We start from the raw sequence: 71,279 nt of genomic DNA, 5'->3' as shown, positions 1-71,279 counted from the left end.
CCTACTAACTAATGAGTGGGTAATAAGTTGATGTTTTTCTTTCTTTTTAAACTTTTTCCATGTAAAGTGTGACTATTTATCTCTTGCACATCAAACATGTTTTGCTTCTTTGTATAGCACTGCTAAGAAAACGCTCCTTATTAAGATTTTGCTTCTTACTCTGAGACAGATATGTAAAAAAAAGTAACCCATGTATAGTTGATTAGATGATCAAATCAACTTGCATAGATTGTTTACATAATTGTGTGTAACAAATATCTGCTTCCACATTTTTCTATAGCGTTCTGCTTCCTCTGTTTTAGAAGCTGGATTGCAAAATTAGGTCAAGGATAAAGCAGAATAAGAAAACTGTGTTCTGATGCTTTATGTACTCAGTCTCTTGAGTGTCTTTACTTTTGTTTGATTAATAGCAATAGTGATGGAAACTTTACTCAGTTTCATTAAATAGACAATAAGTAAGAGATTTAAAAAAAGGGAATAAAACAGCTACCAAATGAAACAAACATTATTATTAAGTTTTTTCTCACAGTTTCCCTACATCAGTGTGTGTTTGGTCTGATTTTTGAGAACTATCTATCTCCTCACTGTAGCTGTTGATGCTATAGTCCACTAACTTCACTCAGAAATTACCCAGATCATAAATAATGACGCATACTTGTTATTTCACAGCATATATTACCTCACATGTTTTGGTGACGTGCCTTCAGTCAACAGTGTCTTTCTCATGCAAGTTTCTTCCCATATATTTCAATAACATTTATCTTATTAAAAAACTATTTGTGTGTTGAACTATGAACGTGACAGATAAAAATAAGAGCATCACTATTGTGGGTGATGCAAGATGGATATGTAAGATGCATGGTGGTAGACAGGGCCGACCCAAGGCAAAAGCAAACCAAGCAGCCGTTTAGGGCCACCCCTCAGTTGAGCTGATTCTATGTCATTATGATATCAAAGACACAAATTTCAATATGAAGAGATTTGTTTTTACAAAAATATATATTTGATAATGTATGTAGAAAACATTATTTTATGAATAAAAAAATAAAAAGCTCTGGGGCCCCCTGGTGGCCGCGGAAGGTACCGCACACTTCACCGGTAACATGAGCTGCTGTGCAATGAGCAGAGCGCATCCAAACATCCAAAGCTCCGGTCAGAAAAAGCAAAACGATGTCTCAAAAAAGGACTTATCCTTCAAGGAGGGAAAAAACAAAAAGATCAGAAAAAAGCCAAGATAAAGGTTTGTTTTAATGTGACTTGGTAATGTAATGTAATGTAAAAGATTAGTAAAGCTACTAGCTTGATAGCGACCTGGAACACTCCAGTTCAACAGCCAAACATTTATGCTAGGCTCTTTGTCTTTGTGTGACACTGAGTTTAAACTTTAAATGAGTTGATTCTCATGGTTGGCTCTGTATATTTCTGAGGTATTTTTGGCTTCAAAACGCCGTGTTTGATAACGTTTGGTAACAATAATTAAAATTTCTCGATGTTTGACATTGTGTAGCAAAAGGTTTTTTACTTCAGGCTACACAGCTGCTGCATCGATGAGCTGCTCTATGCTGTAGTTGAGGATATGTTGTTTGCTGCTGAGCAGAATCCTTTTGTGGCTAAAACAAAATGATTGTGATTGTGGCCAAAAGTGTTACATCAACTTCTAAGTTATGTGAAACTTCTGTTAAAATTATTTGAACGCTCTGAATCAGTCCAGTACCGGTACTGGTCCACATTCTCAGGGGAGAAAGACTCACCTGGTATAAATAAAATTTTTAGCTATTGGAGTAATGCTTAAGAGAAATTTATTTAATCAAAGAATGTCATGAATATGTGTGTAGGGCTGCACTGATTGCAATTTTCTGGCCGATCCCTGGTTACTGATCTTTAAAAAGCCTGACCTGACGATTTAGATTTTAGCTGATATAATTTGTTTTGGTCTGAAATGTCGCTGAATATAGCAAGAAAGCCAGTGAGTTGAAACAGTGGGGTGAATATCGTTAACTGTAAATGTGGAGACCTGACCTGTTGGGTCGGTTTGTCAGTCAAACCTCTCACTGTAGAGCAGAAGAGGACGAAGGCTGATTTTTAAACCTTTGCTGATAAATATTAAGATTAGGGGATAAAATGGGCTTCGTAGTCATTTGGGTTTTTTGTGTGTTTATTTAGGATTCTGTGTTCTGTTGAGTCTCCTTGTTGTCCCATCTACTATTTGATCGTCCCCAGCTGTCCGTTGCTTCTCCTGATTATCTTCCTGTGTATTTAAACCCACCTGTGTTCCTTGTTGGGTCCTTGTCTTGTCGCATCTAGTCTGCCGTCAAGTCTGTCATAGTTTTTTAACAGCCTTATCATTCAGGCGGATTATACTTCCAAAAATTACTAAATGCAATATTGTCACAGTTTTTATCAAGCTCATGTTTAGTAACAGGAGAATCAATGAAACCATATTTGATTGTCATCTGTTTTAATTATTAAAATTATTTGTCTAATTCTGGTTTATGTTGAACATCAGTGGTTGTGTTGAGTTTTCTTTTATGTCATAGACAGATTTGACAATAAAGACATTTGATGTTTTAGTGTCTTGAAAGTGCAGTGCCTGTTGGGCCGTTTGCTTTTTCTTGGATTTCTAATTGGCTCTGATCCCTTATATTTGGCTACATGTTGAATTTTAGTTCTGCAACAGGATTTAATCTGTTTCTGCTGTGCAAAACTGACATATCTTTGCTAATCAGACTACAAATAATAGTGAAACTTTCTAGAGTCTAAGTCTAAGTCATAAAAAACACCATAATCTACAATTAAGAAAATCAGTAACAAACATTACATTTTGATGGGAGCCATCATCAATACACATCAGATATGTTGGTTAATGTTCATTTTATTTTGGCCACTGAAGACAAATATCCTCCTCTGATGCACGACCAAATGGTCAACAACCCATGACGCAGCATGGCTCATCACACTTTTACTTTGAAAACCGAAACGCAAAATGAAGCAGTCCCGTGATCCAGGTAATGCGAGGCATTGTTTGTTGCCAGTCACGTGGTTCTCAATAAGATGACACAAGCCTTGGAGCAGGGCTTCATCGGACACGCCCCCTTTTTACTTGGTACAAACCTCGAATCCTGGATTCATTTAGCCCATCACTATTAAATTAATCATTTCATTCCCTAAAACCTGGGTCCGCTGAGTCTGCCTCACCACCTTCACTGCATATCATGACAGAAGAACCCGACCAAAAATAACTACGGTGAGGAACGCAAAATAGGAAAAAGAAATATAATCTACAACATGGACCTTGCACATTGGAATGAGTTGATATCTACAATTAAGGACTACGTGGAGATTGTGGCAGAACCATACTTGGCCTTCAGACGCCTTGGGGTCGCCATCAGACTCCTGTTTTTGCAGAAGGACTGGTCCGACCATCTCCCGTCCGTGGGGTTGATAGCTGAATCATTAAGATCCTTCTGAAGCAGGTTTTCTGAGCTTAATATGACAATGGAGTCATTGGCCTTAGCAATACAATGAAGTCATTGAATTGTTCCTTTATCTCTCCTGGCTCCTAGTGAAGAAGACATGTGTCTGTTGTCCAGTCTGCTGTCTGTCCTGTAACCAAGTAGATTACCAAACTATGCGATCTGAATGAACCTCTACCTATAAAACTGTAAGCTGTGTTCTGCTCGGGACTCTTTCTCCTGACTGCGTTCAGTGAACGTTTGAACACTGTTGAGCCTTCGAATAAATACTGATTAAGAATATATTCTTTGTCTGGTTCTTGAAACAGTTTTGCCTCACTCTTTGTTAAAGGAAAATTTCCACAACAATTTGCCATCACGAACAGGATCCGGCGAGGTGGAGAGGTCAAGGGCGACAAGAGATCGAATGCATTGGCCAATCTGAGGAGTTTGTCTTCAGCTCACCTCCAAATTGAACGAGGGGAGCTGGAGGTCTCGTCCCTGCGACTGCCGACCGACCGGATCCATAAGAACCTCAATAAATTTATTGGGTGAGGACTGTTTCAATTGTTTGTTTTTTTTGTTTGTTTTTTTCATATCTGCTGGGACAGGCTCCGACTGCTGGTGAGCAAAACTTAAGTATCTAAAGAGTAGATAGTGGGTATTTTTAATCTTTTTCCACATTTAATGAAAGAAAGTAACTATCTAAAAGTCATATAGTGGGTATTTTTAATCTTTTTCCACCTTTAACGAAAGGAAGTAACTATCTAAAAGGCAGATAGCGGGTATTTTTAACCTTTTCCACCTTTACGGAAAGAAAGTAACTATCTAAAAGGCAGATAGTGGATATTTTTAATATTTTTCCACCTTTAAGGAGAGAAAGTAAAGGAAGTAGATAGTTACTTTCTATCTTCTGATAGAAAGTAACTATCTTCTGATAGTGGTTTTGTGTTTGAATACGGCTGCCCTTTCCCCTTTAAACACACTCGGCTTGGTAGGTCGTCATCAATTTAATTTTGCCATGGGATATTTGGCCAAAAAGAAACGGTGAATTCAGTCGTGAACAAGTCAAAGCTACATCCATGATGCTGAGCACCTAAAACTTTAATAGGTAAAGTCCAACTTCCTTTCAAAATGTGGCCTCTGAGGCAGACATCAAAAGACTGATTAGGGCCCCATGGAGGCTTGAGCCGCCCCTGTCTGTTCTTCGCTGTAATTGTTGCAGGTCCCAGGTGGAGGGACAGGCGGGCAGATCCAAATAACCTGTTTTAACAGGAGAAACGAGTGAGCCAGAGGAGAAGGTGTTGCTGTGCTGGTAGCTCTCATCCGAATGGAGGGAAGATTTTTCCACACAGAACTGTTGCACCGTCAGTCCCGTCATGTCCCACGTCTGTCATCTAGTGGCGCATTTGTGCTACTGCGTGACCTTGCCCCAAATATTTCAAAACAGGGTAAAATCCAATCCAGTCGTTATTTCTAGAAATGCCTTGTAGTTTGTACAATTTATTGAATAAAATACAAATATGTGTTCATCAAATTCCTTTGGTGCATTTCTCTGATCAGATTAAAAATTTCATCAGAGTATTTAAAGCTTCACTCTAAAGAAGCCTGATATAGAAAGTTATAAATCTATCAGTTTGCAGTAAAAATATCTATCTATCTATCTATCTATCTATCTATCTATCTATCTATCTATCTATCTATCTATCTATCTATCTATCTATCTATCTATCTATCTATCTAATTTTTATTTTTTATAATTTCTGGAAACCCATGTTAAATAGTCTTTTGGTAAATGGTTTTTGTACAACGACCTTCCATTCCTGTATTGGAAAGCTAATTGGACTATAAGGGATTTTAAGAGATTTTTTTTATTGAGTTTTTCACCATAATCCTCATTATGTCATTTAATATAGTTGATCGGTGGAACTCTGTTATATTTGTAGTAACGAATGAATAGTAATCATGTTTCTTATGCACTTTTCAGCTGATTGAAAAAAACAAAACAGATTTTACATTTTTCAGTCTATATCAAGAAAATACACAGGCTGATGTAATTAAGCTGCAATTTCATTAAGACTCAGAAGTCATTGTGGTGTTTAAACACTAGGGGGAGACGTGCGCACATTTGATGATGATGAATAATACAGGCTTTTGTGTTATTTACCCTACGTTACCTGGCATCTTTCAGTATCTGTTTAATAAAGCAGTAAAAGGAGGAAAAAGTAGAAGAGAAAGAATTTGATTTGCCATATACACCTTTTTTTCAGGTATCATTTCAGCCCTGTCACTCGCAACTTAGAAGTTTCACATGAATGTGTCATCAATCAGAGACCATTTTCTGGAGAAAAGTTTAAAGATTCATGTAGAGGTGCATCTCTACATCAGAATAACATTGCTAAGTAAATTTATTTACTGGTTTATTGAATGAAGGCAGACGTGTATCAGTTTCTCAAAAAAGTTCAATATAAGACGGGTGAAAACTTATTTTGAGTACAGACTGCTTTGTTTGGGTATTGCTTGTTTGAATGGGGACAATTGTTGAGTATAAATAACACCAAAAACTGTAACATTTATAGCCTGAGCTAATTTGCAATACATCTATCCAGTCGGCAGTCCTTAACATACTCAGTTATTGTTAAAGAAGCTGGCTGCACAGAGCGTGCTGTCTCAAAGCATAATAATGTGAAGTTTATTGCAAAAAAAAGGGTGGGATGGAAGAAGACTTGCACAAGGCGTGGAGTTAGTGCTTCACAAGCTACCAGACATATCCAGGAATGGGCAACAACTAGTACTTTACTTGAGTTAAGCCAGTAGAACCCAAAGTCTGGATGGAGACCCCACTTTGGGTCACCACTTTGTAATTTTGGAGTGCTAAGATGCAAAGATCAACCTAAATAATAAACATGACTAAAGTAAAGCATATTGTTACTATTAACATTCTTATAGTTTGGCATAGCTTTAGAATTGATAAAAGCATCATGTTGACCCATGTGTTAGCTGTTGTTGCTGCTTATGTTGTCATTGTTCCCCATTTGTAGCTGATTCAAAGAGCTGAAGTCCCCAGTGTAGAAAAGTTTGGAAAATAAACCACTCCTGAAACAGAGACAACTTCATAAAAATAGTACCTGAGCTAAAAAGAGGGCTTGTTTATGGAACTGCCTAGTTTATTATCGTCTTAAAAATGGTCAGTTTTTAACCTGAAAATAAAGATAGCATTGCCTTACATGCCTTAAATGCAGAAGGAGCTTCAAGCAAGAACAGAGGAAATATATTGTGCAGCATATAGAAATATTTTTCACTGAATCAATATTTTTATAATAGAAATACAAGGTGAATGGACTTATGCAATATTTGCATTTTCTTAAACTTTTTCATGTTTTCTTTTGTATCAAAATACAAGCTTGGTGTTTATTACCACGTGCTCATGAAGCCATTTTGGTTTTCTGCAATATTAACATTCCTTCTTTGCCTTTGAGGGGCATTTATAATCTGAAGTGAAACTCTCTCATGGTTTAAATGTAAAAAATAAACATTCATTAACATTGCGACACAGATTTCTGTAACAGGTAATTAGTTTCCTGCGCAGCTTGACTGAATCTGGTTTTGGGAGTCTGTGTCTATGAAGACAAAAAGAGCCATCTGTTTACTCCCTCCTGCCAGCTCAGTATCAATCATAGTTTTGATGTCGCCACAAAAAGGGAAAAGCAAGATGCTGAACACGCATTCACGCAAATGAAATCTGAAGGACAGAATCTTATAATAAGGCACAGGAAAGTGCAATATTTTAACCAGTAAGGGTCAGACAAAATTTATGTTAGTGTGTGGAAGATTTAGCTTTTCCCTTCCACAATATCCACACAAGGCAATATGGATTCATGCTATTTTAATATTCTGAGTCTATTGTCTGACTGTTGCAGCTGAAATTGAGACTCATTTGGCAAGGCAACATATTTCCAATTTGTCGCTGTCTAATTTTGGTGAGTCTGTGTGAATTGTTGTCTCACTTTCCTGTTCCTACTTGACACAAGTGCTTGGTGTGACAGTTTGCTGTAGCCAATCTACTTTAAGATTCAGTGCATTTACAAATGTAATTCCAAATTGCTTGCTTAATTATTTATCTTTCTGTCATTCTGACTAGTCTGCCATTCTCCTCTAACATCACCAATGTATATTCATATACATTCATCTGCTTCTCACTGACCATCTTCATTTTGTCTAATTTCTTTCTAAGTTTTTCTAAATAATGTCTTGCTTCATTTTTTCCATGGAATGTTCTTGTTTTATGAACTCCACCAATTTCCACAACATGATGCTTCCACCACCATACTTAAAGTATTTGCAAATGATAAAGACGCTGACAAAGGAAGAATGTTTTCACATAATTTTTATTGAATTGAAAGCTGGAATATTTGTACAAAATTATTAGTTTTATAAATAATTTTAATTAAGGAGACACTGAATGTCTTCCAGTGCAGTTTATGGCTTTGAAACCATTTTCAGAAAAACTCATAAAACCACACAAAACAAATAGACTCATGGCATAAAATAATAATTTTAGATATTTTTATGAATTCCAAAAAAAATATTTGAATACTGACAAGGGTCTGAACCAGACAGACATTAAATTTTTTTTTATCCTGAAAGCCTGTCTTGAATTTACTTGTATGGGTCTCAAATTATAGGCCACGATGGTCATCAGTTCACAGCATGTTAGACTGAGTGCAAATGATGGTTGTTTGCCTTCTGGGCCTTTGACTTGCATTCAGTCCAATGCTGTATGAGTAATAATCAGCCAAATTCAACAGAAGTTAGTCGTTCACATTGCATAAAGCACATACATCATACAAAAGGCATGATGAACAAACACTGCATCACATTCTTTCAGACACCTGCACAAAGAAACATTTGGTTGCTCCAGCCTCACTGCCCATCTGCCTGTATCTCAGTTGTTATTTCTTGATTATTTGGGGCATTTCAGAAGATCGTACTTCACATTGCCGGTGTGGTCCACCTGCCTGGCAGAATTCAGGCGCCAGTAGAAAAGATCTCTGCAGAAATAAATGTTACCTGAAAGAGAAACGTTGATGTTACAACCACCACAATGTATGCCATGTTTTGTTGACGTTTGTGCATTTATGTTCCCGAGCTTAGTTGTAGAAGGCATGTTTACCTTTGTGCTGAAACACATCATGAGCATCATTAGGAACACCTCCAAAGCTGGCTTCAGTATATTTGGGGTATCCTTTGTCAATCATTTGGGTCTTGAGATCAAACCTGTAGGGATCAGAGATAGATTGAGATCTACTGTATGTCCTTTAACAAGATGGGTTAATTTACAGATTTTGTCTAAAAAAGGGGTCAATTTCTACTCGCCTCCAAAAGTTTTCTCCACTGAAGAGAAGCACTTTGCTCTTCCCTCTATACAGCGCTCCCTCCACCTTCTGTACATTTGGGGGCAAACCAAGCTTCTCAATACTGTGGGGACCTAGCACACTGCTTCCTGTGTACACCCAGAACCTTCTTCCTAATGTAACAATAAAATATGATTAAAACTCTTTGTCTAACATTTCAGTGCTCTGACAAGCTCTTGAAGGAACACTCCTTACCTGAAAAGAAGTATATTTTTGTGGTCTGAACATCCTCAAAGGCAGAGTCAATGACAGTAGGTAGAGCTGGCCAACTCTGAGAAATGGAAAATGGTCCTGTTCGACCTCTGTCTGTCTTGCTTGATACCTTCCAGAAATGCCTGTCAACCAGAAATGCAAGATTAGCACCTCAATAGGTTATGTTTCTAGAACATAAGTAGAACTAGCTATTTGCTTACCCATCTTTGAAGAAATGCAGATGTTTCTGAATCACAGTGATGGTGTCAAACTTGAACATCTTGCAGGGGTCTTTGGTGGGATCTACAATTGGTGACACTGTCACAACAGATGAACTAATCGGATTAGGTATTACTGTGGCGTTGAGAGTAGGACCAGTGCCTGTTTTATTTCCTGCAAAATATGGAAATGTTCTTTAAAGCAAAGTTTTCATGAGTTTGATGAGATTTATTGTGAAAGAGTACTGAGTTGTCCTCTCACCGTAGAGGAACTGAATACCATTAATGTCGTCCTGATCCAGGGAGAAATCCTCCACATAGTCTATAAAGGGGTACATGAGAGCTCCTCTAATGTTGGAGTGATCCAAACCTAGGGAGTGTCCGAACTCGTGGGCAGCCACCAGGAACAGGCTATAACCTGGAAGATAGCCAGTTAGAAATTTTACCATCTCATAAAATGATAAATGCAGAACAAATTCTTGCATTAGTGTCGCTCACCCAGGTCAGGACATAAACCCCCTCTCTGGTCTCTATCATAGTTGCCAGTGGTGGCACACCACAATCTGAAGTCTGTCCTCCCGTCATTCGTACATTGGTTGTATAGCGTCCCCCGAAATACAAAAGGAAAGTGGCAGGGATCTCCATTTAAGCTTGTCACAATTACGGTAGTGTCTGGACAAAAAGAGACAAAATAACTGTGGTTAAACAAAGCAACAAGCCACTGTGGGAGGACTTTCACACCTTGTGTTTTCTGTTACCTACCTCGGTTGGGACAGAAGCCAAATTTCTGGTGTCTATCATAGCTGTCAGTGGTGGCACACCACAATTTGCCGTCTGTCGTCCCGTCACTAGTACATGAGTGGTATTCCCTGCCTTGGAACACAAAAGGAAAGTGGCAGGCATCTCCATCCGAGGTTCCTCCAATTACAGCAGTGTCTGGACAAACAGACAAAATAACTGTGGTTAAACAAAGCAACAAGCCACTGTGGCAGGACTTTCACACCTTGTGTTTTCTGTTACCCACCACGTTTGGGACAGAAGCCATATATCCCGTCTGTGTCATAGTTGCTAGTGGTGGCACACCAGCGTTTTCCGTCGATGCGACCGTCGGTGGTGCAGCTATTATACATCCTACCCTGGAAAATGAAGGGGTAGACACAGCGGGCTCCATTCGCATTCCCGTCAAATGTGAACAAGACTGTGAGGATTACAGTTGAAAGCGTCATTGGATGAGTTCCAGTTTTCCTTCACAAGCTCATAAACATAATTTATAACTTCAGGCTTGTCATTTTTGTCATGCTTACGTTCAGTTGGGCAGCCGCCGTATATCCCGTCTGTGTCGTAGTTGGCTGTGGTTGCACACCAGGGTATGCTGTTGTTTACGCCTTCAGTGATGCAGGTGGTGTACGATCTCCCACGGAAAGTGAAGGGGAAGTGACATATGGCACCTCCCGCATTGCCAGCGTACGTCTTCACCACTGAGAAGACATATTGGATTGTGTGTTAAAGGAAATCTGTGCAAAGAACAACAGATGAAGAATGTAGAAGCACGTGATTTCTGAGGTGTAGTTACCGTTTCCTTTTCCCAGAGTCCAGTATTCATCATCGTCAAAGTGGGCGTCCCCGTCAATGCCCACACCTGGACGAAAGGCGTGAGCTAGAAGGCCATGCTTACCATCAAAGGGGTATCGATCCCCGTGGTCTAAAAAGAACATGAAGCAGCTCATCAATGTTTGATTTTTAGAATTCAGCTTCTTAATTTGTTAGAGTGCAAATGTTTGACTTAGAAATGTAAAAAAGAGCACATACCACCTGTTCCAAAGGAGATCATGATGTCTGCTTCGCCTTGAAAAAGGCGGGTAAACGTCAGAGGAGTGACATCACTCCACACCCTGAATGCTCTTGCAAAGACATCATCAGTCACATTGCTGTCCATGTCGGGAGAATAGTTCAGGATCCTGAAGACACAGTGAACTCAAAATGACTATCAGATCTAGTCTGATGGAAACTAATCAACACTTTTAGTCCAGGTCGGTACCAAAACGCTGTTTGTCAATGTCCTCGGATGTCCAGTCAAGGGATCCGGGTCACGGCACCAAATTGTCATGAAAAAAATTATTACCTAACACTGTTCAGGTGAAATCACTCAATCAGGTTTATTCATATATTGTGCACAATACAGAGAGTTTGTGGGACAATCATTAATGAAGCAGTTCTGGATGGAAAGCTCTCCCAGGCAGAGTCAACACATGAGTTTTATATCAAGGATAAGGAATTCAAAACAAATGGGTGAGACAGTCTGGTTCTCATGCAGCTGTGGGATACAACTTGCAACCTTGTATGTAACCCAAATAGTTATTTTGGTGAGAGTTCACAAGCATTCCATCCATCCATCCATCCATCCATCCATCCATCCATCCATCCATCCATCCATCCATCCATCCATCCATCCATCCATTTTCTTTACACCAAAGAAGAAAGAAAGAAAGCATTTCATATAACAGATTTTAACTTATAGTAATTTTCCACCACAAGCTACAAGAGAGAGTTTTCTGAAACTATAGTTGTGTGTGTAGCACAACATGTCATGATATAATTTGCTTCTGATTTTAGGCTGTGAAATGGTTTTTATTAAAGATGTAACCTACCAAGGCAAAAACATTTATGGTGAAATCGCACAAGGCACAGGGTAGTATGTCAGTTTTTATTTTTCTCTTGATTTGCATGTTTTCCAACAATTTAAGTTATCATTATTTAAACTTCCCTTTGCATGCCATAGCATTAACCAATGCCATCTGAACATCTATGATTTGTTTTTTGTATAAAGTGCTATTTAAAAAAAAAAACTGAAACGCTGCCTTAAAAACCAATTTAGAATAATAAATTTAATTTATAATGCACTTTTCAAAATCTCAAAGTGCTACATGGTTCATCTAAAACCATAAAATCAACAATCAAAAACAATTAAAAAAAAGACTGTCAAATTAAAGTGGAGAAGACTTTTTAAAGAGGAAAGTTTTCAAGCCAGTTTTAAAATCGGACAATGATTGCGGGGCTCTCAAATAGTCCAGGAGAGAGTTCCAAAGACGAGGAGCAGCCACAGCAAATGCTCGATCACCCATAGTACTTAGTCTTGATCGAGGAAGGTGGAGAAGATTGCTGCATTGGGATCGTAGGGGTCTAGAAGTTGAGTGTGAAGTAAGGAGGTCCTTCAGGTAATCCGGTGAGGTTCCATGTAGACAGTGATGGGTGATAAGTGCAATTTTATACTGAATCCTATAAGTTACAGGAAGCCAGTGAAGCTTGTAAAGAGTTGGTGTGATGTGATCAAATTTACGAGCTCTCACTAGGATCCTGGCAGCACTGTTTTGAATGTACTGAAGCCTCTGAAGGTGTTTTTGGTGGACTCCGATGAACAGGGAGTTACAGTAGTCGATTTATTAACAAGCAAAGGTTTTTTTTTATATTACTAGAACATATTTGGTAGAATAAACAATCCCACTCTGTAATCATTAACGTAATGACACAGAGTATTTCTTCCTTCCACTCACCTGTATGTAATATCGTTATGGTTCCATTTGTATACCCCGCCATATACGTTGTAATTGGTCACATCAGGAACACCACAGCGAGGTCGCTTCATGGCATTCAGTGTCGGCTTGTCCAGTTTTCCAGTCTCCTTCAGACCCATCTGTCTCTGCATCATCTTCAGAGCCTTTGCTATGGACACCTTGGACTTGAAGCCACCGTGCTGCTCCGTCACCATGTAACCAAACTTTTTCAGATAACTCTGTCAAACAAGACAAAACACACCAGAGCTCAGCCAAACACTCCCATTCTCAATTTGTGTAATGTCACACATTTATAAATTGTTTTCATAAAAGACCTCTGTAGCTTTAATTTAGAGAGTAAATATTTCCATTAACATTGTGATATCAGTCTCTATTCAGGTAATTTGTTTCCCCCAAACAACTTTCTTAAAACTCCATTCTTAGTCTGGGAGTCTCAGACTAAGAAAAGAAGAATAAACCTTCTGCCAGTGTTGTAACTCTTGAGATCGGTCTTGGTTTCACGACCATTTTTTGATGGTCTCAGTCTTGTCTTGGTCTTGGGCCCTGAGGACTCGGGATTTTATTTCAAGACATCAAGACTGCAACTGTGAAAATATCACTAAACGTACAGCATAGTGTCCAGCTTATTTGTTAACATCTTTGTTTTCAGTTGACGCAAAACGCACCGATTAAAATCCAAGCAATGATGTGTTTCTGTTGCTCTCCCTCCACTCCCCACTCTTCACTTGCACGTGGCGCTCTGAGAGCAGTGGTTTTCTCTGAGCAGTAGAATATGTCTGTCTAATTGTCAGTAATAGAACAGCGCTGCACAACTAATAAGAAATCCGATGGCCACAGCTAACTCAGCAGCACTTTGCTTTCACAGACGGTGGGGACAACTAGAGCGAGGGTATGTTTTCTACGCTCCATCACCTCACATACTTTCCTTCCTTCCCCGCCCCACATACATCTTTCAACCAGACGGCTATTTGTAATCCATAGATGGAGCACAGAAAATGTTTGGGCGTTATATTTTTAGGGATGGCACGAGACCATTGCAGATTTGTAGCACAGAGATGGAAGCAAAGTAGAACAAAGAGTTTGTTCTCCATTTGATGTTGGTAAAATCCATGAAGTATTTAATATCTAGGTGTTTTGATGGAAATATGGATCTTTCAGATCAATTTGAGAAGCAATTTTGCTCATATTTCACATTTTATAGTGTCATGTAGCGCGGGGGGCTGGTTTTGATCTTGACCCAGTCTTGACATCCCTCGGTCTTGGTCTTGACTTGGTCTCGTGTTAGGTGATCTTGACCACAACACTGCCATCTGCTACTCACTTGTGCCAGCTCCACATCTGCCACATTTTTGACGATGTTCCCTGGGGAGGTGACAAGGACCGACTTGACAGGACGGCTCCATCCGTTCTGCATGCCTATTCCCAAAAGTAAACACACCACTAACGCACAGCACCTCATGGCGAGCTCTGCTGCGGCACAAAATGCAACAAAAATGCTAAAACTAACTTCAAAGACAGATAATCAAGTGTGAACCAAAGTCAAAAGAAGAAAAATATCTCAGAAGATCGGCAAAGTTTCCACTACAGTGATGTCTTCTGTGTTTTGGAAGTTGGTCCTGTTGCTGCCTGTCTGAACTCTGCTGCTGGTTGGGGTTGTAGATGTTGTATTTATACAGAGTAGAGTCTTAGTCATCAAACCCTCGCTCCCGCCTACTGTAACATCAGTTCTGTGCAGAAATTTACAGGCTGGGGAAATTTCTAAAACATCCACAGGTAACACTTTATTTGACGGGGTGTGAATAATACTGACATGATACTGTCGTAAACACTTGTCGTAAACATGAATAAGTCTTCATGAATATTTATGACTGTCATAAAGTGTAATTCGGTAAATTATGACACTTTTAATACAAAGTTGACATTATTCAAAATGTCTTTGTTATGACAACTTGACATTTACCCAGAAATCATGATCTGACATAAATTTGTTAGAAAAGTATTACCGATTAAACTTTAAAAATTAGCTTTACGTGGTGATGTTATTGCTCTGACACTGTTTACATTTCTTAAATTAATTGATCCTAAAGTAGTGCAATACACCATCTCCACCAGTGAGAGGCAGCAGTGTACAAACAGGCGCACAGTGCCTTGGTCTTCTTGGTAAAGAAGAAATCTATCATCTTGTGGGGCCCATAGACATGAATTACTCATGTTCATGACAGGTGTTTATGACAGTGTCATGTCAGTTATATTCAGACCCCGTCAAAGTGTTACTCATCCACATTTATTTCATACCTACTAACTAATGAGTGGATAATAAGTTGATGTTTTTCTTTCTTTTTAAACTTTTTCCATGTAAAGTGTGACTATTTATCTCCTGCACATCAAACATGTTTTACTTCTTTGTATAGCACTGCTAAGAAAACGCTCCTTATTAAGATTTTGCTTCTTACTCTGAGACAGATATGTAAAAAAAGTAACCCATGTATAGTTGATTAGATGATCAAATCAACTTGCATAGATTGTTTACATAATTGTGTGTAACAAATATCTGCTTCCACATTTTTCTATAGCGTTCTGCTTCCTCTGTTTTAGAAGCTGGATTGCAAAATTAGGTCAAGGATAAAGCAGAATAAGAAAACTGTGTTCTGATGCTTTGTGTACTCAGTCTCTTGAGTGTCTTTACTTTTGTTTGATTAATAGCAATAGTGATGGAAACTTTACTCAGTTTCATTAAATAGACAATAAGTAAGAGATTTAAAAAAGGGAATAAAACAGCTACCAAATGAAACAAACATTATTATTAAGTTTTTTCTCACAGTTTCCCTACATCAGTGTGTGTTTGGTCTGATTTTTGAGAACTATCTATCTCCTCACTGTAGCTGTTGATGCTATAGTCCACTAACTTCACTCAGAAATTACCCAGATCATAAATAATGACGCACACTTGTTATTTCACAGCATATTTTACCTCACATGTTTTGGTGATGTGCCTTCAGTCAAAAGTGTCTTTCTCATGCAAGTTTCTTCCCATATATTTCAATAACATTTATCTTATTAAAAAACAATTTGTGTGTTGAACTATGAACGTGACAGATAAAAATAAGAGCATCACTATTGTGGGTGATGCAAGATGGATATGTAAGATGCATGGTGGTAGACAGGGCCGACCCAAGGCAAAAGCAAACCAAGCAGCCGTTTAGGGCCACCCCTCAGTTGAGCTGATTCTATGTCATTATGATATCAAAGACACAAATTTCAATATGAAGAGATTTGTTTTTACAAAAATATACATTTGATAATGTATGTAGAAAACATTATTTTATGAATAAAAAAATAAAAAGCTCTGGGGCCCCCTGGTGGCCGTGGAAGGTACCGCACACTTCACCAGTAACATGAGCTGCTGTGCAATGAGCAGAGCGCATCCAAACATCCAAAGCTCCGGTCAGAAAAAGCAAAACGATATCTCAAAAAAGGAGTTATCCTTCAAGGAGGGAAAAAACAAAAAGATCAGAAAAAAGCCAAGATAAAGGTTTGTTTTAATGTGCCTTGGGAATGTAATGTAATGTAAAAGATTAGTAAAGCTTCTAGCTTGATAGCGACCTGGAACGGTCCAGTTCAGCAGCCAAACATTTATGCTAGGCTCTTTGTCTTTGTGTGACACTGAGTTTAAACTTTAAATGAGTTGATTCTTATGGTTGGCTCTGTATATTTCTGAGGTATTTTTGGCTTCAAAACGCCGTGTTTGATAACCTTTGGTAACAATAATTAAAATTTCTCGATGTTTGACATTATGTAGCAAAAGGTTTTTACTTCAGGCTACACAGCTGCTGCATCGATGAGCTGCTCTATGCTGTAGATGGGGATATGTTGTTTGCTGCTGAGCAGAATCCTTTTGTGGCTAAAACAAAATGATTGTGATTGTGGCTAAAAGTGTTACATCAACTTCTAAGTTATGTGAAACTTCTGTTAAAATTATTTGAACGCTCAGAATCAGTCCAGTACCGGTACTGGTCCACATTCTCAGGGGAGAAAGACTCACCTGGTATAAATAAAATTTTTAGCTATTGGAGTAACGCTTAAGAGAAATTTATTTAATCAAAGAATGTCATGAATATGTGTGTAGGGCTGCACTGATTGCAGTTTTCTGGCCGATCCCTGGTTACTGATCTTTAAGAAGCTCGACCTGATGATTTAGATTTTAGCTGATATAATTTGTTTTGGTCTGAAATGTCGCTGAATATAGCAAGAAAGCCAGTGAGTTGAAACAGTGCGGTGAATATCGTTAACTGTAAATGTGGAGACCTGACCTGTTGGGTCGGTCTGTCAGTCAAACCTCTCACTGTAGAGCAGAAGAGGACGAAGGCTGATTTTTAAACCTTTGCTGATAAATATTAAGATTAGGGGATAAGATGGGCATCGTAGTCATTTGGGTTTTTTGTGTGTTTATTTAGCATTTTGTGTTCTGTTGAGTCTCCTTGTTGTCCCATCTACTATTTGATCGTCCCCAGCTGTCCGTTGCTTCTCCTGATTATCTTCCTGTGTTTTTAAACCCACCTGTGTTCCTTGTTGGGTCCTTGTCTTGTCGCATCTAGTCTGCCGTCAAGTCTGTCATTAGTTTTTTAACAGCCTTATCATTCAGGCGGATTATACTTCCAAAAATTACTAAATGCAATATTGTCACAGTTTTTATCAAGCTTATGTTTAGTAACAGGAGAATCAATGAAACCATATTTGATTGTCATCTGTTTTAATTATTAAAATGATTTGTCTAATCCTGGTTTATGTTGATCGTCAGTGGTTGTGTTGAGTTTTCTTTTATGTCATAGACAGATTTGACAATAAAGACATTTGATGTTTTAGTGTCTTGAGAGTGCAGTGCCTGTTGGGGCGTTTGCTTTTTATTGGATTTCTAATTGGCTCTGATCCCTTATTTGGCTACATGTTGAATTTTAGTTCTGCAACATGATTTAATCTGTTTCTGCTGTGCAAAACTGACATATCTTTGCTAATCAGACTACAAATAATAGTGAAACTTTCTAAAGTCTAAGTCATAAAAAACACCATAATCTACAATTAAGAAAATCAGTTCCAACAAATATTATGTTGGAACCATCATCAATACACATCAGATATGTTGGTTAATGTTCATTTTATTTTGGCCACTGAAGACAAATATCCTCCTCTGATGCACGACCAAATGGTCAACAACCCATGACGCAGCATGGCTCATCATGCTTTTACTTTGAAAACCGAAACGCAAAACGAAGCAGTCCCGTGATCCAGGTAATGCGAGGCATTGTTTGTTGCCAGTCACGTGGTTCTCAATAAGATGACACAAGCCTTGGAGCGGGGCTTCATCGGACACGCCCCCTTTTTACTTGGTACAAGCCTTGAACCCTGGATTCAGATAGTCCATCACTATTAAATTAATCATTTCATTCCCTAAAACCTGGGTCCGCTGAGTCTGCCTCACCACCTTCACAGCATATCAAGAACCCGACCAAAAGTAACTGCGATGAGGAACTTAAAATAGGAAAAAGAAATATAATCTACAACATGGACCTTGCACATCGGAATGAGTTGATATCTACAATTAAGGACTACGTGGAGATTGTGGCAGAACCATACTTGGCCTTCAGACGCCTTGGGGTCGCCATCAGACTCCTGTTTTTGCAGAAGGACTGGTCCGACCATCTCCCGTCCGTGGGGTTGGTGGAGCTTGTAGTGGGAAAATTTAAGGTTACTATGATTAGCTTAATCATTAAGATCCTTCTGAAGCAGGTTTTCTGAGCTTAACATGACAATGGCGTCATTGGCCTTAGCAATACAATGAAGTCATTGAATTGTTCCTTTATATCTCCTGGCTCCTAGTGAAGAATACACATGTGTCTGTTGTCCAGTCTGCTGTCTGTCCTGCAAGCAAGTAGATTACCGAACTATGCGATCTGAATGAACCTCTACCTATAAAACTGTAAGCTGTGTTCTGCTCGGGACTCTTTCTCCTGACTGCGTTCAGTGAACGTTTGAACACTGTTGAGCCTTCGAATAAATACTGATTAAGAATATATTCTTTGTCTGGTTCTTGAAACAGTTTTGCCTCACTCTTTGTTAAAGGAAAATTTCCACAACAATTTGCAGTCACGAACAGGATCCGGCGAGGTGGAGAGGTCAAGGGCGACGAGAGATCGAATGCATTGGCCAATCTGAGGATTTTGTCTTCAGCTCACCTCCAAATTGAACGAGGGAAGCTGGAGGTCTCGTCCCTGCGACTGCCGACCTACCGGATCCATAAGAACCTCAATAAATTTATTGGGTGAGGACTGTTTCAATTGTTTTTGTTTTTTTGTTTGTTTGTTTTTTTCATATCTGCTGGGACAGGCTCCGACTGCTGGTGAGAAAAACTTAACTATCTAAGGAGTAGATAGTGGGTATTTTTAATCTTTTTCCACATTTAATGAAAGAAAGTAACTATCTAAAAGTCATATAGTGGGTATTTTTAATCTTTTTCCACCTTTAACGAAAGGAAGTAACTATCTAAAAGACAGATAGTGGGTATTTTTAACCTTTTCCACCTTTAAGGAAAGAAAGTAACAATCTAAATGGCAGATAGTGGGTATTTTTAATCTTTTCCACCTTTAAGTAAAGAAAGTAGATAGTTACTTTCTATCTTCTGATAGAAAGTAACTATCTTCTGATAGTGGTTTTGTGTTTGAATGCGGCTGCCCTTTCCTCTGTAAACACACTCGGCTTGGTAGGTCGTCGTCAGTTTAATTTTGCCGTGAGATATTTGGCCAAAAAGAAACGGTGAATTCAGTCGTGAACAAGTCAAAGCTACATCCATGATGCTGAGCACCTAAAACTTTAATAGGTAGAGTCCAACTTCCTTTCAAAATGTGGCCTCTGAGGCAGACATCAAAAGACTGATTAGGGCCCCATGGAGGCTTGAGCCGCCCCTGTCTGTTCTTCGCTGTAATTGCAGGTCCCAGGTGGAGGGACAGGCGGGCAGATCCAAATAACCTGTTTTAACAGGAGAAACGAGTGAGCCAGAGGAGAAGGTGATGCTGTGCTGGTAGCTCTCATCCGAATGGAGGGAAGATTTTTCCACACAGAACTGTTGCACCGTCCGTCCCGTCATTTCCCACATCTGTCATCTAGTGGTGCATTTTGCTACTGCGTGACATTGCCCCAAACATTTCAAAACAGGGTAAAATCCAAAACTAAAATCAGAATTTAACCAAAGAAATGCGACCACACTTTGTTTGGTCACATAAACAATGAGGGGGTCACATAATTTCAATGTTTGAATTTCAGTTGTTATTTCTAGAAATGCCTTGTAGTTTGTACAATTTATTGAATAAAATACAAATATGTGTTTATCAAATTCCTTTGTTGCATTTCTCTGATCAGATTAAAAATTTCATCAGAGTATTTAAAGCTTCACTCTAAAGAAGCCTGATATAGAAAGTTATAAATCTGTCAGTTTGCAGTAAAAATATCTATCTATCTATCTATCTATCTATCTATCTATCTATCTATCTATCTATCTATCTATCTATCTATCTATCTATCTATCTATCTATCTATCTATCTATCTATCTATCTATCTATCTATCTAATTTTTATTTTTTATAATTTCTGGAAACCCATGTTAAATAGTCTTTTGGTAAATGTTTTTTGTACAACGACCTTCCATTCCTTTCTCGGAAAGCTAATTGGACTATAAGGGATTTTAAGAGATTTTTTTGAGTTTTTCACCATAATCCTCATTATGCCATTTAATATAGTTGATCGGTGGAACTCTGTTATATTTGTAGTAAAGAATGAATAGTAATCATGTTTCTTATGCACTTTTCAGCTGATTGAAAAAAACAAAACAAAACAGATTTTACATTTTTCAGTCTATATCAAGAAAAGATGTCTTTATGTTCATGACAGGTGTTAATGACATTGCGACACAGATTTCTGTAACAGGTCTTTAGTTTCCTGCACAGCTTAACTGAATCTGGTTTTGGGAGTCTGTGTCTATGAAGACAAAAAGAGCCATCTGTTTACTCCCTCCTGCCAGCTCAGTATCAATCATAGTTTTGATGTCGCCACAAAGAGGGAAAAGCAAGATGCTGAACACGCATTCACGCAAATGAAATCTGAAGGACAGAATCTTATAATAAGGCACAGGAAAGTGCAATATTTTAACCAGTAAGGGTCAGACAAAATTTATGTTAGTGTGTGGAAGATTTAGCTTTTCCCTTCCACAATATCCACACAAGGCAGTATGGATTCAAGCTATTTTAATATTCTGAGTCTATTGTCTGAGAGTTGCAGCTGAAATTGAGATTCATTTCCAATTTGTCGCTGTCTAATTTTGGTGAGTCTGTGTGAATTGTTGTCTCACTTTCCTGTTCCTACTTGACACGAGTGCTTGGTGTGACAGTTGGCTGTAGCCAATCTACTTCAAGATTCAGTGTGTTGTGTGTTTACAAATGTACATCAAGATTACTTGCTTAATTATTTATCTTTCTGTCATTCTGACTAGTCTGCCATTCTCCTCTAACCTCACGAGTGTATACGAATGTATATTTGTATACATTCATCTGCTTCTCACTGACCATCTTCATTTTGTCTAAGTTTTTCTAAATAATATCTTGCTTCATTGTTTCAATGGAATGTTCTTGTTTTATGAACTCCACCAATTTCCACAACATGATGCTTCCACCACCATACTTAAAGTATTTGCAAATGATAAAGACGCTGACAAAGGAAGAATGTTCTCACATAATTTTTATTGAATTGAAAGCTGGAATATTTGTACAAAATTATTAGTTTTATAAATAATTTTAATTAAGGAGACACAGAATGTCTTCCAGTGCAGTTTATGGCTTTGAAACCATTTTCAGAAAAACCCATAAAACCACACAAAACAAATAGACTCATGGCATAAAATAATAATTTTAGATATTTTTATAAATTCCAAAAAAAATATTTGAATACTGACAAGGATCTGAACCAGACAGACATTAAATTTTTTTTATCCTGAAAGCATGTCTTGAATTTACTTGTATGGGTCTCAAATTATAGGCCACTATGGTCATCAGTTCACAGCATGTTAGACTGAGTGCAAATGATGGTTGTTTGCCTTCTGGGCCTTTGACTTGCATTCAGTCCAATGCTGTATGAGTAATAATCAGCCAAATTCAACAGAAGTTAGTCGTTCACATTGCATAAAGCACATACATCATACAAAAGGCATGATGAACAAACACTGCATCACATTCTTTCAGACACCTGCACAAAGAAACATTTGGTTGCTCCAGCCTCACTGCCCATCTGTGCATGTATCTCAGTTGTTATTTCTTGATTATTTGGGGCATTTCAGAAGATCATATTTCACATTGCCGGTGTGGTCCACCTGCCTGCCAGAATTCAGGCGCCAGTAGAAAAGATCTCTGCAGAAATAAATGTTGCCTGAAAGAGAAACGTTGATGTTACAACCACCACAATGTATGCCATGTTTTGTTGATGTTTGTGCATTTGTGTTCCCGAGCTTAGTTGTAGAAGGCATGTTTACCTTTGTGCTGAAACACATCATGAGCATCATTAGGAACACCTCCAAAGCTGGCTTCGGTATATTTGGGGTATCCTTTGTCAATCATTTGGGTCTTGAGATCAAACCTGTAGGGATCAGAGATAGATTGAGATCTACTGTATGTCCTTTAACAAGATGGGTTAATTTATAGATCTTTTGTCTTAAAAAGGGGGGCAATTTCTACTCGCCTCCAAAAGTTTTCTCCACTGAAGAGAAGCACTTTGCTCTTCCCTCTATACAGCGCTCCCTCCACCTTCTGTACACTTGGGGGCAAACCAAGCTTCTCAATACTGTGGGGACCTAGCACACTGCTTCCTGTGTACACCCAGAACCTTCTTCCTAATGTAACAATAAAATATGATTAAAACTCTTTGTCTAACATTTCAGTGCTCTGATAAGCTCTTGAAAGAACACTCCTTACCTGAAAAGAAGTATAATTTTGTGGTCTGAACATCCTCAAAGGCAGAGTCAATGACAGCAGGTAGAGCTGGCCAACTCTGAGAAATGGAAAATGGTCCTGTTCGACCTCTGTCTGTCTTGCTTGATACCTTCCAGAAATACCTGTCAACCAGAAATGCAAGATTAGCACCTCAATAGGTTATGTTTCTAGAACATGAGTAGAACTAGCTATTTGCTTACCCATCTTTGAAGAAATGCAGATGTTTCTGAATCACAGTGATGGTGTCAAACTTGAGCATCTTGCAGGGGTCTTTGGTGGGATCTACAATTGGTGACACTGTCACAACAGATGAACTAGTCGGATTAGGTATTACTGTGGCGTTGAGAGTAGGACCAGGGCCTGTTTTATTTCCTGCAAAATATGGGAATGTTCTTTAAGGCAAAGTTTTCATGAGTTTGACGAGATTTATTGTGAAAGAGTACTGAGTTGTCCGCTCACCGTAGAGAAACTGAATACCATTAATGTCGTCCTGATCCAGGGAGAAATCCTCCACATAGCTGTACTGAGGGTACATGAGAGCTCCTCTAATGTTGGAGTGAGCCAAACCCAGGGAATGTCCGAACTCGTGGGCAGCCACCAGGAACAGGCTATAACCTGGAAGATAGCCAGTTAGAAATTTTACCATCTCATAAAATGATAAATGCAGAACAAATTCTTGCATTCGTGTCGCTCACCCAGGTCAGGACATAAACCCCCTCTCTGGTCTCTATCATAGTTGCCAGTGGTGGCACACCACAATCTGAAGTCTGTCCTCCCGTCATTCGTACATTGGTTGTATGGCGTCCCCCGAAATACAAAAGGAAAGTGGCAGGGATCTCCATTTAAGCTTGTCACAATTACGGTAGTGTCTGGACAAAAAGAGACAAAATAACTGTGGTTAAACAAAGCAACAAGCCACTGTGGCAGGACTTTCACACCTTGTGTTTTCTGTTACCCACCTCGGTTGGGACAGAAGCCAAATTTATCGTGTCTATCATAGCTGTCAGTGGTGGCACACCACAATTTGCCGTCTGTCGTCCCGTCACTAGTACATGAGTGGTATTCCCTGCCTTGGAACACAAAAGGAAAGTGGCAGGCATCTCCCTCCGAGGTTCCTCCAATTACAGCAGTGTCTGGACAAAAAGAGACAAAATAACTGTGGTTAAACAAAGCAACAAGCCACTGTGGCAGGACTTTCACACCTTGTGTTTTCTGTTACCCACCACGTTTGGGACAGAAGCCATACAGGTGCTGGTCATAAAATTAGAATATTGTGATAAAGTTCATTATTTTCCATAATGTCATGATAAAAATTAAATTGTCATATATTTTAGATTCATTGCACACCAACTGAAATATATCAGGTCTTTTATTGTTTTAATTTTGATGATTTTGGCAAACAGCTCTTGAAAACCCAAAATCCCTGTCTCAAAAAATTAGAATATTATGAAAAGGTTCTCTGAACGAGCAATAAAAATAATCATCTGAATCAACAAAGTAACTCTAAACACCTGAAAAAGATTCCTGAGGCCTTTAAAAACTCCCAGCCTGGTTCATTACTCAAAACCGCAATCATGGGTCAGATTGCTGACCTGACTGCTGTCCAGAAGGCCATCACTGACATCCTCAAGCAAGAGGGTGAGAAACGGAAAGAAATTTCTGAACGAATCGGCTGTTTGCAGAGTGTTATATCAAGGCACCTCAGTGGGAAGTCAGTAGGAAGGAAAAAGTGTGGCAGAAAACGCTGCACAACGAGAAGAGGTGACCGGACCCTGAGGAAGATTGTGGAGAAGGGCCGATTCCAGACCTTGGGGGAAGCAGTGGACTGAGTCTGGAGTAGAAACATCCAGAGCCACTGTGCACAGGCGTGTGCAGGAAATGGGCTACAGGTGCCGCATTCCCCAGGTCAAAGGTCAAGCCACTTTTGAACCAGAAACAGCGGCAGAAGCGCCTGACCTGGGCTACAGAGAAGCAGCACTTTGGACCACTGTTGTTCAGTGGTCCAAAGTACTTTTTTCGGATGAAAGCAAACTTTGCATGTCATTTGGAAATCAAAGTGCCAGACTCTGGAGGAAGACTGGGGAGAAGGAAATGCCAAAATGCCAGAAGTCCAGTGTCAAGTACCCACAGTCAGTGATGGTCTGGGTGCCATGTCAGCTGCTGGTGTTGGTCCACTGTGTTTTATCAAGGGCAGGATCAATGCAGCAGCTATCAGAAGATTTTGGAGCACTTCATGCTTCCATCTGCTGAAAAGTTTTATGGAGATGAAAATTTAATTTGGTCTGGAATCGGCCCTTCTCCACAATCTTCCTCAGGGTCCGGTCACCTCTTCTCGTTGTGCAGCGTTTTCTGCCACACTTTTTCCTTCCTACTGACTTCCCACTGAGGTGCCTTGATATAACACTCTGCAAACAGCCGATTCGTTCAGAAATTTCTTTCTGTTTCTCACCCTCTTGCTTGAGGATGTCAGTGATGGCCTTCTGGACAGCAGTCAGGTCAGCAGTCTGACCCATGATTGCGGTTTTGAGTAATGAACCAGGCTGGGAGTTTTTAAAGGCCTCAGGAATCTTTTTCAGGTGTTTAGAGTTACTTTGTTGATTCAGATGATTATTTTTATTGCTCGTTCAGAGAACCTTTTCATAATATTCTAATTTTTTGAGACAGGGATTTTGGGTTTTCATGAGCTGTTTGCCAAAATCATCAAAATTAAAACAATAAAAGACCTGAAATATTTCAGTTGGTGTGCAATGAATCTAAAATATATGACAATTTAATTTTTATCATGACATTATGGAAAATAATGAACTTTATCACAATATTCTAATTTTATGACCAGCACCTGTATATCCCGTCTGTGTCATAGTTGCTAGTGGTGGCACACCAGCGTTTTCCGTCGATGCGACCGTCGGTGGTGCAGCTTTTATACATCCTACCCTGGAAAATGAAGGGGTAGACACAGCGGGCTCCATTCGCATTCCCGTCAAATGTGAACAAGACTGTGAGGATTACAGTTGAAAGCGTCATTGGATGAGTTCCAGTTTTCCTTCACAAGCTCATAAACATAATTTATAACTTCAGGCTTGTCATTTTTGTCATGCTTACGTTCAGTTGGGCAGCCGCCGTATATCCCGTCTGTGTCGTAGTTGGCTGTGGTTGCACACCAGGGTATGCTGTTGTTTACGCCTTCAGTGATGCAGGTGGTGTACGATCTCCCACGGAAAGTGAAGGGGAAGTGACATATGGCACCTCCCGCATTGCCAGAGTAAGTCTTCACCACTGAGAAGACATATTGGATTATGTGTTAAAGGAAATCTGTGCAAAGAACACCAGAGGATTAAGGTAGAAGCACGTGATTTCTGAGGTGTAGTTACCGTTTCCTTTTCCCAGAGTCCAGTATTCATCATCGTCAAAGTGCGCGTCCCCGTCAATGCCCACACCTGGACGAAAGGCGTGAGCTAGAAGGCCATGCTTACCATCAAAGGGGTATCGATCCCCGTGGTCTAAAAAGAACATGAAGCAGCTCATCAATGTTTGATTTTTAGAATTCAGCTTCTTAATTTGTTAGAGTGCAAATGTTTGACTTAGAAATGTAAAAAAGAGCACATACTAGCTGTTCCAAAGGAGATCATGATGTCTGCTTCGCCTTGAAAAAGGCGGGTAAACGTCAGAGGAGTGACATCACTCCACACCCTGAATGCTCTTGCAAAGACATCATCAGTCACATTGCTGTCCATGTCGGGAGAATGGTTCAGGATCCTGAAGACACAGTGAACTCAAAATGACTATCAGATCTAGTCTGATGGAAACTAATCAACACTTTTAGTCCAGGTCGGTACCAAAACGCTGTTTGTCAACGTCCTCGGATGTCCAGTCAAGGGATCCGGGTCACGGCACCAAATTGTCATGAAAAAAATTATTACCTAGCACTGTTCAGGTGAAATCACTCAATCAGGTTTATTCATATATTGTGCACAATACAGAGAGTTTGTGGGACAATCAATAATGAAGCAGTTCTGGATGGAAAGCTCTCCCAGGCAGAGTCAACACATGAGTTTCATATCAAGGATAAGGAATTCAAAACAAATGGGTGAAACAGTCTGGTTCTCATGCAGCTGTGGGATACAACTTCCAACCTTGTATGTAACCCAAATAGTTATTTTGGTGAGAGTTCGCAAGCATTCCATCCATCCATCCATCCATCCATCCATCCATCCATCCATCCATCCATCCATCCATCCATCCATCCATCCATCCATCCATCCATCCATCCATTTTCTTTACACCAAAAAAGAAAGAAAGAAAGCATTTCATATAACAGATTTTAACTGATAGTAATTTTCCACCACAAGCTACAAGAGAGAGTTTTCTGAAACTATAGTTGTGTGTGTAGCACAACATGTCATGATATAATTTGCTTCTGATTTTAGGCTGTGAAATGGTTTTTATTAAAGATGTAACCTACCAAGGCAAAAACATTTCTGGTCAAATCGCACAAGGCACAGGGTAGTATGTCAGTTTTTATTTTTCTCTTGATTTGCATGTTTTCCAACAATTTAAGTTATCATTATTTAAACTTCCCTTTGCATGCCATAGCATTAACCAATGCCATCTGAACATCTATGATTTGTTTTTTGTATAAAGTGCTATTTAAAAAAAAAAACTGAAACGCTGCCTTAAAAACCAATTTAGAATAATAAATTTAATTTATAATGCACTTTTCATTAATAAAAATCTCAAAGTGCTACATGGTTCATCTAAAAACATAAAATCAACAATCAAAAACAATTAAAAAAAAGACTGTCAAATAAAAGTGGAGAAGGCTTTTTAAAGAGGAAAGTTTTCAAGCCAGTTTTAAAATCGGACAATGATTGCGGGGCTCTCAAATAGTCCAGGAGAGAGTTCCAAAGACGAGGAGCAGCCACAGCAAATGCTCGATCACCCATAGTACTTAGTCTTGATCGAGGAAGGTGGAGAAGATTGCTGCATTGGGATCGTAGGGGTCTAGAAGTTGAGTGTGAAGTAAGGAGGTCCTTCAGGTAATCCGGTGAGGTTCCATGTAGACAGTGATGGGTGATAAGTGCAATTTTATACTGAATCCTATAAGTTACAGGAAGCCAGTGAAGCTTGTAAAGAGTTGGTGTGATGTGATCAAATTTACGAGCTCTCACTAGGATCCTGGCAGCACTGTTTTGAATGTACTGAAGCCTCTGAAGGTGTTTTTGGTGGACTCCGATGAACAGGGAGTTACAGTAGTCGATTTATTAACAAGCAAAGGTTTTTTTTATATAACTAGAACATATTTGGTAGAATAAACAATCCCACTCTGTAAACATTAATGTAATGACATATAGTATTTCTTCCTTCCACTCACCTGTATGTAATATTGTTATGGTCCCATTTGTATACCCCGCCATATACGTTGTAATTGGTCACATCAGGAACACCACAGCGAGGTTGCTTCATGGCATTCAGTGTCGGCTTGTCCAGTTTTCCAGTCTCCTTCAGACCCATCTGTCTCTGCATCATCTTCAGAGCCTTTGCTATGGACACCTTGGACTTGAAGTCACCGTGCTGCTCCGTCACCATGTAACCAAACTTTTTCAGATAACTCTGTCAAACAAGACAAAACACACCAGAGCTCAGCCAAACACTCCCATTCTCAATTTGTGTAATGTCACACATTTATAAATTGTTTTCATAAAAGACGTCTGTAGCTTTAATTTAGAGAGTAAATATTTCCATTAAGATTGTGATATCAGTCTCTATTCAGGTAATTTGTTTCCCCCAAACAACTTTATTAAATCTCAATTCTGGGAGTCTCAGACTATGAAAAGAAGAATAAACCTTCTGCCAGTGTTGTAGCACTTGAGATCGGTCTTGGTCTCACGACCATTTTTTGATGGTCTCAGTCTTGTCTCGGGCGCTGAGGACTCGGGATTTAATTTCAAGACATCAAGACTGCAACTGTGAAAATATCACTAAACGTACAGTATAGTGTCCAGTTTATTTGTTATAATCTTTGTTTTCAGTGGACGCAAAACGCACCGATTAAAATCCAAGCAATGATGTGTTTCTGATGCTCTCCCTCCACTCCCCACTCTTCACTTGCACGTGGCGCTCTGAGAGCAGTGGTTTCTCTGAGCAGTAGAATATGTCTGTCTAATCGTCAGTAATAGAACAGCGCTGCACAACTAATAAGAAATCCGATGGCCACAGCTAACTCAGCAGCACTTTGCTTTCACAGACGGTGGGGACAACTAGAGCGAGGGTATGTTTTCTACGCTCCTTCACCTCACATACTTTACTTCCTTCCCCGCCCCACATACATCTTTCAACCAGACGGCTATTTGTAATCCATAGATGGGGCACAGAAAATGTTTGGGCGTTATCTTTTTAGGGATGGCACGAGACCATTGCAGATTTGTAGCACAGAGATGGAAGCAAAGTAGAACAAAGAGTTTGTTCTCCATTTGATGTTGGTAAAATCCATGAAGTATTTAATATCTAGGTGTTTTTATGGAAATATGGATCTTTCAGATCAATTTGAGAAGCAATTTTGCTCATATTTCACATTTTATCGTGTCATGTAGCGCGGGGGGCTGGTTTTGATCTTGACCCAGTCTCGACATCCCTCGGTCTTGGTCTTGACTTGGTCTCAACATCCCTCAGTCTTGGCCTTGACTTGGTCTCGGGTTAGGTGATCTTGACCACAACACTGCCATCTGCTACTCACTTGTGCCAGCTCTTCATCTGCCACCTTTTTGACGATGTTCCCTGGGGAGGTGACAAGGACCGACTTGACAGGACGGCTCCATCCGTTCTGTACGCCTATTCCCAAAAGTAAACACACCACTAACGCACAGCACCTCATGGCGAGCTCTGCTGTGGCACAAAATGCAACAAAAATGCAAAAACTAACTTCAAAGACAGATAATCAAGTGTGAACCAAAGTCAAAAGAAGAAAAAAATCTCAGAATATCGGCAAAGTTTCCACTTCAGTGATGTCTTCTGTGTTTTGGAAGTTGGTCCCTGTTGCTGTCTGTCTGAACTGTGCTGCTGGTTGTTGTTGTAGATGTTGTATTTATACAGAGTAGAGTCTTAGTCATCAAACCCTCGCTCCCGCCTACTGTAACATCAGTTCTTTGCAGAAATTTACAGGCTGGGGAAATTTCCAAAACATCCACAGACACTTTAACACTTTATTTGACGGGGTGTGAATAAGACTGACATGATACTGTCGTAAACACTTGTCGTAAACATGAATAAGTCTTCATGAATATTTATGACTGTCATAAAGTGTAATTCGGTAAATTATGACACTTTTAATACAAAGTTGGCATTATTCAAAATGTCTTTGTTATGACAACTTGACATTTACCCAGAAATCATGATCTGACATAAATTTGTTAGAAAAGTATTACCGATTAAACTTTAAAAATTAGCTTTACATGGTGATATTATATTGCTCTGACACTGTTTAAATGTCTTAAATTAATTGATCCTAAAGTAGTGCAATACACCATCTCCACCAGTGAGAGGCAGCAGTGTACAAACAGGCGCACAGTGCCTTGGTCTTCTTGGTAAAGAAGAAATCTATCATCTTGTGGGCCCCACAGACATGAATTACTCATGTTCATGACAGGTGTTTATGACAGTGTCATGTCAGTTATATTCAGACCCCGTCAAAGTGTTACTCAACCACATTTATTTCATACCTACTAACTAATGAGTGGATATAAGTTGATGTTTTTCTTTCTTTTTAAACTTTTTCCATGTAAAGTGTGACTATTTATCTCCTGCACATCAAACATTTTTTGCTTCTTTGTATAGCACTGCTAAGAAAACGCTCCTTATTAAGATTTTGCTTCTTACTCTTCGACAGATATGTAAAAACAAAGTAACCCATGTATAGTTGATTAGATGATCAAATCAACTTGCATAGATTGTTTACATAATTGTGTGTAACAAATATTTGCTTCCACATTTTTCTATAGAGTTCTGCTTCCTCTGTTTTAGAAGCTGGATTGCAAAATTAGGTCAAGGATAAAGCAGAATAAGAAAACTGTGTTCTGATGCTTTATGTACTCAGTCTCTTGAGTGTCTTTACTTTTGTTTGATTAATAGCAATAGTGATGGAAACTTTACTCAGTTTCATTAAATAGACAATAAATAAGAGCAAAGCTCCGGTCAGAAAAAGCAAAACGATATCTCAAAAAATTACTTATCCTTCATGGAGGGAAAAAACAAAAAGATCAGAAAAAAGCCAAGATAAAGGTTTGTTTTATTGTGACTTGGTAATGTAATGTAATGTAAAAGATTAGTAAAGCTACTAGCATGATAGCGACCTGGAACAGTCCAGTTCAACAGCCAAACATTTATGCTAGGCTCTTTGTGTTTGTGTGACACTGAGTTTAAACTTTAAATGAGTTGATTCTCATGGTTGGCTCTGTATATTTCTGAGGTATTTCTGGCTTCAAAACGCTGTGTTTGATAATGTTTGGTAACAATAATAAAAATTTCTCGATGTTTGACATTGTGTAGCAAAACGTTTTTTACGTCAGGCTACATAGCTGCTGCATCGATGAGCTGCTCTATGCTGTAGTATATGTTGTTTGCTGCTGAGCAGAATCATTTTGTGGGTAAAACAAACATTGTTACATCAATTTCTAAGTTATGTGAAACTTCGGTTAAAATTATTTGAAGGCTCAGAATCAGTCTAGTACCGGTACCGGTCCACATTCTGAGGGGAGAAAGACTCACCTGGTATAAATAAAATTTTTAGCTATTGGAGTAACGCTTAAGAGAAATTTATTTAATCAAAGAATGTCATGAATATGTTTGTAGGGCTGCACCGATTGCAATTTTCTGGCCGATCCCTGGTTACTGATCTTTAAAAAGCCTGACCTGCCGATTTTGATTTTAGCTGATATAATTTTTTTTGGTCTGAAATGTCGCTGAATATAGCAAGAAAGCCAGTGAGTTGAAACAGTGGGGTGAATATTGTTAACTGTAAATGTGGAGGCCTGACCTGTTGGTTCGGTCTGTCAGTCAAACCTCTCACTGTAGAGCAGAAGAGGACAGAGGCTGATTTTTAAACCTTTGCTGATAAATATTAAGATTAGGGGATAAGATGGGCTTCGTAGTCATTTGGGTTTCTTGTGTGTTTATTTAGGATTCTGTGTTCTGTTGAGTCTCCTTGTTGTCCCTTTTACCATTTGATTGTCCCCAGCTCTCTGTTGTTTCAGGACAACTCCTGTTTCTCCTCTTTTGTGTAGCACATTTCAGCAACAACGCAGTTTTACTTTGAAGACCGAAACGCTAATCACACTACAAGTAATGGTGAAACTTTCTAGAGTCTAAGTCTAAGTCATAAAAAACACCATAATCTACAATTAAGAAAACCAGTAACAAACATTACATTTTGATGAGTGCCATCATCAATACACATCAAATATGTTGGTCAATGTTCATTTTATTTTGGCCACTGAAGACAAATATCCTCCTCTGATGCACGACCAAATGGTCAACAACCCATGACGCAGCATGGCTCATCGCGCTTTTACTTTGAAAACCGAAACGCAAAATGAAGCAGTCCCATGATCCAGGTAATGCGAGGCATTGTTTGTTGCCAGTCACGTGGTTCTCAACAAGATGACAAGCCTTGAAGCGGGGCTTCATCGGACACACCCCCTTTTTATTCGGTACAAGCTTCGCATCCTGGATTCATTTAGCCCATCACTATTAAATTAATCATTTCATTCCCTAAAACCTGGGTCCGCTGAGTCTGCCTCACCACCTTCACAGCATATCAAGAACCCGACCAAAACTAACTGCGGTGAGGAACTCAAAAAAGGAAAAAGGAATATAATCTACAACATGGACCTTGCACATCGGAATGAGTTGATATCTACAATTAAGGACTATGTGGAGATTGTGGCAGAACCATACTTGGCCTTCAGACGCCTTGGGGTCACCATCAGACTCCTGTTTTTGCAGAAGGACTGGTCCGACCATCTCCCGTCCGTGGGGTTGGGGGAGCTTGTAGTGGGAAAATTTAAGGTTACTATGATTAGCTGAATCATTAAGATCCTTCTGAAGCAGGTTTTCTGAGCTTAACATGACAATGGAGTCATTGGCCTTAGCAATACAATGAAGTCATTGAATTGTTCCTTTATCTCTCCTGGCTCCTAGTGAAGAAGACACATGTGTCTGTTGTCCAGTCTGCTGTCTGTCCTGTAACCAAGTAGATTACCAAACTATGCGATCTGAATGAACCTCTACCTATAAAACTGTAAGTTGTGTTCTGCTCGGGACTCTTTCTCCTGACTGCGTTCACTGAATGTTCGAACACTGTTGAGCCTTCGAATAAATACTGATTAAGAATATATTCTTTGTCTGGTTCTTGAAACAGTTTTGCCTCACTCTTTGTTAAAGGAAAATTTCCACAACAATTTGCAGTCACGAACAGGATCCGGCGAGGTGGAGAGGTCAAGGGCGACGAGAGATCGAATGCATTGGCCAATCTGAGGATTTTGTCTTCAGTTGGAGGTCTCGTCCCTGCGACTGCCGACCGACCGGATCCATAAGAACCTCAATAAATTTATTGGGTGAGGACTGTTTCAATCAGGTTTCTTTCTTTTTGTTTTCTGTTTTTTTCATATCTGCTTGGACAGGCTCCGTCTGCTGGTGAACTAAACTCAACTATCTAAGGAGTAGATCGTGGGTATTTTTAATCTTTTTCCAACTTTAACGAAAGGAAGTAACTATCTAAAATACAGATAGTGGGTATTTTTAATCTTTTTCCAACTTTAATGAAAGAAAGTAACTATCTAAAAGGCAGATAGCAGGGTTTTTTTTAATTTTTTTTCCACCTTTAACGAAAGAAAGTAAAGAAAGTAACTATCAGAAGATAGTTATGGTTTTCTTTTTTTCTTCCCTAAAGAAACAAAGTAACTAAGGGAAGATAGTGGGTGGTTTTTAGCATTTCTACACATTGAAGGAAAGAAAGCCAGTGGAGAGACGTCTCACTGAAAATATGGGTTCCGGAACCTCAAAGAAAATATCGGAGCGTTTTTATTTATGACCTAAGGGCAAAAAAACAAAACAAAATGGGAACGAATGTTTTGCATGCAGAAAACAGAATTATGACTTTCGTAAAACGGGAAACTTGAGTGTTAATCAATTGAAACTGGTGCAAAAACAGCTTGATGAAAAATGGATGTAAAAAAAAAAAAGTGGGCCACACTGAATGCTGCTGCCCTTTCCTCTTTAAATAAACTTGGCTTGGTAGGTCGTCGTCAGTTTCATTTTGCCATGAGATATTTGACCAAAAGGAAACAGTGAATTCAGTCGTGAACAAGTCAAAGCTACATCCATGATGCTGAGCACCTAAAACTTTAATAGGTGGAGTCCAACTTCCTTTCAAAATGTGGCCTCTGAGGTGGACATCAAAAGAAAATAAGATTTTGATAAAACTGTTCCATTAACACCGACTTCTCTTGACTGTGTTGACCCTGTGGTCTTTCATTTAGTGAATCATCAATCAATCAATCAATCAATCAATCAATCAATCAATCAATCAATCAATCAATCAATCAAATTTTATTTGTATAGCACATTTCAGCAGCGAGGCATTTCAAGGTGCTTTACATAATTAAAAACAAAATAAAAACAGCATGTGACATTGAATAAACAGTAAGAAAGAGAAAGAGATTTTGGAAAAATTACTTTTGTTACGGAATTAAGCGCCTGTCGTCGCTGGACTCCGCCGTCCGTTTAACACGAGTATTATCCAGCCCCCTCGCCTAAGAGGACTAGGTCTCCATCCTGGCAGTACCAGGCTCCGTCCACCTATCACACGAATTTTAGCGCTACGACTTCGCCGTCCTACACGGATTTTTGTGCACGTCTTACAAAATAAAAAATTACATCATTAAAACGTAGACTGTGAGAAAGAGAAATAAAAAGAACTTAATAAATAGATAAAAAAGATAAAAACATTAAAAACATCAGAGACGTCAAAACCCACACTCTAACCCTCATTTAGCCATAAGCAACTCTAAACAGGTGGGTTTTAAGTTGAGATTTAAAGGCACACAGTGTTTCAGCTGTTTTACAGTTTTCTGGAAGTTTGTTCCAAATTTGTGGTGCATAGAAACTGAATGCTACTTCTCCTCGTTTGGTTCTGGTTCTGGGGATGTAGAGCAGTGCAGAACCAGAAGATCTGAGGGGTCTAGACGGTTGGTACAGCAATAACAGATCTTTAAGGTATTGTGGTGCTAAACTAACAACAGTATTTTAAAGTCTATTCTCCGAGCTACAGGGAGCCAGTGTAGGGACTTTAAAACTGGTGTTATGTGCTCTATCTTCCTGGTTTTAGTAAGAAGACGAGAAGCAGCGTTCTGGATCAGCTGCAGCTGTTTGACTGATTTATTAGTCAGACCTGTGAAGACGCTGCTGCAGTAATCAATGCGGCTAAAGATAAACGCATGGATGAGTTTCTGTAGCTCGTGCTGAGACATTAGTCCTCTAATCCTGGAGATATTCTTGAGGTGATAAAAGGCCGACTTTGTGACTGTCTTAATGTGGCTCTGAAGGTTCAGGTCAGAGTCCATCACTACTCCCAGGTTTCGGGCCTGATCGCTGGTTTTCAGTTGTAATAACTGAAGCAGTGCACTGATTCTAGTTCGCTCCTCTTTAGGTCCAAAGATAATAACTTGAGTTTTGTTTCTGTTCAGCTGGAGAAAGTTTTGGCACATCCACACATTTATCTGTTCTAAGCATCTATTCAGTGATTGGATGGGTTCAGAGTCACCTGGTGACATCGTGATGTAGAGCTGTGTATCATCCGCGTAGTTATGGTAGCTGATCTTATTTCCTGTTATAACCTGAGCCAGTGGGAGCATATAAATATTGAAAAGAAGGGGTCCTAGGATTGAACCTTGGGGTACACATGTGACCTTTGACCTCTCTGATGAGAAGTTTCCGACTGAAAGTTTACTATTTGGATCAGATCATTAGCAACAACAGGCAGGACTTTCTTAAAGAAATGTGTGGGTAGGACATCCAGACAGCAGGAACTGGAGCTTAATTGACTTATACTTTCTTCTCTGGTTGTATGATTGAGTAGTGAAGCAAAATTGTCCTGTCCAAAGTGTCTCATTTGACCAAATCCTTTCATCTGAGTCCTTTTTTATGCTTTATTTCTTTTTCTGTGCGGAATGATATGAGCAGAGTCTTTTATTTCGGTGGCTGAACCTATACAACTTGAGATGCTATTGGTAAAACAGGTAAAAGTAAAAGTGCCAGCTTTGCATGATTTTGTAAATTATGACAATTTAATGCAAAGTTGGCACTTTTAATGGACTTTCAATGCAAATTTTAGAGCAACTTTCCATTTAAAGTGTCATTATTTACCGAATGACACTTCATGACAACAGTCATAAACATTCATAAAGATGTCTTTATGTTCATGACAGGTGTTAATGACAGTGTCATGTCAGTCTTATGCACACCCCTTCAAATAAAGTTTTACCAAAAATTCTTTAAAGTGGTTGTTAGTGTCCACACACAGCTCTGGGAAAAAATGAAGGGACCACTTAAAATGATCAGTTTCTCTGATTTTACTTTTATGTTTGAGTAAAGTCAACTTTGTTTATTGATTCTATGAAGTACTAACACCATGACTCAGAAATTTCAAGCAAAAATTATTTGCAGAAAACCAGAAATGGTCAAAATAACGACAAAGATGCAGCGTTTTCAGACCTAGAATAATGCAAAGAAAGCAAGTTCACATTCATTTAGAACCAACAACACTAATGTTTTAACTCCAGAAGAGTTCAGAAATCAATATTTGCTAGTTCTGTACAAGTTATATAATTCATCCAGGTACTTAAGTTGTTGCAAAAATATTGCAGAACAAATAGAAAAACTGACATTTATAGAGGATGAATTGTATCACATGCAATTTGATTTGTTCTATATAATCAGAGGTAACAATATTCCTTTAGATTCTCCTTTTTTTGCTCTGCTGTAACAAGAATGGACAAATCCTTTAAGCCACACGTGTCAAACTCCAGTATTTAAGGGCCAGTCTGTGAGAACAACATGAATCACATAATTAGACCATTAACAGGACTCCACAGAACATGATTCAGGCCTTTGATTCTGATGTGTTGGATTTGGGACACATCAAGCTTGTAGGAAACAGGATTTGAATGCCTAGAGATCAACACCCCTAGTCTAAAGTCAGTATGATAAGATAAACTGTGGATGTTACTCAATACAAGAGATGTTTTCCACAACAAATGTCTGCACCTATGTTACACAATAGCTGAACATAGTTGGGGACCACATGCAGTACATACACATGATTATTTTATTGTTTATATATATATATATATATATATATATATATATATATGAGTACTAGACAACCACAAAGCACATGTACTGAAGTTATGAAAAATTGTCCCTTTATGAGTCTGTCATGATCTGTGTTTCTGTGTGTTTATTTTTGAGTTTTTCTGTGTAGTCCTGTTCCCTGAGTCTGTATGTGCCTTCCCCGCTGATTGTTTCCCAGGTGTGTCTTATTTCCTTAATTACCCCGTGTGTATTTAGTCTCACCTGTTGTATGTGTTCGTCGTCGGGTCCTTGTCTTACGAATGTCGTTTGTCTTACGTCTTGTATTCGCTCCAGTAGAACTGTTAAGTCCTGGATAGCGTTAGCTCTCGTTTCCAGTCCTTATTGTCAGTGCTACCGGCGTTTAGCTGCGCGCTTGTTTTGCCGTGCTGCCTGTCCTGGACTGTCAGAGCATATTATTATTAAATTCTTCATTTTCACCATCTTACCTGGGTCTCGGCGTCTCTCATCTCCTCACCGCAACCACCACATCTCCTGACAGAGTCCCTCAATCCTGAAAACACAAAATATGATGATTTTTGATTGTACGAAACACTAGAATGGGTTCAAAGAGGCCGAATGCACACTTTCTGGAATGAGCCCATCAAATACTTAAAGGCAAGGTAGGCAATAAGCAATTATCTCCATACTTAATCCGTGTGATTACAAGCAGCTAATGTGTCTTAGAACATCATGGAGAAATGCCCAATTGTGGGCACAAAACCAAATACTTGTGGCTGCCAAATGCTTTTACTCCATTAGTTTTAGTTTGGATTTTAAAAAAAAATTGCCTTGCAGCGATTCACAGCTTCTACGAGGAAACAAGGTAAATTTTTGTCTTCCTTTCAACCAGATTATGAGACACCTACCTTGACCAAGGTTTTATGTATTTATTTTTTCTCGTAGAAGCTGGATGACAGCCTGGTAATGGCTTGTGTTGGTTCTCCCTTGCTAAACCCAGCTGTAAGTCCCTCAGACCCTGGGACCTAAACTGTCCATCTAAAAGCTCCGATTTGATAATTCTGAAGTGTAACTGCAGCCAGCAAAGCAGAGCAGAGCAGAACTGTGACTAAAACAATTTCATGCATGGCAGTGGAGTGTGCAGCTTAACTCACACTGGGTTCACCATGCAAGAAAAAAAAAACAAAACAAAACTAGCTCCAACACTAGTTTGAGCAGAGATATTTTAAAATGCAACACTGAATTCATATTAGATACACCTCAGATACACCTTAGGGCCCCATGGAGGCTTGGGGATAGCATGTCATGACTCGCTATCCCACATGGCAGGGCCGACCCAAGGCATAAACAAACTAAGCAGCTGCTTGGGGCCCAAAGGTCACTAAGGGGCCCCAATTCTTTAGTAATTTCTTTCATATGAAAACCACACAATTTAACTATGAATTTAAATGAGTTGATTCTCATGGTTGGCTCTGTATATTTCTGAGGTATTTTTAGTTTCAAAACGCCGTGTTTGATAACGTTTGGTAACAATAATTAAAATTTCTCGATGTTTGACATTGTGTAGCAAAAAGTTTTTACGTCAGGCTACATAGCTGCTGCATCGATGAGCTGCTCTATGCTGTAGTATATGTTGTTTGCTGCTGAGCATAATCATTTTGTGGCGAAAACAAACATTGTTACATCAACTTCTAAGTTATGTGAAACTTCTGTTAAAATTATTTGAACGCTCAGAATCAGTCCAGTACCGGTACCGGTCCACATTCTCAGGGGAGAAAGACTCACCTGGTATAAATAAAATTTTTAGCTACTGGAGTAACGCTTAAGAGAAATTTATTTAATCAAAGAATGTCATGAATATGTGTGTAGGGCTACATCGATTGCAATTTTCTGGCCGATCCCTGGTTACTGATCTTTAAAAAGCCTGACCTGCCGATTTTGATTTTAGCTGATATAATTTTTTTGTCTGAAATGTCGCTGAATATAGCAAGAAAGCCAGTGAGTTGAAACAGTGGGGTGAATATTGTTAACTGTAAACCTGCAGACCGGACCTGGTGGACCGATCTGTCAGTCAAACCTCTCTCTGTAGAGCAGAAGAGGACAGAGGCTGATTTTAAACCTTTGTTGACGAACATTAGATTAGGGGATTAAAGGGGATTCACATGTAAGAACTGGCCAATCACGATCCCCCAAAATTAAGGAAATCGGCACCCAGATATCAACTGGTCGATATAAATGTTTCCTGTATTATACATGTATATAATTTAAGCAGCAATACTAGACATGCAATAAGCACTGTGTGATGACCTAATGATCAGACTGCTGATTGCAGCCAGTCCACATTGAACTAGAGATGCCCCAAAACCAAATTTCGCTTAGGGACCCATGGAGGCTTGGGCCGCCCCTGTCTGCTCTTCACTGTAATTGTTGCAGGTCCCAGGTGGAGGGACATGTGGGCAGATCTAAATAACCTGTTTTAACAGGAGAAACAAGTGAGCCACAGGAAAAGGTGTTGCTGTGCTGGTAGCTCTCATCCGAATGGAGGGAAGATTTTTCCACACAGAACTGTTGCACCGTCAGTCCCATAATGTCCCTCGTCTTCCATCTAGTGGCGCATTTGTGCTACTGCGTGACATTGCCCCAAACATTTCAAAACAGGGTAAAATCCAAAACTAAAATCACAATTTAACCAAAGAAATGCGACCACACTTTGTTTGGTCACATAAACAATGTGGGGGGCACATAATTTCAATGTTTGAATTTCATTTCTTATTTCTAGAAATGCCTTGTGGTTTGTACAATTTATTAAATAAAATACATCAAATTCCTTTGGTGCATTTCTCTGATCAGATTAAAAATTTCATCAGATTATTTAAGGCTTCACTCTAAAGAAACCTGATATAGAAAGTTATAAAGTCTGTCAGTTTGCAGTAAAAATATCTATCTATCTATCTATCTATCTATCTATCTATCTATCTATCTATCTATCTATCTATCTATCTATCTATCTATCTATCTATCTATCTATCTATCTATCTATCTATCTATCTATCTATCTGTGTGTGTGTATATATATAATTTTTATTTTTTATAATTTCTGGAAACCCATGTTAAATAGTCTTTTGGTAAATGTTTTTTGTACAACGACCTTCCATTCCTTTCTCGGAAAGCTAATTGGACTATAAGGGATTTTAAGAGATTTTTTTGAGTTTTTCACCATAATCCTCATTATGTCATTTAATATAGTTGATCGGTGGAACTCTGTTACATTTGTAGTAAAGAATGAATAGTAATCATGTTTCTTATGCACTTTTCAGCTGCTTGAAAAAAAACAAAACAGATTTTACATTTTTCAGTCTATATCAAGAAAATACACAGGCAGATGTAATTAAGCTGCAATTTCATTAAGACTCAGAAGTCATTGTGGTGTTTAAACACTAGGGGGAGACGTGCGCACATTTGATGATGATGAACACAGGCTTTTGTGTTATTTACCCTACGTTACCTGGCATCTTTCAGTATCTGTTTAACAAAGCAGTAAAAGGAGGAAAAAGTAGAAGAGAAAGAATTTGATTTGCCATATACAGCTTTTTTTCAGGTATCATTTCAACCCTGTCACTCGCAACTTAGAAGTTTCACATGAATGTGTCATCAATCATAGATCATTTTCTGGAGAAAAGTTTAAAGATTCATGTAGAGGTGCATCTCTACATCAGAATAACATTGCTAAGTAAATTTATTTACTGGTTTATTGAATGAAGGCAGACGTGTATAGGTTTCTCAAAAAAGTTCAATATAAGACGGGTGAAAACTTATTTTGAGTACAGAATGGTTTGTTTGGTTATTGCTTGTTTGAATGGGGACAATTGTTGAGTATACATAACACCAAAAACTGTAACATTTATAGCCTGAGCTAATTTGCAATACATCTATCCAGTCGGCGGTCCTTAACATACTCAGTCATTGTTAATGAAGCTGCCTGCACAGAGCGTGCTGTCTCAAAGCATAATAACGTGAAGTTTATTGGAAGAAAAAGGGTGGGATAGAAGAAGACTCGCAAAAGGCGTGGAGTTAGTGCTTCACAAGCTACCAGACATATCCAGGAATGGGCAACAACTAGCACTTTACTTGAGTTAAGCCAGTAGAACCCAAAGTCTGGGTGGAGACCCCACTTTGGGTCACCACTTTGTAATTTTGGAGTGCTAAGATGCAAAGATCAACCTAAATAATAAACATGTCTAAAGTAAAGCATATTGTTACTATTAACATTCTTATAGTTTGGCATAGCTTTAGAATTGATAAAAGCATCATGTTGACCCATGTGTTAGCTGTTGTTGCTGCTTATGTTGTCATTGTTCCCCATTTGTAGCTGATTCAAAGAGCTGAAGTCCCCAGTGTAGAAAAGTTTTGAAAATAAACCACTCCTGAAACAGAGACAACTTCAGAAAAATAGTACCTGAGCTAAAAAGAGGGCTGGTTTATGGAACTGACTAGTTTATTATCGTCTTAAAAATGGTCAGTTTTTAACCTGAAAATAAAGATTGCATTGCCTTACTTGGCTTAAATGCAGAAGGAGCTTCAAGCAAGAACAGAGGAAATATATTGTGCAGCACATAGAAATATTTTTCACTGAATCAATATTTTTATAATAGAAATAAAAGGTGAATGGACTTATGCAATATTTGGATTTTCTTAAACTTTTTCATGTTTTCTTTTGTATCAAAATACAAGCTTGGTGTTTATTACCAAGTGCTCATGAAGCCATTTTGGCTTTCTGCAATATTAACATTCCTTCTTTGCCTTTGAGGGGCATTTATAATCTGATGTGAAACTCTCTCATGGTTTAAAATTTAAAAATAAACATTCATTAACATTGCAACACAGATTTTCTGCGCAGCTTGACTGAATCTGGTTTTGGGAGTCTGTGTCTATGAAGACAAAAAGAGCCATCTGTTTACTCCCTCCTGCCAGCTCAGTATCAATCACAGTTTTGATGTCGCCACAAAGAGGGAAAAGCAAGATGCTGAACACGTATTCATGCAAATGAAATCTGAAGGACAGAATCTTATAATAAGGCACAGGAAAGTGCAATATTTTAACCAGTAAGGGTCAGACAAAATTTATGTTCGTGTGTGGAAGATTTAGCTTTTCCCTTCCACAATATCCACACAAGGCAGTATGGATTCATGCTATTTTAATATTCTGAGTCTATTGTCTGAGAGTTGCAGCTGAAATTGAGACTCATTTGACAAGGCAACATATTTCCAATTTGTCGCTGTCTAATTTTGGTGAGTCTGTGTGAATTGTTGTCTCACTTTCCTGTTCCTACTTGACACGAGTGCTTGGTGTGACAGTTTGCTGTAGCCAATCTACTTCAACATTCAGTGCGTTTACAAATGTACATCAACATTACTTGCTTAATTATTTATCTTTATCTTAGTCTGCCATTCTCCTCTAACATCACCAATGTATATTCATATACTTTCATCTGCTTCTCACTGACCATCTTCGTTTTGTCTCATTTCTTTCTAAGTTTTTCTAAATAATATCTTGCTTCATTCTTGTTTTATGAACTCCACCAATTTCCACAACATGATGCTTCCACCATGAGCATCATGATGCTTTATCATTTGCAAAGTATTTGCAAATGATAAAGACGCTGACAAAGGAAGAATGTTCTCACAAAATTTTTATTGCATTGAAAGCTGGAATATTTGTACACAATTATTAGTTTTATAAATAATTTTAATTAAGTAGACACAGAATGTCTTCCAGTGCAGTTTATGGCTTTGAAACCACTTTCAGAAAAACACATAAAACCACACCAAACAAACAGGCTCATGACATAAAATAATAATATTAGATGTTGTTATGAATACCAAAAAAAATGATTTGAATACTGACAAAGATCTGAATCAGTCAGACATGAAATTTCATCGGCAAATCCGGAGTTTTACCCAGAAAGCATGTGTTGAATTTACTTGTATGGGTCTCAAATTACAGGCCACTACGGTCATCAGTTCACAGCATGTTAGAATGAGTGCAAACAATGGTTGCTTGCCTTCTGGGCCTTTGACTTGCATTCAGTCCAATGCTGAATGAGTAATAATCAACCAAATTCAACAGAAGTTAGTCGTTCACGTTGCATAAATCAAATACATCATACAAAAGGCATGATGCACAAACACTGCATCACATTCTTTCAGACACCTGCACAAAGAAACATTTGGTTGCTCCAGCCTCACTGCCCATCTGTGCATGTATCTCAGTTGTTATTTCTTGATTATTTTGGGCATTTCAGAAGATCATACTTCACATTGCCGGTGTGGTCCACCTGCCTGCCAGAATTCAGGCGCCAGTAGAAAAGATCTCTGCAGAAGTAAATGTTGCCTAAAAGGGAAACGTTGATGTTACAACCACCACAATGTATGCCATGTTTTGTTGACGTTTGTGCATTTGGGTTCCCGAGCTTTGTTGTAGAAGGCATGTTTACCTTTTTGCTGGAACACATCATGAGCATCATTAGGGACACCTCCAAAGCTGGCCTCTGTATATTTGGGGTATCCTTTGTCAATCATTTGGGTCTTGAGATTAAACCTGTAGGGATCAGAGATAGATTGAGATCGACTGTATGTCCTTTAACAAGATGGGATAATTTACAGATGTTTTGTCTTAAAAAGGGGGGCAATTTCTACTCACCTCCAAAAGTTTTCTCCACTGAAGAGAAGCACTTTGCTCTTCCCTCTATACAGCGCTCCCTCCACCTTCTGCACACTTGGGGGCAAACCAAGCTTCTCAATACTGTGGGGACCTAGCACACTGCTTCCTGTGTACACCCAGAACCTTCTTCCTAATGTAACAATAAAATATGATTAAAACTCTTTGTCTAACATTTCAGTGCTCTGATAAGCTCTTGAAAGAACACTCCTTACCTGAAAAGAAGTATATTTTTTTGGTCTGAACATCCTCAAAGGCAGAGTTAATGACAGCAGGTAGAGCTGGCCAACTCTGAGAAATGGAAAATGGTCCCGTTCGACCTCCATCTGTCTTGTTTGATACCTTCCAGAATTGCCTATTAACCAGAAATGCAAGATTAGCACGTCATCAGGTTATGTTTCTAGAACATAAGTAGAACTAGCTATTTGCTTACCCATCTTTAAAGAAATGCAAATATCTCTGAATCACAGTGATGGCGTCAAACTTGAGCATCTTGCAGGGGTCTTTGGTGGGATCTACAATGGGTGACATTGTCACGACAGATGATCTAGTCAGATTAGGTCTTTTTGTGCCGTTGCGAGTAGGACCAGGGCCTGTTTTATTTCCTGCAAAATATAGGAATGTTCTTGGTTAAGGCAAAGTTTTTGTGTAGTTGACGAGATTTATCGTGAAAGAGTACTGAGTTGTCCGCACACCGTAGAGGTACTGAATGCCATCAATGTCATCCTGATCCAGGGATAAATCCTCCACATAGCTGTGCAAGGGGAACATGAGAGCTTCTCTAATGTTGGAGTGATCCAAACCCAGGGAGTGTCCGAACTCGTGGGCAGCCACCAGGAACAGGCTATAACCTGGAAGATAGCCGGTTAGAAATGTCATAAATCTCATAAAATGATAAACGCAGAACAAAATCTTGCATTCATGTTGCTCACCCAGGTCAGGACAGAAACCCGATTTCTTGTCTCTATCATAGTTGTCAGTGGTGGCACACCACAATTTGAAGTCTGTCCTCCCGTCAGTCGTACATTGGTTGTATGCCAGGCCCTGAAATACAAAAGGAAAGTGGCAGGGATCTCCATCTGAGCTTGTCACAATTACGGTAGTGTCTGGACAAAAAGAGACAAAATAACTGTGGTTAAACAAAGCAACAAGCCACTGTGGCAGGACTTTCACACCTTGTGTTTTCTGTTACCCACCATCGTTGGGACAGAAGCCAAATTTCTGGTCTCTATCATAGCTGTCAGTGGTGCCACACCACAATTTGCCGTCTGTCCTTCCCTCACTAGTACATGAGTGGTATTCCTTGCCTTGGAACACAAAAGGAAAGTGGCAGGCATCTCCCTCCGAGTTTCCTCCAATTACAGCAGTGTCTGGACAAACACAAAATAACTGTGGTTAAACAAAGCAACATGCCACTGTGGCAGGACTTTCACGCCATGTTTCTTGTTACCCACCACGTTTGGGACAGAAGCCAAATCTCTTGTCTGTGTCATAGTTGCTAGTGGTGGCACACCAGCGTTTTCCGTCAATGCGACCGTCAGTGGTGCAGCTCTTATACATCCTACCATGGAAGATGAAGGGGTAGACACAGCGGGCTCCATTCGCGTTTCCGTCAAATGTGAACAAGACTGTGAGGATTACAGTTGAAAGCGTAATTGTATGAGTTCCAGTTTTCCTTCACAAGCTCATAAACATAATGGATAACTTCAGGCTTGTCATTTTTGTCATGCTTACGTTCAGTTGGGCAGGCGCCGTATTTCTTGTCTTTGTCGTAGTCGGCTGTGGTTGCACACCAGGGTATGCTGTTGTTTACGCCTTCAGTGATGCAGGTGGTGTATGATTTCGCCCCAAAAGTGAAGGGGAAGTGACATATGGCACCTCCCGCATTGCCAGCGTAAGTCTTCACCACTGAGAAGACAGATTGGATTGTGTGTTAAAGGAAATCTGTGCAAAGAACACCAGATGAAGGAGGAAGGTAGAAGAATGTGATTTCTGAGGTGTAGTTACCGTTTCCTTTTCCCAGAGTCCAGTATTCATCATCGTCAAAGTGGGCGTCCCCCAGAATGCCCACACCTGGACGAAAGGCATGAGCTAGAAGGCCATGCTTACCATCAAAGGGAAATGCATCCCCGTGGTCTAAGAAGAACATGAAGCAGCTCATCAATGTTTGATTTTTATAATTCAGCTTCTTAATTTGTTAGAGAGCAAAGGTTTGACTTAGAAATGTAAAAAAGAGCACATACCACCTGTTCCAAAGGAGATCATGATGTCTGCTTCGCCTTGAAGAAGGCGGGTAAACGTCAGAGGAGTGACATCACTCCACACCCTTAAGGCTCTTGCAAAGGCATCATCAATCAGTTTGCTGTCCATGTCGGGAGAATAGTTCAGGATCCTGAAGACACAGTGAACTCAAAATGACTATCTGATCTAGTCTGATGGAAACTTATCAACACTTTTAGTCCAGGTCGGTACCAAAATGCTGTTCGTCAATGTCCTCGGATGTCCATTCAAGGGATCCGGGTCACGGCACCAAATTGTCGTGAAAAAAATTATTACCTAACACTGTTCAGGTGAAATCAATCAATCAGGTTTATTCATACATTGTGCACAATACAGAGAGTTTGTGGGACAATCAATAATGAAGCAGTTCTGGATGGAAAGCTCTGCCAGGAAGAGTCAACACATGAGTTTTATATCAAGGATAAGGAATTCAAAACAAATGGGTGAGACAGTCTGGTTCTCATGCAGCTGTGGGAAACAACTTTCAACCTTGTACATGTAACCCATGTAACATGTAGTTATTTTGGTGAGAGTTCACAAGCATTTCATATAACAGATTTTAACTTATAGTAATTTTCCACCACAAGCTACAAGAGAGAGTTTTCTGAAACTATAGTTGTGTGTGTAGCACAACATGTCATGATGTAATTTGCTTCTGATTTTATGCTGTGAAATGGTTTTTATTAAAGATGTAACCTACCAAGGCAAAAACATTTCTGGTCAAATCGCACGAGGCACAGGGTAGTATGTCAGTTTTTATTTTTCTTTTGATTTGCATGTTTTCAAGTATTCTAAGTTATCATTATTTAAACTTCTCTTTGCATGCCATAGCATTAACCAATGCCATCTGAACATCTATGAATTTTTTTTTTGTATGAAGTGCTTTTTTAAAAAAAAAAAAAAAAAACTGAAACGCTGCCTTAAAAACCAATTTATTAACAAGCAAAAGTTTTTTTAATATAACTAGAACATATTTGGTAGAATAAAAAAAAGTAATCATTAATGTAATGACATATAGTATTTCTTCCTTCCACTCACCTGTATGTAATATCGTTATGGTCCCATTTGTGTACCCCGCCATATATGCTGTAATTGGCCACATCAGGAACACCACAGCGAGGTCGCTTCATGGCATTCAGTGTCGGCTTGTCCAGTTCTCCAGTCTCCTTCAGACCCATCTGTCTCTGCATCATCTTCAGAGCCTTTGCTATGGACACCTTGGACTTGAAGCCACTGCGCTGCTCCGTCACCATGTAACCAAACTTTTTCAGATAACTCTGTCAAACAAGACAAAACACACCAGAGCTCAGCCTAACACTCCCATTCTCAATTTGTGTTTTGTGGCATTTATAAATTGTTTTCATAAAAGACGTCTGTAGCTTTAATTTAGAGAGTAAATATTTCCATTAACATTGTGATATCAGTCTCTGTTCAGGTAATTTGTTTCCCCGAAGAACTTTAGTAAAACTCCATTCTGGGAGTCTCAGACTATGAAAAGAAGAATAAACTTTCTGCCAGTGTTGTAGCACTTGAGATCGTTCTTGGTCTCGAGACCATTTTTTGATGGTCTTGGTCTCATCTCGGACTCGACCGCATTTGGTCTTGGTCTTGTCTTGGTCTCGGGCGCTGAGGACTTGGTATTTTATTTCAAGACGTAAAGAACCGCAACTGTGAACGTACTAAACGTACAGCATACTGTCCAACTTATTTGTTAACATCTTTGTTTTCAGTGGAAAACGCACTGATTAAAATCCAAGCAATGACATGTTTCTGTTCCTCTCCCTCCACTCCCCACTCTTCACTTGCACGTGGCACTCTGAGACATGCGCAGTGGTTTCTCTGAGCAGCAGAATATGTCTGTCTAATCGTCAGTAATAGGACAGCGCTGCACAAATAATAAGAAATCCGATGGCCACAGCTAACTCAGCAGCACTTTGCTTTCTCAGACGGTGAAAGCAAAGTCTGTGAAAGCAGACTTTCACAGAGTCTGCTTTCACATACCCTCCCTAAAGCGAGGGTATGTTTTCTACGCTCCTTCACCTCACATACTTTCCTTCCTCCCCCGCCCCACACACATCGTTCTACCAGATGGCTATTTGTAATCCATAGGTGGGACCCAGAAAATGTTTGGAAACCACTGGGGGGAGGGCAGGAGAAAAAGTTTGGGAACCACTGATCTACGTCATCATTCTATGTTGCTGATTAAATAAAATCATGTGGTAATGACATGCCTGAAAGATATAGCCGTGAGTTTGTGCTAAGCGTATGACGATCTGACAGCGTATGCTGACCTGACAGAACACCCGTTCTTTGTTCTTGTAATGCTCTGCGTAGACTACAGTAGTTATGATTATTTTATTTAATTATGTACATTGATATTTTTTTAATGAACAAACAAAACACAAGAACGAAAGAGCACACAGAGCATGCACATTGCTCTATGATTGTTTTCGTTCAAAGTGGCAGCTGTAATGTGTGCCGTGGTGTCAGATTACCTGGCTTCATGTAGTGGGAGAGAGGGCAGAACAAAGAGTTTGTTCTGCTTTTGATGTTGGTAAAATCCATGAAGTATTTAATATCTAGGTGTTTTTATGGAAATATGGATCTTTCAGATCAATTTGAGAAGCAATTTTGATCATATTTCACATTTTATCGTGTCATGTAGCGCGGGGGGCTGGTTTTGGTCTTGTCTCGGTCTCGACATCCCTCGGTCTTGGTCTTGACTTGGTCTCAACATCCCTCAGTCTTGGTCTTGACTTGGTCTCGGGTTAGGTGGTCTTGACCACAACACTGCCATCTGCTACTCACTTGTGCCAGCTCTTCATCTGCCACCTTTTTGACGATGTTCCCTGGGGAGGTGACAAGGACCGACTTGACAGGACGGCTCCATCCGTTCTGTACGCCTATTCCCAAAAGTAAACACACAACTAATGCACAGCACCTCATGACGTGCTCTGCTGCGGCACAAAATGCAACAAAAATGCAAAAACTAACTTCAAAGATAATCAAGTGTGAACCAAAGTCAAAAGAAGAAAAACATCTCAGAATATCGGCAAAGTTTCCACTTCAGTGATGTCTTCTGTGTTTTGGAAGTTGGTCCCTGTTGCTGTCTGTCTGAACTGTGCTGCTGGTTGTTGTTGTAGATGTTGTATTTATAGAGAGTAGAGTCTTAGTCATCAAACCCTCGCTCCCGCCTACTGTAACATCAGTTCTGTGCAGAAATTTACAGGCTGGGGAAATTTACAAAACATCCACAGGTAACACTTTGACGGGGTATGAATAAGACTGACATGACACTGTCATAAACATGAATAAGTCTTTATGAATATTTATGACTGTGTCATTCGGTAAATTATGACACTTTTAATACAAAGTTGACATTATTCAAAATGTCTTTGTTATGACAACTTGACATTAACCAAGAAATTATGATCCGACATAAATTTGTTAGAAAAGTATTACCGATTAAACTTTAAAAATTAGCTTTACGTGGTGATGTTATATTGCTCTGATACTTTGTTTAGTCTTAAATTTCTTAAATTAATTCATCCTAAAATAGTGCAATACACCATCTCCACCAGTGAGAGGCAGCAGTGTACAAACAGGCGCACAGTGCCTTGGTCTTCTTGGTAAAGAAGAAATCTATTATCTTGTGGGGCCCATAGACATGAATTACTCATGTTCATGACAGGTGTTTATGACAGTATCATGTCAGTCTTATTCACACCCTGTCAAATAAAGTGTTACTCATCCACATTTATTTCATACCTACTAACTAATGAGTGGATAATAAGTTGATGTTTTTCTTTTCTTTTAAAACTTTTTCCATGTAAAGTGTGACTATTTATCTCTTGCACATCAAACATTTTTGCTTCTTTCTATAGTACTGCTAAGAAAAAGTTCCTTATTAAGATTTTGCTATAACATTTCTCTTCTTATTAAAAACAATTTGTGTGTTCAACTACGAACTTGACAGAGAAAACTAAGAGCATCACTATTGTGGGTGATTCAAGATGGATATGTAAGATGCATGGTGGTAGACAGGGCCGACCCAAAGCAATAGCAAACCAAGCAGCAGCTTACACTTTAAATAAGTTGATTCTCATGGTTGGTTACTCTGAGACAGATCTGTAAAAAAAAAGTAACCCATTTTAGTTGATTAGATGATCAAATCAACTTGCATAGATTGTTTACATAATTGTGTGTAACAAATATCTGCTTCCACATTTTTCTATAGAGTTCTGCTTCCTCTGTTTTAGAAGCTGGATTGCAAAATTAGGTCAAGGATAAAGCAGAATAAGAAAACTGTGTTCTGATGCTTTATGTACTCAGTCTCTTGAGTGTCTTTACTTTTGTTTGATTAATAGCAATAGTGATGGAAACTTTACTCAGTTTCATTAAATAGACAATAAATAAGAGCAAAGATCCGGTCAGAAAAAGCAAAACGATATCTCAAAAAATTACTTATCCTTCAAGGAGGGAAAAAACAAAAAGATCAGAAAAAAGCCAAGATAAAGGTTTGTTTTATTGTGACTTGGTAATGTAATGTAATGTAAAAGATTAGTAAAACTACTAGCATGATAGCGACCTGGAACAGTCCAGTTCAACAGCCAAACATTTATGCTAGGCTCTTTGTGTTTGTGTGACACTGAGTTTAAACTTTAAATGAGTTGATTCTCATGGTTGGGTCTGTATATTTCTGAGGTATTTTTGGCTTCAAAACGTCGTGTTTGATAATGTTTGGTAACAATAATTAAAATTTCTCGATGTTTGACATTGTGTAGCAAAAGTGTTTTTACGTCAGGCTACACAGCTGCTGCATCGATGAGCTGCTCTATGCTGTAGTATATGTTGTTTGCTGCTGAGCAGAATCATTTTGTGGGTAAAACAAACATTGTTACATCAATTTCTAAGTTATGTGAAACTTCTGTTAAAATTATTTGAACGCTCAGAATCATTCCAGTACCGGTACCGGTCCACATTCTCAGGGGAGAAAGACTCACCTGGTATAAATAAAATTTTTAGCTATTGGAGTAACGTTTAAGAGAAATTTATTTAATCAAAGAATGTCATGAATATGTGTGTAGGGCTACATCGATTGCAATTTTCTCACTGATCACTGGTTACTGATCTTTAAAAAGCCTGACCTGCCGATTTTGATTTTAGCTGATATAATTTTTTTTGGTCTGAAATGTCGCTGAATATAGCAAGAAAGCCAGTGAGTTGAAACAGTGGGGTGAATATTGTTAACTGTAAATGTGGAGACCTGACCTGTTGGTTCGGTCTGTCAGTCAAACCTCTCACTGTAGAGCAGAAGAGGACGAAGGCTGATTTTTAAACCTTTGCTGATAAATATTAAGATTAGGGGATAAGATGGGCTTCGTAGTCATTTGGGTTTTTTGTGTGTTTATTTAGGATTCTGTGTTCTGTTGAGTCTCCTTGTTGTCCCATCTACCATTTGATCATCCCCAGTTGTCCGTTGTTTCAGGACAACTCCTGTTTCTCCTATTTTGTGTAGCACATTTCAGCAACAACGCAGTTTTACTTTGAAAACCGAAACGCTAATCAGACTACAAATAATAGTGAAACTTTCTAGAGTCTAAGTCTAAGTCATAAAAAACACCATTATCTACAATTAAGAAAACCAGTAACAAACATTACATTTTGATAGGTGCCATCATCAATACACATCAGATATGTTGGTCAGTGTTCATTTTATTTTGGCCACTGAAGAAAAATATCCTCTGATGCACGACCAAATGGTCAACAACCCATGACGCAGCATGGCTCATCGCGCTTTTACTTTGAAAACTGAACCGCAAAATGAAGCAGTCCCATGATCCAGGTAATGCGAGGCATTGTTTGTTGCCAGTCACGTGGTTCTCAACAAGATGACAAGCCTTGAAGCGGGGCTTCATCGGACACGCCCCCTTTTTATTCAGTACAAGCCTCGAATCCTGGATTCAGATAGCCCATCACTATTAAATTCATCATTTCATTCCCTAAAACCTGGGTCCGCTGAGTCTGCCTCACCACCTTCACCACATATCATGACAGAAGAACACAACCAAAAGTAACTGCGGTGAGGAACGCAAAATAGGAAAAAGAAATATAATCTACAACATGGACCTTGCACATTGGAATGAGTTGATATCTACAATTAAGGACTACGTGGAGATTTTGGCAGAACCATACTTGGCCTTCAGACGCCTTGGGGTCGCCATCAGACTCCTGTTTTTGCAGAAGGACTGGTCTGACCATCTCCTGTCCGTGGGGTTGGTGGAGCTTGTAGTGGGAAAATTTAAGGTTACTATGATTAGCTGAATCATTAAGATCCTTCTGAAGCAGGTTTTCTGAGCTTAACATGACAATGGAGTCATTGGCCTTAGCAATAAAATAAAGTCATTGAATTGTTCCTTTATCTCTCCTGGCTCCTAGTGAAGAAGACACACGTGTGTGTTGTCTAGTCTGCTGTCTGTCCTGTAACCAAGTAGATTACCAAACTATGTGATCTGAATGAACCTCTACCTATAAAACTGTAAGCTGTGTTCTGCTCGGGACTCTTTCTCCTGACTGTGTTCAGTGAACGTTTGAACACTGTTGAGCCTTCGAATAAATACTGATTAAGAATATATTCTTTGTTTGGTTCTTGAAACAGTTTTGCCTCACTCCTTGTTAAAGGAAAATTTCCACAACAATTTGCAGTCACGAACAGGATCCGGCGAGGTGGAGAGGTCAAGGGCGACAAGAGATCGGATGCATTGGCCAATCTGAGGAGTTTGTCTTCAGTTGGAGGTCTCGTCCCTGCGACTGTCGACCGACCAGATCTATAAGAGCCTCAATAAATTTATTGGGTGAGGACTGTTTCAATCACGTTTCTTCCTTTTTGTTTTCTGTTTTTTTCATATCTGCTGGGACAGGCTCCGACTACTGGTGAACTAAACATAACTATCTAAGGAGTAGATGGTGAGTATTTTTAATCTTTTTCCAACTTTAATGAAAGAAAGTAACTATCTAAAAGGCAGATAGTGGGTATTTTTTTTTATCTTTTTCCACCTCTAACGAAAGAAAGTAACTATCTAAAAGGAAGATAGTGGGTATTTTTAATCTTTTTCCACTTTTAACGAAAGAAAGTAACTATCTAAAAGGTAGATAGCGGGTATTTTTAATCTTTTTCCACCATTAATGAAAGAAAGTAAAGAAAGTAACTATCAGAAAATAGTGATGCTTTTCTTTTTTTTTTCTTGCCTAAAGAAACAAAGTAACTAAGGGAAGATAGTGGGTGGTTTTTAGCATTTCTACACATTGAAGGAAAGAAAACCAGTGAAGAGACGTCTCACTGAAAATATGGGTTCCGGAACCTCAAAGAAAAGTTTGGAGCGTTTTTATTTATGACCTAATGGCAAAAAAACAAAAAACAAAATGGGAACGACTGTTTTGCATACTAAAAACAGAATTATGACTTTCTTAAAGTGGGAAACTTGAGTGTTAATCAATTGAAACTGGTGCAAACACAGCTTGATGAAAAATGGATGTTAAAAAAAAAGTGGGCCACACTGAATGCTGCTGCCCTTTCCTCTTTAAATAAACTTGGCTTGGTAGGTCGTCATCAGTTTCATTTTGCCATGAGATATTTGACCAAAAGGAAACAGTGAATTCAGTCGTGAACAAGTCAAAGCTACATCCATGATGCTGAGCACCTAAAACTTTAATGGGTGGAGTCCAACTTCCTTTTAAAATGTGGCCTCTGAGATGGACATCAAAAGAAAATAAGATCTTGATAAAACTGTTCCATTAACCCAGACTTCTCTTGGCTGTGTTGACCCTGTGGTCTTTCATTTAGAGAAGCAAAATTGTCCTGTCCAAAGTGTCTAATATGACCAAATCCTTTCATCTGAGTCCTTTTTTATGCTTTATTTCTTTTTCTGTGCGGAATGATATGAGCAGAGTCTTTTATTTCGGTTGCTGAACCTATACAACTTGAGATGCTATTTGAATAAAAGAAGTTCTATCAAAGTGTCTCTTAGATTTCTGCATATTTTTATGACTATAAACAATGCAAACAAACAGTGTTTGGCAAAACAGTAGGAATTAATTTGCTGTTCACAAGTTAAACAACCAAAAGCAGAGGACAATTTCTTATATCGGGAAAGAAAAGTCTTATCTCCTCAAATACAAAAAGATTCTTTAAAGTGGTTGTTAGTGTCCACACACAGCTCTGGAAAAAAAAAATTAAGGGACCACTTAAAATGATCAGTTTCTCTGATTTTACTTTTATGTTTGAGTAAAATCAACTTTGTTTTTTGAATCTATGAAGTACTAACACCATGACTCAGAAATTTCAAGCAAAAATTATTTGCAGAAAACCAGAAATGGTCAAAATAACGACAAAGATGCAGCGCTTTCAGACCTCGAATAATTCAAAGAAAGCAAGTTCACATTCATTTAGAACCAACAACACTCCAGTATTTAAGGGCCAGACTGTGAGAACAAACCTGAATCACATAATTAGACCATTAACAGGACTCCACAGAACATGATTCAGGCCTTTGATTCTGACGTGTTGGATTTGGGACACATCAAGCTTGTAGGAAACAGGATTTGAATCCCTAGAGATTGACACCCCTAGTCTAAAGTCAGTATGATAAGATAAACTGTGGATGTTACTATGTGAAACTTCTGTTAAAATTATTTGAAGGCTCAGAATCAGTCCAGTACCGGTACCGGTCCACATTCTCGGGGGAGAAAGACCCACGTGGTATAAATAAAATTTTTAGCTATTGGAGTAACGCTTAAGAGAAATTTATTCAATCGAAGAATCTCATGAATATGAGTGTAGGGCTGCACCGATTGCAGTTTTCTCACTGATCACTGGTTACCGATCTTTAAAAAGCCTGACCAGCTGATTTTGATTTTAGCTGATATAATTTTTTTGGTCTGAAATGTTGTTGAATATAGCAAGAAAGTCAGTGAGTTGAAACAGTGGGGTGAATATTGTTAACTGTAAACCTGCAGACCGGACCTGGTGGACCGGTCTGTCAGTCAAACCTCTCTCTGTAGAGCAGAAGAGGATGGAGGCTGATTTATAAACCTCTGCTGATGAACATTAGATTAGGGGATTAAAGGGGATTCACATGTAAGAACTGGCCAATCACGATCCCCCAAAATTAAGGAAATCGGCACCCAGAAATCAACTGGTCGATATAAATGTTTCGTGTATTATACATGTATATAATGTAAACAGCACTACTAGACATGCAATAAGCACTGTGTGATGACCTAATGATCAGACTGCTGATTGCAGCCAGTCCATATTGAACTAGAGATGCCCCAAAACCAAATTTCGCTTAGGGACCCATGGAGGCTTGGGCCACCCCTGTCTGCTCTTCACTGTAATTGTTGCAGGTCCCAGGTGGAGGGACATGTGGGCAGATCCAAATAACCTGTTTTAACAGGAGAAACGAGTGAGCCACAGGAAAAGGTGTTGCTGTGCTGGTAGCTCTCACCTGAATGGAGGGGAGATTTTTCCACACAGAACTGTTGCACCGTCAGTCCGTCATGTCCCACGTCTGCCATCTAGTGGCGCATTTGTGCTAGTTAAGTGGTACATTAATATAGTTGATCGGTGGAACTCTGTTATATTTGTAGTAAAGAATGAATAGTAATCATGTTTCTTATGCACTTTTCAGCTGCTTGAAAAAAAACAAAACAGATTTTACATTTTTCAGTCTATATCAAGAAAATACACAGGCAGATGTAATTAAGCTGCAATTTCATTAAGACTCAGAAGTCATTGTGGTGTTTAAACACTAGGGGGAGACGTGCGCACATTTGATGATGAACACAGGCTTTTGTGTTATTTGTTACCTGGCATCTTTCAGTATCTGTTTAACAAAGCAGTAAAAGGAGGAAAAAGTAGAAGAGAAAGAATTTGATTTGCTATATACAGCTTTTTTTCAGATATTATTTCAGCCCTGTCACTCGCAACTTAGAAGTTTCACATGAATGTGTCATCAATCAGAGATCATTTTCTGGAGAAAAGTTTAAAGATTCATGTAGAGGTGCATCTCTACATCAGAATAACATTGCTAAGTAAATTTATTTACTGGTTTATTGAATGAAGGCAGATGTGTATCAGTTTCTCAAAAAAGTTCAATATAAGACGGGTGAAAACTTATTTTGAGTACAGAATGGTTTGTTTGGTTATTGCTTGTTTGAATGGGGACAATTGTTGAGTATACATAACACCAAAAACTGTAACATTTATAGCCTTAGCTAATTTGCAATGCATCTATCCAGTCGGCTGTCCTTAACATACTCAGTCATTGTTAAAGAAGCTGGCTGCACAGAGCGTGCTGTCTCAAAGCATAATAATGTGAAGTTTATTGGAAGAAAAAGGGTGGGATAGAAGAAGACTCGCAAGGCGTGGAGTTAGTGCTTCACAAGCTACCAGACATATCCAGGAATGGGCAACAACTAGCACTTTACTTGAGTTAAGCCAGTGGAACCCAAAGTCTGGATGGAGACCCCACTTTGGGTCACCACTTTGTAATTTTGGAGTGCTAAGATGCAAAGATCAACCTAAATAATAAACATGACTAAAGTAAAGCATATTGTTACTATTAACATTCTTATAGTTTGGCATAACTATAAGAATGTTATAAGAATGTTATAGTTATAACATAACTATAACTATAACATAGTTATAGTTATATAACTTAGATATCTTAGAATAGATTCTAAGATATCTATTCTTTTATCTTAGAATAGATAAAAGCATCATGTTCACCCATGTGTTGGCTGTTGTTGCTGCTTATGTTGTCATTGTTCCCCATTTGTAGCTGATTCAAAGAGCTGAAGTCCCCAGTGCAGAAAGGTTTGGAAAATAAACCACTCCTGAAACAGAGACAACTTCAGAAAAATAGTACCTGAGCTAAAAAGAGGGCTGGTTTATGGAACTGCCTAGTTTATTATCGTCTTAAAAATTGTCAGTTTTTAACCTGAAAATAAAGATTGCATTGCCTTACATGCCTTTAATGCAGAAGGAGCTTCAAGCAAGAACAGAGTAAATATATTGTGCAGCACATAGAAATATTTTTCACTGAATCAATATCAATCAATCAATCAAATTTTATTTGTATAGCACATTTCAGCAGCAAGGCATTTCAAAGTGCTTTACATAAGTAAAATAAAAACAGCATGTGAGAAAGAGATTTAAAAAAACATAATTAAAACATAAAAATAATTAAACAGTGAGAGAGAAATAAAAAGCTGTAGAACTTTAGTTGAGACGCCGTCAACTGGGACTCTAATCTCTCTGACTTTTTTTTTTTAAAGATAAAAACATTAAAATCACCGAAACAGTGAGAAAGAAAAAGACATTTTGAAAAAGATTAAAAAAAGATGAAAACATTAAAACCCGCACCCCTTTGAGGGCCTCAGTTAAATGTCATTTAACTGTCGTATATCTTATATATACGTCATCCAGCCCCACAAAAACCTCTGAAACAAAAACCACAAAAACCTCCATGCTAAAAAAAACCCCAAACATTTAATTACCGCAATCTCTAATCTTTCTTCCCGTCACTAAATGCCTCCACTGCCTTCTAAGAGCTTTGGAGGTGCACATCTCAGCAGTGCTCATAGTCAAATTAAGAAGAAAACATCATCAACAGTATCAAAATACAAGCTTGGTGTTCATTACCAAGTGCTCATGAAGCCACTTTGGTTTTCTGCAATATTAACATTCCTTCTTTGCCTTTGAGGGGCATTTATAATCTGAAGTGAAACTCTCTCATGGTTTAAATGTAAAAAATAAACATTCATTAACATTGCGACACGGATTTCTGTAACAGGTAATTAGTTTCCTGCGCAGCTTGACTGAATCTGGTTTTGGGAGTCTGTGTCTATGAAGACAAAATTAGCCATCTGTTTACTCCCTCCTGCCAGCTCAGTATCAATCATAGTTTTGATGTCGCCACAAAGAGGGAAACGCAAGATGCTGAACACGCATTCACGCAAATGAAATCTGAAGGACAGAATCTTATAATAAGGCACAGGAAAGTGCAATATTTTAACCAGTAAGGGTCAGACAAAATTTATGTTTGTGTGTGGAAGATTTAGCTTTTCCCTTCCACAATATCCACACAAGGCAGTATGGATTCATGCTATTTTAATATTCTGAGTCTATTGTCTGAGAGTTGCAGCTGAAATTGAGACTCATTTGGCAAGACAACATATTTCCAATTTGTCACTGTCTAATTTTGGTGAGTCTGTGTGAATTGTTGTCTCACTTTCCTGTTCCTACTTGACACGAGTGCTTGGTGTGACAGTTTGCTGTAGCCAATCTACTTCAACATTCAGTGCGTTTACAAATGTACATCAACATTACTTGCTTAATTATTTATCTTTCTGTCATTCTGACTAGTCTGTCATTCTCCTCTAACCTCATGAGTGTATACGAATGTATATTTGTATACACTCATCTGCTTCTCACTGACTATATTAATTTTGTCTCATTTCTTTTTAAGTTTTTCTAAATAATGTCTTGCTTCAATGTTTCCATTGTTTTTATGAACGCCACCAATTTCTACATGACGCTCCCACCACCTTATTTCACAGTGAGGACAATGTACGCAGACTTGTAATTTCCCCCCATTTTTTCTCTAATTTTACCAATGATTGGTACGGCCAAACATTTCAGTGTGAATTTCATTATCAGCCTGATGTTAGCCATTTACAAACAGTATTTTGGCTTCTTTTTTGTCACTTTTGTAGTAATCTTTTCCATTTTTCTGAATAACTTTTCATCCCATGTCAAAAGAATACTTGTTTCACAGTGAATAATGGCACACTGTTACCAACATCAGCCCCACCATCATTCCAAAAGTCTTTGTTCTGGGCCTTTTATGTTCATTTTGCACTGAAACACGTTGCGGTCACTGACCTCCGGGAGCTCTCTTCATGAGAGAGGTTTCTCCTCTTTTTTAACACTGCTTCGGGTGAGACGTGTTGCGGCTTGTCAACCTCTGCATAAAAAGCTCACTCTCACAGTGTCAACTCCCTTTTGACTGGGAATTGATCTTGTCTGTGTGCTTGCGCAGGCTATTGTGAGTATTATTGTGGGAATAATTGTAACTATAAAGGAACTGCTTGTTTTATTCACAGTGGAAACTGGTTAGGGTTCTCTGCCATTTTTATCTTCTGTTTTGTGGATAGCCAGTTAAAGTGCAGCCTTGGTGGAACTTTGTTTATTTATAGTGGTATTTAATTTCACAGTTAGGAGGTGTTTTGGTTTATTGTTTTGGCCTTGGAAACTCTGAAGCTTAGGTCTTCCGTGTGTTGGTCCTATTAGTTTCTCATGTGTTTTGTTTTTTTTAACTGAAAAATGACTGACACTAGCTGTTGAGTGGATACGTTTTCTTGTGCCAGAAATAAGCTTTGCTGTTTTGACGGGGTTCCAACACAAGGTCATCCCTGAGCAGTGTGACGACTGGATTTTCCTGTGGTGTTTATATTTGGGTACAATTGTTTTAACAGATGAATGTGGCACTTCCAGGCAACCAGGCATACTGAGGTACACTGTGCTTCTCCACAATGTCACAGAAATCAGTAGTGTTCTTGAGGTGATGATGGACAGGTAGATCGTCAGTTTGTGAATCTTAAATCTATCTTAAATCTTATTATCTGGGGTTTCATAGTAATTTTAGCTTATAAAAGCTTTAGAACTTCATGAAATCTTAAATTTTTATTGTTCAGGCAATTAGAAAGTAGTTTAGAAATATCTCTGGTTATCAGATTTAAACTGGAAAAGTGAATTATATTGCAAGAAATGTTTTTTGTTGGTTGTGTATAGCAGCAGTAAAGAAACATATCAATTCAAAAGTACTTGCAAATGATAAAGACGCTGACAAAGGAAGAATGTTCTCACATAATTTTTATTGCATTGAAAGCTGGAATATTTGTACAAAATTATTAGTTTTATAAATAATTTTAATTAAGGAGACACAGAATGTCTTCCAGTGCAAGTTTATGGCTTTGAAACCACTTTCAGAAAAACACATAAAACCACACAAAACAAATAGACTTATGACAAAAAATAATAATATTAGATGTTGCTATAAATACCAAAAAAATATTTGAATACTGACAAGGGTCTGAACCAGTCAGACATGAAATTTCATCTGCAAATCCAGAGTTTTATCCAGAAAGCATGTCTTGAATGTACTTGTATGGGTCTCAAATTATAGGCCACTATGGTCATCAGTTCATAGCATCTTAGACTGAGTGCAAACAATGGTTACTTGCCTTCTGGGCCTTTGACTTGCATTCAGTCCAATGCTGTATGAGTAATAATCAGCCAAATTCAATAGAAGCCAGTTGTTCACATTGCATAAAGCACATACATCATACAAAAGGCATGATGAACAAACACTGCATCACATTCTTTCAGACACCTGCACAAAGAAACATTTGGTTGCTACATCCTCACTGCCCATCTGTGCATGTATCTCAGTAGTGATTTCTTGAGGCATCTGGGCATTTCAGAAGATCGTATTTCACATAGCCGACGCGGTCCACCTGCCTGCGAGAATTCATGCGCCAGTAGAAACGATCTCTGCAGAAGTAAATGTTGCCTGAAAGAGAAACGTTGATGTTACAACACCCACAATGTATGCCATGTTTTGTTGAGTCTATTGAGTCTTTTGTTGAGTTTTGTTTTTGGGTTTCTAAGCTTAGTGGTAGAAGGTATATTTACCTTTGTGCTGGAACACATCATGAGCATCATTAGGGACACCTCCAAAGACGGCGTCGGTATATTTGGGGTATCCTTTGTCAATCCCTTGGGTCTTGAGATCAAACCTGTAGGGATCAGCGATAGAATGAGATCTACTGTTGGTCCTTTAACACAAAACGTGTTTAAGGATGGGTTAAATTACAGATTTTATCTAAAAAAGGGGGCAATTTCTACTCACCTCCAGAAGTTCTCTCCACTGAAGAGAAGCACTTTGCTCTTCCCTCTCTGTAGCGCTCCCTCCACCTTCTGCACACTTGGGGGCAAACCAAGCTTCTCAATACTGCGGGGACCTAGCACACTGCTTCCTGTGTACACCCAGAACCTGGTTCCTAATGTAACAATAAAATATGATTACAACTCTTTGTCTAACATTTCAGTGCTCTGATAAGCTCTTGAAAGAACACTCCTTACCTGAAAAGAAGTATATTTTTTTGGTCTGAACATCCTCAAAGGCAGAGTCAATGACAGCAGGTAGAGCTGGCCAACTCTGAGAAATGGAAAATGGTCCCTTTCGACCTCCGTCTGTCTTGCTTGGTACCTTCCAGAATTGCCTGTCAACCAGAAATGCAATATTAGCACCTCATCAGGTTATATTTCTAGAACATAAGTAGAACTAGCTATTTGCTTACCCATCTTTGAAGAAATGCAGATGTCCCTGAATCACAGTGATGGTGTCAAACTTGAGCATCTTGCAGGGGTCTTTGGTTGGATCCACAGTGGATGGCGTTGTCACTACAGATGGATCAGTGGGTTCAGGTTCTTCTGTGGCATCGCTCTCATCAGGGTAAGGAGTTGTGGTAGGAGTATTAGGTTGAGGTGGAGTAGGATCTGGGCCTGTTTTTCTTCCTGCAAAATATGGGAATGTTCTTTAAGGGAAAGTTTTCATGTGTTTGACGAGATTTATTGTGAAAGAGTACTGAGTTGTCGGCTCACCGTAGAGGAACTGAATGCCTTCAATGTCGTCCTCATGCAGGGAGAAATCCTCCACATAGCTGTACATAGGGAACATGAGAGCTTCTCTAATGTTGGAGTGATCCAAACCCAGGGCGTGTCCGAACTCGTGGGCAGCCACCAGGAACAGGCTATAACCTGGAAGATAGCCGGTTAGAAATTTTACCATCTCATAAAATGATAAACGCAGAACAAATTCTTGCATTCATGTTGCTCACCCTGGTCAGGACAGAAACCCCATTTCTGGTCTTTATCATAGTTGTCAGTGGTGGCACACCACAATTTGCCGTCTGTCCTCCCCTCACTAGTACATGAGTGGTATTCCTTGCCTTGGAACACAAAAGGAAAGTGGCAGGGATCTCCCTCTGAGTTTCCTCCAGTTACAGCAGTGTCTGGACAAACAGAGACAAAATAACTGTGGTTAAACAAAGCAACAAGCAACTGTGGCAGGACTTTCACGCCTTGTGTTTCCTGTTACCCACCACGGTTGGGACAGAAGCCATATTTCTTGTCTGTGTCAAAGTTGTTAGTGGTGGCACACCAGCGGTATCCGTCGTTGCGGCCCTCGGTGGTGCAGCTATCATACTTATCACCCAGGAAGGTAAAGGGGAAGACACAGGGGGCTCCATCCGCATTTCCGTCAAATGTGAACAAGACTGTGACGATTACAGTTAAAAGCGTAGTTGGATGAGTTCCAGTTTTCCTTCACAACCTCGTAAACATAATGGATAACTTCAGGCTCGTCATTTTTGTTATGCTTACGTTCACTTGGGCAGAAGCCGTATTTCTTGTCTTTGTCGTAGTCGGCTGTGGTTGCACACCAGGGCAGGTTGTCGGTACGGCCTTCGGTGGTGCAACTGGTGTACGATTTCCCCTCGAAAGTGAAGGGGAACTGACATACGGCACCTTCCGCATTGCCAAAGTAAGTCTTCACCACTGAGAAGACAGATTGGATTGTATGTTAAAGGAAATATGTGCAAAGAACACCAGAGGAAGGAGGAAGGAGGAAGGAAGAAGCACGTGATTTCTGAGGTGTAGTTACCTGCTCCTTTTCCCAGAGTCCAGTGTTCGTCATCGTCAAAGTGGGCGTCCCCCTGAATGCCCTCACCAGGAGGATAGGCGTGAGCTAGAAGGCCATCCTTACCGTCAAAGGGGTATGGATCCCCGTGGTCTAAAAAGAACATGAAGCAGCTCATCAATGTTTGATTTTTAGAATTCAGCTTCTTAATTTTTTAGAGTGCAAATGTTTGACTTAGAAATGTAAAAAAGAGCACATACCAGCTTTTCCAAAGGAGATCATGATGTCTGCATTGCCTTGAAAAAGACGGGTAAACGTCAGAGGAGTGACATCACTCCACACCTTGAAGGCTCTTGCAAAGGCATCATCAATCAGTTTGCTGTCCATGTCGGGAGAATAGTTCAGGATCCTGAGGACACAGTGAACTCAAAATGACTATGTGATCCAGTCTGATGAAACTTATAAATACTTTTCAGCTACAAGAGAGAGTTTTCTGTAGCTGAAAACTACAGAAAATCAGGTCATGATATAACCTGTCATGATATAATTTGCTTTTGATTTTAGGCTGTGAAATGGTTTTCATTAAAGATATAATCTACCATAGCAAAAATATATCTGGTGAAATCGCACGAGGTACAGGGTAGAATGTCAGTTTTTATTTTTCCCTTGATTTGCATGTTTTCAAGCATTTTAAGACAATATTATTTAAACTTTCCCTTGCATCCCATAGCCTTACCCAATGCCATCTGAACATTTATGACTTGTTTTTTTTTGTATAAAGTGCTATTTTTCAGAAATGTTGTTTTCTGAAATCCTGCCTTGAAAATCAATGCTTTATTTACAAGCAAATATTTTATAGCCACTGCATATTTGGTAGAATATCTCACTATGTAATAATTAATGTAATGAAACATAGTATTTCTTCCTTCCACTCACCTGTATGTAACATCAGTATGGTCCCATTTGAGATCCCCGTCAAAGGTTTTGTAATTGGCCACATCAGGAACACCACAGCGAGGTCGCTTCATGGCATTCAGTGTCGGCTTGTCCAGTTCTCCAGTCTCCTCCAGACCCATCTGTCTCTGCATCATCTTAAGAGCCTTTGCTGTGGACACCATGGACTGGAAGCCACTGCGCTGCTCCGTCTCCATGTAACCAAACCTTTTCAGATAACTCTGTCAAACAAGACAAAACACATCAGAGCTCAGCCAAACACTCCCATTCGCAATTTGTGTTTTGTGACATTTATAAGTTGCTTTCATAAAAGACATTTAGAGAGTAAAAATTTCCATTAACATTGTGATATCAGTCTCTGTTCAGGTAATTTGTTTCTCCCGAACAGCTTTATTAAAACTCTGTTCTGGGAGTCTCAGACTATGAAAAGAAGAATAAACCATCTGCTACTCACTTCTGCCAGCTCCACATCTGTCACATTTTTGATGACGTCCCCTGGAAAGGTGACAAATACCGACTTGACAGGGAGGCTCCATCCGTTCTGTACGCCTATTCCCAAAAGTAAACACACCACTAACGCACAGCACCTCATGGCGAGCTCTGCTGCGGCACAAAATGCAACAAAAATGCAAAAACTAACTTCAAAGATCAAGTGTGAACTAAAGTCAAAAGAAGAAAAAAAAGAAGGCAAAGTTTCCACTTCAGTGATGTCTTCTGTGTTTTGGAAGTTGGTCCCTGTTGCTGCCTGTCTGAACTGTGCTGCTGGTTGGGGTTGTAGATGCTGTATTTATACAGAGTAGAGTCTTAGTCATCAAACCCTCGCTCCCGCCTACTGTAACATCAGTTCTGTGCAGAAATTTACAGGCTGGGGGAATTTCCAAAACATCCACATTTATTTCATACCTACTATCAAATGAGTGGATAATAAGTTGACGTTTTTTTTTTCTTTTAAAACCTTTTTCATGTAAAGTGTGACTATTCGTCTCTTAAAATAAGAGCACATCAAAAAAAATTGTGCTTCTTTGTATAGCACTGCTAAGAAAAAGCTCCTTATTAAGTTTTTGCTTCTTACTCTGAGACGAATCTGTAAAAAACCCCCAAAAAAACAACAAAGTAAACCATGTTGATTAGATGATAAAATCGGTTTGCATAGATTGTTTACATAATTGTTCACAATGTAAAGATTGAAGAGCATCGATTACATATAAAGGAGCTGGTTTGTTTTCATCATTAACTTTAAGGAAACTGCTCATCTGTTTATGAGTGTTTATGAAAAACACAAAATCATCATGAGACCAAGCCAGACACTTCTGTTATTTTACTGCTTAAAGTGTCAGTATAAAAATATCCGCTTCCACTTTTTTTTTTTTTTACAAATATAGAGTTTGCTTCCTCTTTGTAAGAAGCTGGATCCTAACTGAATTGCAAAATTAGGTCAAGGATAAAGCAGAATAAGAAAACTGTGTTCTGATCTTTTCTCAGTCTCTTAAGTGTTTTTACTTTTGTTTGATTAACTTCACTCAGTTTCATTGAATAGAAAATAAGTAAGACATAAAAAAGGGAATAAGACAGCTACCAAATGAATCAAACAAGCTTATTAAAAGTTTTTCACAGTTTCCCTACATCAGTGTGTGTTTGGTCTGATTTTTGGGAACTATCTGCTATCTCCTCACTGTAGGTGCTTATGCAACACCACTAACTTCACTCAGAAATTACCCAGATCATTAGTAATGACACATACGTGTTATTTCACAGCATGTATTACCTCACATGTTTTGGTGATGTGCCTTCAGTCAAAAGTGTCTTTCTCACGCAAGTTTCTTCCCGTATATTTCAATAACATTTCTCTTCTTATTAAAAAACGACTTGTGTGTTCAACTATGAACTTGACAGAGAAAGATAAGAGCATCGCTATGGTGGGTAAAAAATGTTTTCATTCACGTTTTAGGATATGTATGATGCTTGGTGGTAGATGTTCCCCAGATAGCATGTCATGACTCGCTATCTATCCCACATGGTTGGTCGGAGTGGTGGATGAGGGATTTTTCTTTTAAGTGAACACATTGCTGACATCGTGTCTTGCTGTGCAAACATGTTTTTTTTTTTTTAGTTAGTTTGCTGCTCTGCACTTTTTCATGCTGGCACACATCTCCAAAGTTGTAAAGCAGAGAAGGAAAGTCCCATACAAGCCCCTCTTGACTAAAGATCCCATTGTCAATAACTATAATCTGATAGCAGCAACTTCTGCCTTGCAGACGCTTTGCCTTTTTATGGAAGTTTTCCACCTTTCGAGGAGGGGAAGGAGGTGTGAAGTGATGCACCTACGATTTATAGAGGAAGAAGTGGTCAGTGGCTCACTAGGTTTGACACATATCCTTCTGCCGCGTTAGAGTAGACATTACTCATGAATGTTGTCACATCTTCCGGTTCCTCTTTTCAGAAATATATATTAACAAATACCAGGTAGCATCAGCAGCGATGGTCATGGTTGCTTCCAGTGTAAATAAAAGATAAAACTGATCAAATCAAAATACTTCTCGTGGGTTTGAAGGGCTATCTAACCCTCGTCTCACAATGTTTATTTTGGTTTCTTATGGTTTTAGCTTGTTGGTCACTGCCTCACCACCTCCAATGACCTGTGAGGATGAGCTAGCATGCTGACGCAACTCCACTGACAATGGATGGATAGCTTGGATGTCTTTCCATAGACAGTGGATGGACAGCTCAATACATTTTCTGACTCAATTGTTTACTGAAATGGCAGAGCTGATGCACGAGGTAAAAGTGCTTCTTAGTCCCGGGACAGAAATGGCAACATCTACCTGATATGTGCCTGAATTTATTTATTTATTTTTTTAGATTTCAGTGTAGGCCACAAGAAGTCATTCATTATTGTGGCAAATGACAGGCAGGCTCTGCTTTCATGCTGCTGCTTTCAGCGTACGTTCCTGCTCACTCCCTCCCCCTCAGGGGATTAAAGGGCATATAGATGTTTATATGAATCAATGTCTGAGTTTGTATGTGCCGCCAGTGCTTTTGGAAAATTTCATTGTGTTCTTACCCACATTGTGCTTGCCCTCTTTTATGCTTTCATGGATTTTTCTTATTACATGCAAAAGAATGTAACAAAAAGTAAAATAAAATAAAATAAAAACTTTAAAAATTGAGACACGTTGTTCCTTGACATCATACTTGTAGACACATTACTGTGGCAGACGTTGGTTTTCACCCGAAAGTATCCCAGCAGCACTGAAGCTACATCACATCCTCGTTATTGGACAATATTTGTGCTCGTTTTCACTTTTTCAACTGTCCAACCTTGCCACAAATCTAATTCTTTCATTTTATTTGTTTCCTTTTTAGCACTTTGGACAAAAACCCAAGGTTATTTCTGCTCGTGTATATGTCTTTAGAGTATATGCAGCTCTCCTTTAAAAACATCTGCCACTGATTTCCCTTGGCGTCAAAGATTTAATGAGCACGGCTCCACTGACTTTTACGAATGCCTCATTTCATTTGGTTTTGCCACTTGGTTCTCAAATTGAAATCTGGCACTTACCCATGAATAAACTTTTCTTGCATGGCAATCTTCCCAAGTTTTCCCCGCCACAGCCTGTTGGCACACACAATAGACCCATATGAGGTCAAACTGCGTCATTTGAGAGCTGGATAATATCAGAGCGCAGCAGCAAGACCGTCACTGCTCATATGGGTGGGCAGTGACCCATTAATTATGTTAATTTTGTTAGCGTAAAAGACATGAAATGCCAAAATGTTATCCTTTCTGACTTCTCCGTGTATGTCTCTTAGGCTGTAAAGACACCCAAAAAACTACAGATGCAGAAGTACTGCCTCATATCTGAGACATACTCTGGATGTTGACATTTTAAGGTCACTATTTGCTCAGTGAGAAAACTCTATTTTTCTGTGCAATCTCAAAACCAAGCACATTTCACAAGAAACCACCTCGCACACTGCTCCCATTTTCTTTCCAGCAACCCAGATCCAGTGTTTACAGTTTAAGTTAAAGAGTTGCTTACATGCAAAGCCCAGTTTACGTGTGGAGAGTATTTCACAAATGCTCTCACTTTCCTCCAGGCAGCCCAGATTTAGTGTTTACAGTTCAGCATTGCATAACAAGCTAGGTCTAACTTTGTCCCTAACTGTGACATGCTTCGGTTTAGATTAATTTATATTCCTTATGGTATGTTTCTAGCAGGCTGTTATAAATGCAACAGAAAAAAAAATTGCTTTACGTCTGCTGCCACTGATGTGGTTTTCGGCCCACTTCCTTTTCAGCTGTGTTGCGTTTTACTACGGCAGGCTTGTTTGATTTGTTGACTTTGCGGTGGGACTCTGAGACTTGTCAACAAAGAGGGCCGTCACCTCATCTGATGTGGAGGAAACATTGCCCCATCACCAAACTCCAGGTACTTTACCAACCTGACTCTGCTGTGCCCTGCAGTTATTCTGGGAAAAGTTTTGCTTTTCTAACCCTGTCAAACTGTTTATGTTAATATTCTCAGAAGAGTCTGAGTTTTATTTTGAATCCTTTGGGGTTTTTTTTCTCACTTCATCATGACAATAACAATGTTCAGTGCTTTGTCTCAGAATATATATTGAAAAGTTTTTTTTATTTTGTTTTTTATTTGATGGGACACTATGGTTGGTACGTCATTGTCCTTTAAGTAAAAAGGTTAAAATGAATCAGAGAACATTGGCACAAACTGATCTAAATGAGCAATGGACAGAACAGAAAGCATATTATTGTCACTTTGTCTGTAGAGAGTGGAGAAAGGGAGGACAAGAAGGCAGAGAGAAATAATTACAAGAAAGAAGTGCTGCGTTCAGTCACCTGACTGGATCTGGAGGAGTACAGCAGCGATTGTGTTTGACTCATGTTTCCTGAGGCAACAGACAGGAAAGTTGCCTCTGTTTCACTAATTATCTGAAAAATCCAGGATATTAGTCACCTCTGGGAATATTTCTGGCTTACGGATCTAAACTTACTCACCTAAACTAATTAACTGTTAGATAAAAAGACAAAAACAAAGGATAGTGAAGTTGTGCTGTAATTCAAAGAAACTTATACTGCCATTCATACATTCATTGTCTATACTTGTTTTTAAGTTATTGTCAGTATAATATATCATGGTAAACTATTTTATGGGATTTTATTCTAAAATGGTTGATTCTTTAAAAGGAAATGCATTTCCATATATGGATGACGATGTGTCACTACTTGGTGACCAGGTGGTACTTATTTTCTGTTGATGATGCCATCAACAGAAAATAAGTATATCTTTTCAAATAAATAAATAGAAATATGTTGAGTGAATCTGTTAGCATTTATTGGTAAAACATAAAAATTGATTAAGCGCTGCTACTTTTCTCCAATAATTTTGTTGTGATGAAGTTGGAATCCTTCTCAGCTGTCAAAAACCGTATGAAAACAACACAACGATGGACAAACATAAAAAAAAAAATAACTATGGATGCATGACAGTGGTGGCAGCCATTCAAATACTGTTTTGACAGACCAGTCATCTTGTACTCATAAAGTCATTGTTTTGATTCTACCTCCCTGTAAAATGCTAACGTGGCCTTGTTAAGCCTAAATTGTTTATGTGTGAGTGTGTTTGCATGTCAGTAGTAGTCTTTCAATCTGAAGGTTGTAGACTTGCTTCATCCTGTTAAATGTTGATGTGTTTCTGGGGGTATACTGAAATAAACTGCAAAATAACTGCAGTGTTACCACGAAAATTCAGTCTGTTTATTGTAAAAGCAATTTGATTCACCATGAGAAGGAAAGGATAGGATTCATTCTGGAGGCGGCGTTGTGTTGAGTAAAGGAAGTGATGTTTGCATCAGAGTCACTATATTGGCCAGAACTGAAGCAACAGTTACGTCTTGCTGAATCCTGCCAGAATTTTAGCTGTTTTTACATTTCAGTGTTGTTCATTACTATAGCTAATTACAGGCAGACAGGGCTCACCACAGAGAGTTTCAACCTCCAGTGCCCCTCATAGGGTGTTGGTCGCTTAGGTCTGCAAGCTGCCGACTGTCAGACAGCACTTCTCCAGATTTCATTTTCTACACCGGACAAATTTCCATGCAAATCTCTTCCATATGGAGTCACATTCTCTTCTTCCTCCTTGGGTAACCACTGTTTTATGTGTTGATGTCCAAGTCTGGAGTTTTAAATACAAACTTCCTCTTGTTTTGATAAGGCTCCGTTATCCTCTGAGATGTTGTGTACTTGCTTTCATTGTTTCAAACTTTCTTATGACAGATGTTTTTGTTCTGTATATGGAAATGAACAACATAAACTACAATCTTAAACACAATTGAGAAAGGAAAGTTAGAAAAATTAAGATATATACTAAGTAAGTCTGTTCTGCTGGTTACCATGCTCTAATAGTTCATTAGCATTAAAAATAACCTCTGTTTTATTACCTTTTGGATCCATAAGATGAAAGAGATATTTATATATATATAAACACCCTTCTGTCAAGATTTAATCGACTGAGTGATTTATGACCCTAATAATTGATTGCTTTTAATTTACCCCTCCCCCTAAAATAAACATTCCTTTGACATCTGTGAATCCCATCTTTGTGACTCTTTGTGTTGGATAGATACTTTCTGTAACACTTGCTAGTGTGATACATTTCAGTAAGTGTTTCTCATTTGTACATGTATTTCTTAAGAATATGTGACGGGCAGTAAACAGGCCTAGGTCAGGCTACTCATATTTATCTTTCTGCTTTCCGCAGTCAGAGTGAAAGACAACCTCTAACATCCCTCCCTTTCCAGAATTTGTCCTCGCCTCAATGAATGCTGCTTTCGTTCAGTCTTTTTGTAACACTTGCTAGTGTGATACATATCAGTAAGTGTTCCTCATTTGTACATGTCTTTCTTAAGAATATGTGACGGGCAGAGGCTACTTAAATTTATCTTTATCTATTTACATTGCACAACCACAGAGTTGCTCACAACATGGGAAATTATTTATTTTTTTCTTTTAAAATTATCCACATCTTTTGTCTCTGACTTACATGCTGTATGTTCCTTGGTCCTAATGATTCCTTCCCTTCATCCATTATATTACACACTTAAGTGTGTTCACTAACACACTAACTACAGGTACGTTCACTATAATACACCTGTAGTTGTTGAAGGTTCCATTACTAAAACCTATAAATAATCAATGTGAACCATCAGTCTGTATTAAAATATTTAATACAATTCGTATTATTTAGATTTGATGTTCTGATGTGAGCACTTGGATTTCTATCGATTTATTGAATGATGGTCCGTGTAAGTAT

At 38.9% G+C, this 71,279-nt stretch overlaps 4 protein-coding genes across 4 annotated transcripts; all 4 read right to left on the bottom strand.

Annotated features, from left to right (window-relative positions):
* Positions 1-8,415: 8,415 nt before the first annotated feature.
* On the bottom strand, positions 8,416-14,394 carry LOC148158464 (matrix metalloproteinase-9-like). Its single transcript, XM_088007547.1, has 13 exons — positions 14,170-14,394; positions 12,828-13,066; positions 11,086-11,234; positions 10,850-10,978; positions 10,581-10,754; positions 10,301-10,474; positions 10,039-10,212; positions 9,539-9,694; positions 9,280-9,451; positions 9,062-9,201; positions 8,829-8,979; positions 8,626-8,729; positions 8,416-8,522 (listed from the first exon to the last, which is right to left on the bottom strand). The coding sequence occupies exons 1-13, from the start codon at positions 14,305-14,307 to the stop codon at positions 8,416-8,418; spliced, it is 2,007 nt and encodes a 668-aa protein (XP_087863673.1). The 5' UTR covers positions 14,308-14,394.
* A 7,805-nt stretch (positions 14,395-22,199) lies between these two features.
* LOC148158463 (matrix metalloproteinase-9-like) lies at positions 22,200-29,750 on the bottom strand. Its single transcript, XM_088007400.1, has 14 exons — positions 29,607-29,750; positions 28,245-28,483; positions 26,481-26,629; positions 26,245-26,373; positions 25,976-26,149; positions 25,721-25,869; positions 24,097-24,121; positions 23,833-24,006; positions 23,333-23,488; positions 23,074-23,245; positions 22,856-22,995; positions 22,623-22,773; positions 22,417-22,520; positions 22,200-22,313 (listed from the first exon to the last, which is right to left on the bottom strand). Exons 1-14 carry the CDS (start codon positions 29,742-29,744, stop codon positions 22,207-22,209), a joined length of 2,007 nt encoding a protein of 668 aa, XP_087863526.1. The 5' UTR covers positions 29,745-29,750; the 3' UTR covers positions 22,200-22,206.
* Positions 29,751-43,517: 13,767 nt separating this feature from the next.
* LOC148158462 (matrix metalloproteinase-9-like) lies at positions 43,518-49,190 on the bottom strand. The gene is made up of 13 exons (XM_088007546.1): positions 49,040-49,190; positions 47,270-47,508; positions 46,195-46,343; positions 45,959-46,087; positions 45,686-45,859; positions 45,406-45,579; positions 45,148-45,321; positions 44,647-44,802; positions 44,385-44,556; positions 44,167-44,306; positions 43,934-44,084; positions 43,728-43,831; positions 43,518-43,624 (listed from the first exon to the last, which is right to left on the bottom strand). The coding sequence occupies exons 1-13, from the start codon at positions 49,175-49,177 to the stop codon at positions 43,518-43,520; spliced, it is 2,007 nt and encodes a 668-aa protein (XP_087863672.1). The 5' UTR covers positions 49,178-49,190.
* A 10,959-nt stretch (positions 49,191-60,149) lies between these two features.
* Positions 60,150-64,719, bottom strand: LOC106928275 (matrix metalloproteinase-9). The gene is made up of 13 exons (XM_015004403.2): positions 64,406-64,719; positions 63,934-64,172; positions 63,258-63,406; positions 63,022-63,150; positions 62,742-62,915; positions 62,462-62,635; positions 62,198-62,371; positions 61,962-62,117; positions 61,658-61,874; positions 61,440-61,579; positions 61,207-61,357; positions 60,990-61,093; positions 60,150-60,867 (listed from the first exon to the last, which is right to left on the bottom strand). Exons 1-13 carry the CDS (start codon positions 64,541-64,543, stop codon positions 60,743-60,745), a joined length of 2,070 nt encoding a protein of 689 aa, XP_014859889.2. The 5' UTR covers positions 64,544-64,719; the 3' UTR covers positions 60,150-60,742.
* Positions 64,720-71,279: the final 6,560 nt, after the last annotated feature.

This window comes from Poecilia mexicana, unplaced genomic scaffold, assembly GCF_051168715.1.
Source record: "Poecilia mexicana isolate PSO_F unplaced genomic scaffold, ASM5116871v1 scaffold_7, whole genome shotgun sequence".
Taxonomy (NCBI): Eukaryota; Metazoa; Chordata; class Actinopteri; order Cyprinodontiformes; family Poeciliidae; genus Poecilia; species Poecilia mexicana.
The sequence above is the reverse complement of the archived record's forward strand: the minus strand, read 5'-3'. Positions and strand labels throughout refer to the sequence as shown.

Excerpts from the sequence above, each read along its gene's own strand:
- LOC148158462 (XM_088007546.1), bottom strand. The coding sequence starts at position 49,177 with ATGAGGTGCTGTGCATTAGTTGTGTGTTTACTTTTGGGAATAGGCGTA. Across the intron at positions 47,509-49,039 it reads CAGATGAAGAGCTGGCACAA|AGTTATCTGAAAAAGTTTGG; the intron begins GTGAGTAGCAGA and ends CTTGTTTGACAG. Across the intron at positions 43,625-43,727 it reads TGATGTGTTCCAGCAAAAAG|GCAACATTTACTTCTGCAGA; the intron begins GTAAACATGCCT and ends TTTCCCTTTTAG.
- LOC148158464 (XM_088007547.1), bottom strand. The coding sequence starts at position 14,307 with ATGAGGTGCTGTGCGTTAGTGGTGTGTTTACTTTTGGGAATAGGCATG. Across the intron at positions 10,755-10,849 it reads GACTCTGGGAAAAGGAAACG|TGGTGAAGACGTACGCTGGC; the intron begins GTAACTACACCT and ends ATGTCTTCTCAG. Across the intron at positions 9,695-10,038 it reads TGGCTTCTGTCCCAACCGAG|GTTATAGCCTGTTCCTGGTG; the intron begins GTAGGTAACAGA and ends GCTATCTTCCAG.
- LOC148158463 (XM_088007400.1), bottom strand. The coding sequence starts at position 29,744 with ATGAGGTGCTGTGCGTTAGTGGTGTGTTTACTTTTGGGAATAGGCGTA. Across the intron at positions 26,150-26,244 it reads GACTCTGGGAAAAGGAAACG|TGGTGAAGACTTACTCTGGC; the intron begins GTAACTACACCT and ends ATGTCTTCTCAG. Across the intron at positions 22,314-22,416 it reads TGATGTGTTTCAGCACAAAG|GCAACATTTATTTCTGCAGA; the intron begins GTAAACATGCCT and ends TTTCTCTTTCAG.
- LOC106928275 (XM_015004403.2), bottom strand. The coding sequence starts at position 64,543 with ATGAGGTGCTGTGCGTTAGTGGTGTGTTTACTTTTGGGAATAGGCGTA. Across the intron at positions 62,118-62,197 it reads GGGTTTCTGTCCTGACCAGG|GTTATAGCCTGTTCCTGGTG; the intron begins GTGAGCAACATG and ends GCTATCTTCCAG. Across the intron at positions 61,875-61,961 it reads AGGCATTCAGTTCCTCTACG|GAAGAAAAACAGGCCCAGAT; the intron begins GTGAGCCGACAA and ends CATATTTTGCAG.